The 72089-nt window shown below is 38.4% G+C and overlaps 1 pseudogene across 1 annotated transcript; it reads left to right on the forward strand.

Annotated features, from left to right (window-relative positions):
- The first annotated feature begins 33295 nt into the window (after positions 1 to 33295).
- Positions 33296 to 50157, forward strand: LOC143561799 (vacuolar cation/proton exchanger 3-like; annotated as a pseudogene). The gene is made up of 12 exons (XR_013140376.1): positions 33296 to 33606; positions 34513 to 34581; positions 34689 to 34717; positions 34843 to 35039; positions 38612 to 38839; positions 39141 to 39272; positions 40402 to 40518; positions 40640 to 40693; positions 40782 to 40833; positions 49734 to 49798; positions 49885 to 49976; positions 50093 to 50157. The product of XR_013140376.1 is annotated as a vacuolar cation/proton exchanger 3-like (transcript).
- Positions 50158 to 72089: the final 21932 nt, after the last annotated feature.

The following is a 72089-nucleotide window of genomic DNA, read 5'->3' on the forward strand; positions in this document are numbered from 1 at the left end:
ATAATGAAGTGTTCGCTCCGGTGGCCAGGTTGGAAGCGATAAGATTGTTTTTGGCGTTTGCTGCTTTTAAGAAGATGAAAGTGTTTCAGTTGGACGTGAAGAGTGCGTTCCTCAATGGGAAAGTTGATGAGGTTGTGTATGTTGAGCAACCTCCGGGTTTTCCTGACCCAGACTTTCCTGATCATGTATACAAGTTGAGCAAGGCGATGTATGGAATACATCAGGCACCTCGTGCCTGGTATTCAACGTTATCGGACTACTTGTTAGAGAATGGTTTTGAAAGGGGTTTGATTGACAGCACACTGTTTGTGAAGAGAGATAGAAGTGACTTCCTGCTAGTTCAAGTCTACGTGGATGACATCATATTTGCTGCATCAAGAGTCTCCATGTGTCAGGATTTTGAGGCAGTCATGAAGAAAAGATTTGAGATGAGTGCTATGGGTGAACTAACGTTCTTTTTAGGATTGCAGGTTGATCAAAAGAAGGATGGGATGTTCATTCATCAAACAAAATATGTTCATGATGTCCTCAAGCGCTTCAAGATGGAGGACTGTTCTCCATTTGACACTCCAATTTGCGTCAACCACAAGTTGGGAGCTGAAGTAGACGGTGACGCAGATGTGGACCCAACTCAGTATCGGGCTATAATAGGTTCTTTGATGTATTTGACTGCTTCTAGGCCTGATATAATGTTTGCTGTTTGTCTTTGTGCTCGTTTTCAGGCAAACCCAAAGGAATCTCACATGAAGGGTGTGAAGAGGATTTTGCGGTATCTCAAAGGCAAGCCGAAGCTAGGGTTGTGGTACCCGAAGGGAGGAGACGTGGAACTGGTTGCTTATACAGATTCTGATTATGGAGGGTGCAATCAGAGTCGGAAGTCGACAACGGGAGGATGTCAGTTTCTCGGTGGAAGATTAGTTTCCTGGCAGTGCAAGAAACAGACATCAGTCGCAATCTCTACGTGCGAAGCTGAATATATGGCAGCATCCAACTGCTGCTCTCAGGTTTTGTGGATTCAGCAACAATTGCGCGACTATGGTCTGAATTTCTTACTCACTCCTATTTTAATTGATAACACTGCTGCCATCTCAGTAATTAACAATCCCGTGAAACATAGTAAAACTAAACATATTGACATTCGTCATCATTTCATACGGGATTGTGCTGAGAAGAAACTGATTAAGGTCGAAAAGGTCGATACGCTAGAAAATTTCGCTGATTTATTTACAAAAGCGTTTGATAAATCCAGATTTCAAAACCTAATTGAGCTGAACGGGATGATCAATCCCGAGTAACCATGTTTTTATTGTGTTTATTAAAAAAAAAAAAAAAAGAACGTCACTATTGCTTAAAATTAGTCGGTTACCTCAGTTTGATGGACATATTCTCGGATATTGTTTGGTCCTCGTTTCTACTTGTAGAGAATGAGGGTCGCCATTAACCAGACGACTGAAAGTGACCGGGGCGGTTATGATGTGTTTTCTTTCTGTCGCTGAAAATTAGTCGGCCATACTTAGTTAGAAGGACACATACTTGTATGTGGTCGGTCCAGTTGATCCATTGGATCTTCAGGATTGCCGTTTACCTGAAGACTTTGACGTGATCGGGACGATTGAAGTCAAAATTTTTTTGGGGAAATGAAATTACTTTTCAAGTCTACTACTTCGTATGAAGTACCTTTGCTATGTTAAACGGAAAATTGATCCAACCATGGAAAATGATAGATATACTAACTTTGTGTGCTTAACTAGTGAAGTTATTAGGCTTAAAAGGCTTTAGGACAATCATTGTATGTCATGGTAACTTTTTATGGTACGTAAAAGTAGACGTGATACAAACTAATTTTACTTGATTTTACGTGGAAACTCCTTAAGAGTTTTGCATGTCTTCATATATATCTTTTCGAATGATAGGCAGAAAAGCGATTACCCAGTCATACACGAGCCCATGTGTGTTCTGATTCCCGTGAGGATAGCGTTTCAAGATACTGCAGTGATCCAGATTCGGGACTTGCAGTTGTTTATTACTCCGAAGTCTATAAGTATGTTTGTTAAAAAAAAAAAAAAAAAAAATTGAAGTTAATGTAACATATTAGTGATCATAAAATCAAGACTTCTCTATTTTAGAGTAAGAAGAAGAACGGGAACCAGAAGAAGAGTGCATACATGTTTCATCAGACACTATGGGTCGAAGTCAATTCGGGGTGACTTGGGGAAAGCCAAATACGCTTTGAGGATTGATAGGAGGCATCAATATTTCTGAGTTGTTGCACACTTAAATTTTGAGGATTAATTGAACCTAACTCGTATCACAGAACTGATGAAAACCATTTTAACTTATACCTGCTTACAACCTGTCTCTATATGTCATAATACAGCTAAACACGGATCTATGTGACAGTCACGTAGTTAGTATGATTCCTGTTCGGATCTTTTCTAAAACATAGCAGTCCCTACCGAGACTGAAATTTGATCCCTTATACTTTATATTTTTACGTTTTTGTACTTAGATAGCTTTATGATTTTTTTTAACTGGTTACTTAGAATTGATCATTCGTTTATTTCTTAAAGGACAATTTTTAACTTTTTTTAACTTAATTGACAACTGTTAAAATCTTAAGGGTTAAATTTTGAAATTTTAGGCGATGTTGTTGAACAGGCGAAGTTGTGAATAACTTCGCCTAGGCGAAGTTGTGAATAACTTCGCCTAGGCGAAGTTATCCGTAACTTCGCCTGTATAACTCCGCCTCTATAAAAGGATGTTCAAAGGTCACACTATTCATCAGAAATTCAAGCGAACTTAACCGAGAAATCCGGCGAAGATATATATTATCCGGCGAACTTGTTTCGTTTCCGTTTTCGATCCTTTTTCTCAGTTTCGTTCATATATTCTAGGTGTGCGTTATCGATTAACCGTATATCCAACGACAGTGTTGCTGTTCATAGGTCGTTTTGAACGGTTTCGTGACCTCGGTCCGGTGACCTTTCAAAACCGAGATTTACAAGCTTGTATTACGTGTTCATGGACGATCTTTTCATCTAACCATCCGTAATATCATGTGTTAGAGTCTCCTGGATCGTCAAACGTTGCCGAAACATTGGATTCCGGCTGTTAGAATCCTAACAGTCGCCGATTCAGTTCAGGCGAAGTTAGGGTTTCGGCGAAGTTATCCGCAACTTCGCCGGACGATTAATTTCGCCTGAGGCGAAGTTATCCGCAACTTCTCCTGAGGCTTAATTTCGCCTAACCCTTATCTTCGCCTGAGGCGATGTTGTGTCGAGGCGAAGTTATCACTAACTTCGCCCAGACCATTTTACTTAAAATTAATTAGACGAACTTAAAGATGAAGCGAAGTTGTTCCCAACTTCGCCTCACCTTTAACTTCGCCTATACAGGTTTGACCACAACTTCGCTCCTGGTAAACATGCGAACTTGTGTAACAGTTTAACGTTTATCTAACTTGGTTCGTTTAGTGCAGATATGGCTGCTGTTGGAGGTGCAGGAGGTGCAGGTGATGAAGGTGATGATCACAGACAGTTCTTCCCGGCTCATAACCAGTTCATAACACTTGACCCAGATGCAAAGGGCGTGGAGGACTACAGGGAGATAATGACTTTTCTCCTGCGCTCAAGGATATATCATGCTATAACCACTACCCTGCCTATCTCCCTACCGAATATTGAAGACTTTTGGGAGACGGTAGAGTACGATTGCCGGGTTGAGCCCCCGGTTATGCGAGCCACCGTAAACGGTCAAGTTGTTCAGTTTAACTCTGAACAAATACGGGTGGCGTTGCAGTTTGGTGAAGAGACGAGGGATGACCCAACGGAGTTTGTTGCGCCATTCCGTGATGGGGCGTTCCTCAGGATGGGGTATTCTGGTCTCTTAGGGGACACTCAACGGAGGAAGGGATTTCTTTTAGATCAGTGGCGCTTCCTTATGCACGTCATGATCGTATGTATGTCAGGACGGAAGGCAGGCACTGATGGAATGGGTGCGACAATGCAGTCTGCAATGACTGCATTGACATATAATAAAAGATATTCTTTCAGCCAGATGATCTTTTACGAGATCGATAGACAACGAAGGGCTGTGGCGCGTGAGCGGTTTACAATGTATCCTCGATTCCTACAGATGATTTTTAATCATGTGGCTCCGACGCTGCCTCAACGGCGCCCTATTCGATACGTGGAAAGTGTGACAAAACGTATCTTTGCACAGTGTCGCACTTCCAGCGCACGAAGCAAGCCTGAGCTGCGTCCCAGGCATACTCCGCTCTTTGGGTACCTTATCAACCCGGAGTATGTGCCTGCGGCAGGGGACGAGTTCAGAGACCCAAGACCACAACAGGCGGCAGCACCCCAGGCTGTATCAGCTGCGCCTGCTGTATCTGCTGCTGTGTCAGCTGCAGAGATTGACCTTGATGCTATGTTGGGAGGCCATGGAATGTTTGATATGGACCGAGTTGATCCTCAAGAGAATATTCAAGTCTCGGGTCCACAGGCTGACTTTGATGATGTGATGGAAGAGGCTAGAAGGATGATGGTAACGCATGAGAGAACGGTTGGGAAACAAAAGCGAATTGTTGACGACGACGACGAGGAAGATGATGAAGAAGAAGCTGTGCAGTTGGTGAGAAAGCGTTCACGAAGGGAAAGGACAGGTATGGGTGTAGTAGCTGGAGAGACTTCACGATTGGTACGTTTTGCTCCACCTGCCTTGTCTGGTATGTCCTTTGTTCCAACCTCTGTGCAGGTATCGAGTACAAGCGCTACGGTTGTTCCCGTAGTGGCTACATCGTCGGCTGGCATTCCATCGATCACGGCCGTCCAGACGTCAACTCCAGCAATTGTGTCTCTACCACCTCAAACGCATACACCATCGGTGGTAGTAGCACGATTTGTCGAGTCTACGGTCACCACTACTGCAGGGTTATCGGGTACGGTACCACCCGCGGACACGCCCAGTTCAGACTCGGAACGAATAGCTTCACTAGAGCGGATTGTAGCTGAGCAGTCAAAGACTATACAAAGCCTAGTGGAAGCAAATCAACTGCAGGCATCCCTCCTGGCTGAGCACGGGAAAATTATAGATGCCTTGAAAGTGTTCTTGGCATCTCAGGGGGAGATGAGCTGTAGAGGAGATGAGCTGAGGACCAAAAGAAGAGAAGACCGAGACGATGATCCCAATGCCTCGGAAGGTGCAGGTGGTGAGTTGCCAAGAACTACTACAGCTCTTGGGGCTTCCACAGCTGAGGGGGAGTCTGCAGCTGGTGATGATGTGGTTGCGGTTGGTGATGATGATGTTGAAGATGTTGATGATATGATTGATGCGTTGAAAGAGATAGACGATATGTTAGAGGATGATGAGTTGATGAATGAAGATGATGTTCTGCCAATCGATGAGATCGAAAAGATTGGTGCAGAAATTGTGGTTGAGAAGGTGATAGAAGAAGGAGAGATTGTTGAAGAAAATGTAGAGCATGAGATCCCTGTGGTTGAACAGTCGACTATATGTGAAGATGCTGCAGTTGACAACACTGAGTGGGTAGATCAGCCAAACTGGAAGGAAGGCTGCGCTCAGTGGTTTGTAAAGACGAAGAAGCCAGCAGTACCAACGATGTTCAGAAAGTCGTATAATATAAAGGGATATGCAGAATCAAAGAAGGGAATCATATGCTGGTTGTACGATGAAGAGTTGAAGTTATTTGTGATCAAACGTTACGACGGCATTCAGTACTTCAAGAAGATGTTAAGATCCCTGAATACCTTACCGGAGTGTGAGGTGAAAGACTTAGCAAGACTGGGGCTGATAAATAGAAGCGATGATAACATGGCAAGAGTAATTGGGAAAATTGTTTGGAAGGAGGCCATTAAAGATAAAAAGTTTGAACTTCTGAAGCCTCAGAAAGGGAAGTTAGTAGAAGACAAAGATAGAGGGATGCGGGCAAACGGCAAACCATGGATGGTTATGAAGTATAAACCAGTCCGTCATTTAAAAGAAGTGCCGATGAAGGTGATGCCCAAGAACGTCTTGAAAGACTTGAAGTGGTGGTACGTGGATTGTGAAACTGCTGAAGCGGTCATGGAGGATGAAGATGAGCAAGAGATCATGAGAGTGTATGATCCTATGCACTTGGTCAATCTGTCTCAAGTTGACTTGCAGGTACTACACGCTAAGAAGATTTTCTACATTCCTGCTTGGAAAGAGGAAGCTAAGAAGTACCAGAAGTTGGTTTCTGTATGTGTTAGACAGGGAGTGCATGCTTGAAGAGATGAAGAGAGAAGACGAAAGATTACAAGACACAAGCTTTGAAGATCAAGATATGAAGCTACTGCCAAGGGGGAGTTTGTTGGTACATAAATGTCAGTAGTTCATAGTCTAGCGTTTGTAATCGAGTCTGTAATGTAATTATGTTTAAGTTTATGTTTATGTATGTAAGCGATGTTATCATCAAGTTCGCTTAGGCGAACTTGTTGAACAAGCGAAGTTGTTGACAAGTTCGCCTAGGCGAACTTGTTCAACGAGCGAAGTTACAGACAACTTCGCCTGAGGCGAAGTTGTCGTGTATTTAAGTAACCTACGGGTTTACGAGAAAAGAGTTGGTCAGTTAGTGTTTTGGTTATTCACGTGTAATCCAGTAGTTCAGTGAACGTGTCGAGAGTCGGTAATAGACATGTTACAAGTTATATTACATAACGTGTTCGTTTGTATCGTGTGTGATTGTTATTCGTATTCTACGTTCGTAACTACCTACGCAGGGATTCCGCACCTGCGTAGATAGCGATATCCCGTGTAAGATCCGTCCGGAAACCTACACCTGCTTCTACCACTAAGCTCCAGCCAACCGCCGCATCCTCTAGTCAGTTTCCTACTCAGATTCCCACCATATCAAAGGAGACTCAACAAAACATCGTCCTGATGGTAGGGTTTATGAATTGCTACAACGCCTTTCTTGCTGGTGATCTTGTTCAACCAGTTGTAGCTGCAGAGTTGGATCGACACCATCTTGATGATGTGGAGAAAATGGATATCTCTTGGCAAATAGCCATGGCGGTGTTTCGCGTGAAGAAATTAACTAAGAGAACAGGCAGAAACAACTGGAATGTGCTAGCTATCCAGAAGGTAGGATTTAACAAAGACACTTTGAGGTGCTACAACTGTCACGAGCCAGGTCACTTTGCTCGTGAATACACTAATCCAACTAAGGAAGGAAACAGAGAAATAGCACTGGTTCTAGTTAACAATGCAAGAGGAGAAAATACAGCCAGTTCAAGTGAAGGTAAGATGGGATTGGTAGCTTAACAGTTTTCTTTGAATGATCAGATGGCAGCTCTTAACATCAACAATCGGACTGCCAACTTTGCCATGATTTATGTTGCTAAAGAAGAGAACGATTCTGAGGAACAAGTTAAGGATCTTCAGTTTGCATTCATGGTTTTCACTTCTTCCAGCTCATCCGAGGTAATTTCTGAATTATGTTCTCAATCTTGTGTTAATAAAGTAGATTTATATAAATCTCACAATAGTAACTTGATTATAGAAATGGAGGGAATAAAACATGAGAAATTCACTCTTATAAAATTTTAAAAAGCTTTAAAAGAAAAACTAGAGGCACAACAAAAGGATTTTTAAAACATTAATCCGACTTTAGCATAAAATGTTGTCACCACTTAGATGCTAAACGGAAAATTGCTGATTTGACCGCTGAATTAGAAGCTTCTAAGTTGGAGATTGCCAAATTGACTAATAAATTTGAAAATGTTGAATTCAATTTTAAGAAATTCGATGTTTCTAGTGCCTTTGTTGAGTCCATGATCGAAAACAATTAAAATGGAAAGAAACCAAGGGTGTGGGTCTTGGGTACAGTGTGGTTCCCCCTCCTTATAATGATAACTACACTAGTCTCCTCTTACCAAAGAAGAGAAAGAAATGAAAAATTTATGCGGTATGGTAAACCAACTGAAAGAGGCAAAGGTGCAATTGGCTCAGTAAAAGCTACTGAATCAAACTCAGGGGTGAATGATATTAATGTGTTTACTTCACATGCAGATGAAGTAATTGTTGAGGATTGGACTGATGAGGATGATGATTTACATGATTTGAATAATAAAAACATTAACTCTAATGTTCATTTAAATTTTCCTGTTTTGAATTCTGTTACTTTAAATGTTTGTGTGGGCTCTGGTTTTAAGAGCAAAGACAATTGTGTGGTTGATTCTTCCAAAACCTTTATATCTAGTGGTGTGTTTTTGAATGAAACCGATAACATTAAACGTTCTGGTAAACAATATGTCACCTAAGTTTGTCAAAGGAGGAAGTTCATGTGTTCACAATTGTGATAAATCAAGTGATAATTTAAATGTCAGTACAAAACCAGACAAACTAACTCACACAACAGACCAAGACTAGGAGTAGACCACAATGAATTTTATGTTAAATGGCAAACATGTTTTTAACTGTGGTATTCCTGGTCATATTGCTAGAAACTGTCCACATCGTCCATATATTCCTATTTAGGATATCATCAGAGGAATGTATATCAAAATACCTTCCATAAATACACCTCTAATAAATCAAGGTACTATAGGGTAAATCACTCTGATGGTGATTGGAAAAGAAACAAGGGTGACAGGTTAAGATCTCATCAGACCAAGCCTAATATGTTTCAGAAGCATGTTGGAAACCCGGTTTCGGTCCCGAGAACCAAGTCGGCCTCAGGACCTAAACAAATTTGGAAGTAAAAGACAAATATGGTTTCTGCTCACAAACCGAAGACTAAGTCAACCATTCATACCAATAACAAAGTTTTAAAATCAAGATATGAATTGATGCCTAAATCTCCGGTGACCAAACAATTTGTTCAATTTTAGATAATCGGGAAGACATGTCATGGCAACCCGTGACAAGTTTAGATAAATCAAGTTTACCCAGCACTACTATGGACAAGGTACCAAAAACTAACTAAGCACGCACATCGTGAAGGAACAACTATGGAGGAATATCATCATACCTTGGTATGTTGATAGTAGTTGTTCGAGGCACATGGCAGGAGATATCTCCCAACTACACGACATTCAAATCTTTAATGGTGGATATGTTTCCTTTGTGGGAGGAGATAAATGGAAGCTCACTCAGAAGGGTATTGTAAGTAATGGTGTTCTAAAATTTGAGATTGTTTATTTTGTTCTGGGATTGAAACAGAGTCTGCTCAGCATCTCGCAGATTCGTGATAAAGGCTTTTCAACTCATTTCACTAATAAAGAGTGTTTGATTTTAAAACCTGGTATCATTATACCATAAGATTGGATTCTTGTTCTTTCACAAAGAAAAGATAATGTTTACGTGATCGATACGAACAAAAATGTTCTTGGTGAAATTACTTGTCTATTCTCAAAAGTGTAAGAACATAATGCCATGCTTTGGCATCATCGTCTTGGTCATGCAAATATTAAAAACTTAAATCGTCTTGCTAAAAACGACTTGGTGTGTGGTTTGCCTGTCAAGGATTTTGTAACAATTGAGAAATGTGTGGCTTCTGATTTGGGAAAATATAATCGTAAATCTCACAAGCCAAAACTGGTTAATACCATTTCATCAGTTTTTCAATTGCTGCATGTGGACCTGTTTGGTCCAGTTCATGTTTTGAGTCTTTCTCGCAGCTCTTATTGTCTGGTTATTACTAATGACTACTCACGTTTCACTTGGGTGTTTTTCTAATCAAATAAGAGTGAGACTGCAGAATTGATATAACGCTCTGTGGTGCTCATGGAGAATCAACTCAATCTAAAGCTAAAGGGTATTCGCTGTGACAACGGCTCCAAATTGAATAACTCAACGTTGAATTATTTTTGTGCCGAGAAAGGAGTGCTTAGACAGTACAGCTCAGCTCGCACACTGCAACAAAATGGAGTTGCTGATAGAAGGAACAGAACTCTTATCGAGGCTACAAGAACTATGTTGTGTGATTCAAAGCTACCTCTGTTCTTTTGGGCTGAAGCAGTCAACACAACCTGTTATGTTCAAAATCGAGTGTTGATCAACAAATCTCATAAGAAGACTCTCTATGAGATCGTTTATGGTCACAAGCCTACATTTGCACACTTTCGAGATTTTGAATGTCCGTGTACTCTGCCAAATCTCTAAACGACTCCAAAGTTTAGAGCCAAAGCTAATGATTGTTACTTTGTTGGATGTGCTGGTCGTATTACCTACAGAGTTTATAACCCTCATATGTCTCTAGTGCTGAGTATTGACCCATCAGAATCATTGGATACTACTAAGCCATTGACAGATAGCCAACAAGAATATGTTACTAAGACTGTGTCTTCAACCGAGCCTGCAACTGATGCTTCATTAGTTGAGTGGCAGAGTGCTATTCGTCAAATTTTTGGAAGCATTCTATTCCCAGATGTCATACCAAATGAATACATTTCCAATACTCCATACTCGCACAGTACGAAGACATCTAGTTGGAAAAACCCTCTCTCTGAAAACCTGAAAGATCCAACGAATTTACCTTCTACCAACTCTGTTTCGGTCATTCAACTCCGACAAGAATTCAACGAGATCATCCAACTGACAATGCCATTGGTCCTCTTGAAACAGGCGTGTCAACCAGAATTCAGACAGGACACATCAACAGCTGTTTATTTTTATGTTTCACATCTCAGATTGAAGCTAAGTTAGTTGAAATGGCTTTACAAGATCCAAGCTAGGTGGACGTCATGCACGAGGAATTGAATCATTTTGAGAAACTCAAGGTTTGGAGAGTGGTTGAGCTGCCCGTTGGAAAGAAAGCTTTAGATACAAGATGGGTTTTCCGTAAGAAGCAAGATAATATTGGGGTTATTGTTCGAAACAAAGTGCGGCTCGTGGTTCGTGGTTTTCGTCTAGTTGAAGGCTTAGACTACACTGAAGTGTATGCTCCAGTGGCTCGTCTTGAGGCCATTCGGATTTTCTTGGCATATGCTTCCTATATGGGTTTCACGGTTTACCAAATGGATGTCAAGACAACGTTTTTTATGGAGAAGTAAAAGAGGAAATTTACGTGGACCAGCCACCAGGCTTTGTTGATTCAAAGCATCCTACTTATGCTTACAAGTTAGATAAAGCTCTCTATGGTCTTCATCAAGTGCCCCGGGCATGGTGTGCAACTTTGACAGCTTATCTACTAGAGCATGGGTACAAACGAGGAACTATCAATCAAACATTGTTTCTAAAAACTTTTGGGAAAGATTTGATTTTGGTTCAGATTTATGTAGATGACAACATCTTCGGCTCCACCAGTACTGCTCTATGTTATGAATTTGAAGAAGTAATGAAGAAGAGATTTGAGATGAGTTCATTGGGGGAGATGGCAACTTTTCTGGGACCACAGGTTCGTTAGAGTTCGACACGAATTTTGCTACATCAAGGAAAATATGTCGAAGACATGCTAGCAAAGTTCGAGTTCCAAGATACTAATAGTGCGACAACTCCTATGGCGGAAAGACCTCTTCTTTCATCTGATCCTGAAGGGGGGCCTCATAGATCAGACGTACTATCGATCAATAATCGGATTCCTGATGTATCTCACCTCCAGTTGTCCTGACATCATGTTTGTTGTCTATCAATACGCACATTTCCAGGCTAATCCTAAACTTTCTCATTTTAATTGTTTGTCACACCCTCAAAATCCACTAACGGAGTTTTACCGTCAGAGGGTGTGAACTAACAGGATCGGAATCATCAGTTATAATCAAACCATAAAATAAAGTTTCAAAACCATGAAAACGTTTACGAGTAATTAAATGCGGAAGCGTAAAAACCTTTAATCTAAAGTTGCGTCACGCAGGACGACTTAAAACCAATGATAACCGTTAAAAATAAGTTTGCATAATAAAAGCGTTTTCAAGCAATGCATGTCCTAAACCGCGCGTCCGCCTCGGCTACCTGAGAATAACATACTAAAAGTGTCAACACAAGGTTGGTGAGTTCACAAGTTATGTAAAAATAAATGTTTAGCGTTTGCGTTCAGCGTTTTGCGTTACAGCGTTTTGCGTTACAGATAGTGTTACGTCAATTACATATCTATAGGTAGCTAGCCTATAAAGCAAGTATTACTAAGTGTTCGACACCGAAGCTGACACGTTTATTAAGTGCCTTGTCACCAGGTCCTCCAGACCATGGTACGTGTTAGCCAAAATTACACCCGCTCGACCTCCAGTCGAGTTTAGCGTTGGGTGGGGTTTGCCAAACCCAGTAGTACTACTCAACAGTGACTCGCTATTCTAAATATTAACCGGTTCGATGTGTAGGACTTCAAATATTTCGTTTGCCACTTAGCCTTTACAAGTGATATATAATTTATAACAAAATCTTAAATGCGTTGTGGAGTATGTTATCTCCCCCAAGTGAAAAGCGTTTGAAAACAGTTTAAAGAGGGGAAAGTGAAAACTCACTGTTTGCGAAGAATTTCCCAAATTAAATCACCAAGATTCGCGTCACAGAAAAACTCTCTCTAGCGTTCTAAAACAACAAAGAGATTTTTTTCTAAGTGTCGGAATATTATCGAGTCTCTAGACCCGGCACATAATACCTATGCACATAACATGTTTCGTGTTTCGTTTGTGAATCGTGTGTGACTTTAACAATGTATTTGTGATACGTTACATGTGTAAGCAATCATTTACGTGTCACGTATTCATAAAGTACATCACTAGCAATTACTTCCCGTAAGGGCAATTTGGTCAACACATAACAATTAACTAGCAACTATTCCCCATAAGAGCAATTTGGTCAAATTATGACAATCAATTAGCAGTTATTCCCCGCAAGGGTATTTTGGTCAAAACATAACAATTATATAGCAAGTATCATGTTTCATGCATTTTCACACAACTCAGCAGCTAGTTTCACCGAGACAGAAATCCTACTAGAAAGATTGTACTATTTCACCGATCATAGCATCTCAATTAATTTACCAAAAATCATCACAGAAGAATATATGTTTTAGGTTTCCAGAACATATTTTATTATATTTTTATTCCACATATTTTTCTCACAATAATTAAATCATTACAGCAAACTCATAACAGTCAAATTCATGCGCAACAGAATATTATTTGCAATTCCCGTTAAACGAAAAATCCAATAAATGCAAGACCACTTGGGTTAGGTTCCTAACTCAATGAGTCAACTTCCAGAAGTGGAATCAACCCAATTGGTCTCGTAGTTCATGAGATATAACATTTACAAAACAACCTAACAGCGGGTCTAACAGCTCAGCTTTGCACAACGTTTTTGTAAAATCATAAAAGTTAACCTTTACTTGTCCAAAAATTACAAATTTATACTCTATAGAAACTAGACTCAACCTAGTTTACTGTAGTACCAATAATCTCAACCAAGTTTCACATTTACACTTCGTCACAGTCACTTAAACATCAAATACACATTCTGTCCAGAAACTGTTTGCATCCAAACTCAATATATTAACAACCTATGAACTATCATGCATTCATATAACACTCTAAACTCCATAAACACCATCCATGCACATCAATTACCCATTACATACATGATTAGGGTTTTTGTTTGAACTCCAATCATAGACACAACAATTAACATGCAACAACATTCAATCTAGTTATCAAATCGTTATCCAATCAACAACAAATCATATAAATCGGTCAAGCTAGGGTTTTCAATTAACCCATTAAACATCAAAATCAAGCAATAAGGATGTAAAGGATGATCAATTATACATTCCTAGCACCTAGTTCTTCAATCAAAAGCCTGAATTGAGGGTTGTATGTGTGTGTAAAGTCGACGGCAGCCAAGGGTTTGGGGTTAGAGGTTCCGATCGGGACTTGGGAGAATAATAATAATAGTTAGGGTTAAGTTATTAAGGATATATTTATAAACATAACAAGTTACACTCAAGTCCCTCCACTTTCAATTGTTGTTTCTCTAACTCAACTAACTTAGTTCTTGTTTCTTGTCTAGCATTACACACAATATAATCAAGTAACACATATGTTAACACATAATTATCACATAATTATTATGTTGACGTTTTTCGTTTATTCATCAACCGTTTGCGTTTCGGTGCAAATCCCGAAAGACTACACATGTAGTAAGTGTTAAGCATCATTTAAACCCTAGTTTAAATGTAATGAAGTGTGCGTTATAGATTCAATGATCTTTAAGTTTGAATTGACGGAGTTGAGTTAACGGAGTTAACCTGAAATTGACGATTGTCACATTGTTGTTAAAAGTATATTTAGATATCTGGTAAGGCAACCGAAGCTAGGTTTTTGGTATCCCAAAAACTCATATTTTGATTTATATGCTTTTGCTGATAGAAATTATGGTGGAGATGATATTGAAAGGAAATCTACGCCTGTTGGATATCAATTCTTGGGTGATCGGCTCATTTCATTATAATGCAAGAAAAAACAAACGGTGTCCACATCCACTGCTGAGGCCGAGTATGCTGCTGCGTCTGCCTGTTGTTCACTGGTTATCTTGATGCATCATCAATTGCTGGATTATGGTTTGGAATTTCTTGACACTCCAATTTTTTGTGATAATGATGCTTGTATTGCTTTTATTAAAAATCATGTTCAGCATTCCAAAACCAAGCACATTGATATCAAAATTCATTTTATTCGTGACTGTTACGACGGAAAATTGATTCATCTTGAGCAAATTCACACTGATAATAATGTGGCGGACTTATTTACAAAACCGGTCGAAACAACCAGATTTAATGTGCTTGTAGGGTTTCTTAAAATGCTTCGTTTCGACGATTGAGTCTTATGGAGGTAAATTTGTACATAGTTTTTTCTGATAAAATGGTTACAAAAATGTAGTTGGAGAAAATTAAACAAAAAATCAAAAAAGTGTGTGTGTTCTTATAAAACCTTAAAAAAATTATTATTAAAAATATTTTTGCACTCTTTCGCTTAAAAATATGTCAGTTACTTAAGTTTGAGGGGCATATACTTGTATATGTTTGGTTCTGTTATCTACTTGTAGACATATGGGATAGCCATTCACCTAAAGACTGAAAATAACTAGGCGACTGTTGTGGGTTTTGTTTAATTGTTTTGCTTAAAATTATGTTGGTTACTTAAGTTTAGAGGACATGTATTGTTATATATGTTTGGTCATGTTATGTATCTGTAGACATAAGGGATAGCCGTTTACCTGAAAAACTGAAAGTTATAAAAAAGGTCTTCTATTAATCGTTATGGGAAGTGATATGATTATTAAGTTAAGAGCTTTTTGGAAGCTTAAAATATTTTCAAATGAAAATTGATCCAACCTTTGGAAAATGATAGTAAAAATTGCTTATGTGTTCCTAACGTGTGAAGTTCTAGGCTTAAAAAGCTTTTGAACAGTCATTGATTTGTATGGTAGCTTTCCATAATGCGTAAAAGTTGAAGTGATATAAACTAAATCTGCAAAACTTATAGTGGAGAATCATTTTGAATATGTGTGCATGTCTCCAGATACTTCTCTCCGAATGATGGGCAGAAAAGCATTTACCCAGTTATACACGAGCCCGTTAGTGTCTTGATCACCTAAAATATTATGTTTCTAAGTTATATAAAAAAATTATTATTATATTATTATAAAGTATTGTGTTGTTAAAAATTCGTATTTCCAAAGCTTAAAGGGTCAAACTAGAACTACAAGGGTGGGGAATGCACATAAGTCCTAGACACCCTGAATGTAAGTTCGGATGGTTTGTAGGTCCAACGTTCAACCTTAAAGCTTAAAACTTTTGTTTGTATAGAGAAAATCTTTTGATCAAACACAAGGGGGTTTGAGTCAAATTGAGGTGATCTGGGAAAAGCCAAATACGCTTTCAGAAGCGAGAGGAGGCATCACAGGTTCATACGTGATGTCTATCTAAGCTTAATGCCTAATGAACCTTTATCGTATCACTGATACAATGAAAATCATGCTAAGTATGTTAATACCTACTATCAACATGTCCCTCTATGTCATAATAATGCAGAAAATGAATCATTGTGAGAGTATCTTAATCAATATGATTCCATGTTTGGATCCTTTCTTAAAAGGTTGCTTGTTTATTGAAACTGAAATCTGATCCCGAAACTTGCTAAATTACAAGAAGACCGGGTGGTTAAATTTTTGTATCTTTATTTTTACTTTTGTATTTATTTCTTATTATTTCTTATTCGTTTTATTTTTACCTCATGCTTACTCTTGTCGAAACAAATGCTGTAAGATATCGTTTTTAAACATAGATCAAGCCCATGATTGAGTTTATGAGAATTCTGTTATAAGAAGACCAGGTTCTCGGCCCATTTAGAGTGGCCCATAAAGGGATTTGTGATAAGAATGGTTTTAGTCCTAATGGTATGGCCCAGGTATACTCGTGTTCTAGGCCCATCAGGGTTTTCGGCCCAGACATGTATTGTTGAAGTTTAAAAGGCATTTATATGCATTATTGGTGATATTACTTGAATCTGCAATCCTCTATGCTTCCTTAACGCGAAAAACTCTCTTCGATTCAAATATCTTTGAGTAAATGTTGAAACCTATTTGAACGGAATGAGTGTTTTGGGTTAACTGATTAATTGAACTGTGATATTTGATTAGGATGCATGTTTGTGATGAATGAATATTGTGTGTTTGATTTTTTATGAGTTCTCTTGAAGTCGCATGTTTCTCCGTCAATGGTGCTTTGGTGTTTTAGGGAAGAGGACACAATATTCAAGACGGAACCCAAGGGTGTTAAGGCTGAGATCTACGGGAATCTTGGGATCTTGAGTTCTCGGGGCTGGGTTGACCGAAAACCCTTGGTCAACCAAAGAACCGTGTGACCAGCCAAGATCCCAAGAGTTCTCGGTCAAGGTTTGACCGAGAACCCTTTTGGTTAACTGAAAACTCCGGTTCTCGCTATACTGGGTCCTTATGAACAGTATTGGACATAATACTTCACACTTGGACCTAAAACTTATCAATTAGACAGAAAACTCATTATATAAACCGAAAACTGCCTTAATCACATATAATTGACATTGTTTTACAAATAAGGACTCACATTATCTATATTTGTATTTCTGGTCCCTGTTCTTTAACCAAGATGTTGATTATATATATATATATATATATATATATATATATATTCTATATAATAAGTGATTGTCGAGTTAAATGAGTATATTATTAACTTGACTCGTTTGTTGCAGTCATGGCTAATCAGGCACCTCTGAAGTTTGTTGATACTCACAACATTGCTGGATGTTTGTTTGATCCAGCTATTATCCACAAGGAGTTCAAGTCAATGATCGTGGAGCTCAATACGAGAAACTCTTGTCATCTGCAAAAAGATAGTGAATGATTTCTGGAATCATGCTTCCATTAATCAGAGAGGTGTTGGGGGAGCTGTGGTGATTGAATCAAAGATCCAGAAGAAGCCTATTATTATTATTTATAAGACTATTATTCGTGAAGTGTTGATGTTCGGTGATCAACCTGATTATCCCATAGAATATTCTACCGATGTTGTTGCTGAAATTTCCCTGAGAATGGGATATGAAGGATCCTATCCTCCAGCCATCAAGAAGTTATTTCATCCATACTGGAGGTTCTTGATTCACACATTCTTTATGTGTGTCTCAGGACGAAACGGAGGTTCTGATAAGATAAGCCACATTAAGATGTCGGCTATAGTTGCTTTGATCATGGACTAGAACTAAAATTATTCCAAGTTTGTGTTAGATGAACTGGTAAGCAACCTCAAGGGTAAGAAGAAGGAGATGTTCTTGATGTACCCAAGGTTTCTACCGATGATTTTCGACTCATAATCCTGGCCTAATCAAATCTATAGAGACACTCGATTTAAAGGCAATGGGTCCTAATACGTTTGGGTTGATGAAGCAGTTAAGAAAGGGGGCCAAAGTGGTCTACAAAGGACTTCATAAATTGGTCAAGTTTGGAAGATTTGCTAAAACCAAGGCTACCACTGTTGGTGCTAGTGCCTCAATTGTTGATAAACATGTGATGCTCAGAGGTTCACAACTGCTTATGAGATGATTTCTGATGATGATGAGCTTGATAGTTCTCTATCACAACACATTGAGACTGAACACTAGGAACAACAATCAGTATCTACTGCTGAACAAATGAAACAGTTTGAGGCATTTAAAGAAAAGCTCCAGTAGACTACATTGAAGCCTCCTCAATCAGTCACTGTGACACATGATGTTGATTTGGAAGAAGAACCAGCCACCAATCTCATCCCAAGAAAAATATGTAAGAAAGATCTAAGACTAGGTGTGTTGATTATTGATACTACACCAACAAGTCAATCTAAAGCTTCTAAGCCTACTACAGTTGAAGCTCAAGTTGATCTAATCCCGTCTACTGCTGATCAACAAACTCAAGAACAGACATTTGATGATTGATGTGCGAAAAGCTATATATAAATATTAATAATTGATTCTCGCAATTCAACACTAAGTCTTAAAATAAAACGGATAACTAACTAAGCTTCACAAAAACGGCAAGTGTTTCGGTCGGGTAGCAGCACAGTCTAATGGAAGTCCGAGTATCGAACACCAATACACGTGAGGTGGCTCAAATACTAAACACTAAGGCTAGAGCTAATTAAAAACCTAGGAGTAAAGGGGTAATTCAATACTAAAAACGAAATAACTCAACTTACAAACTAATCTAGTCAACAGCTGGAAAACCGCACGTGGTCTCGCAACGACTAAACAAATCAACTAAACCAGCATGATAAACCGAGACATAAAGTTTTGGTCCAACTCAAAGGTGGTGAACCTACTAACTTCAATGATCCAAGAAACACAAACCCTAATTGTATGCCTACCACAATCAATCAACACACAAAAGTATTAACCGAAACATGCAATTAACTGCTACACGAAACTAATTCATGCAATAATCAACCACACGGGGCACATGCAACCTAAGATATATCTAGGGCAGCGGGTGTACACGGAATAATATCACAAAATATAACTTTACAATAAAAAAACAATCAACCACTTGTTAAACACCCTAAACTAGTTAATTTAAACTGTTAAACATCAAACCTAGGTGATTCTAACCAATCTAGCCAATCATATTGAATGAACAACAAATATTAATCATAATTAAGCTCAAAGTATCTATTACAGACTGATTGGAACTTGTTTCAAAGTCTAAAACTCAAAAACAAACTCACAAACATTAAAACAAGCAAAACTGACAACCGGTTGATGAAACTCCGATCTGGAAGCTCCTGCTCCTTGGTATTTCGTCTTAACTGTTGTGAGACGGCTGGGAAGGTCCAAAAATCGTTCATAGGGTTTATTATATATATATATATATATATATATATATATATATATATATATATATATATATATATATGTCTTAAACTTGCTAGACAAGACAAAATAGGTCAAAACCGGTCCAACCAGGCCATATAGGACAAAATAGTCGTGGTGATGAATTTAAGCAGCCATGGAATACCCCAAGGGTGCCTCGCCACGTGACCACCAAGGCCTAGGTGGTCGTGCGGCCTGGCCATGTCATTTGTCTGGTTTTTTCATTTTCTGACTCGCTTATCTTCAAACGCGCATACCGACTTCATCTGAATCCCGTTTGAGCTGATTTCTTCTTCCTTAAACTCATTTTTTCACTCTCTTCAACCATGGGACCTACACTAAACAATAACATTTAATTTCATGCAAGAGCAAGTTATATCCGTTAACGTTTAAGCACAAAATAACATAAAAACAATTAGGAAAGCATGTGTGTTTAACGCCACATCAAACATCCCCACACTTAAACCTTTTTCATCCCTGAAAAAGAAGTATGCACGGGATCATAACGATAAGTAGAGGCAACTCAACTCTAGAATCTTTTTTAATATTCAAAAAAACATTATCAAAACATTAACCGCGATTGCCAGTGTATTGGTCCACTTTAAACCCATGCCCTTTCCATACGCAACGAGACAAATAACATGTGATGGTTTTTAAGTTTATATGAACTAGTGGATGACAAAATTAATAAATATATTTCTTTTCTTTTGCTCGGTTTAACCGACCAGGAACCACCCCAAGTTAACTTAAACATCATATCTAACTGAACAAAACAGAATATAACATTTAAGCAAAACTGAGACGATCAAGGATATTGTTTATCCACCTAAATTTAAGCATTAAGGTCTAATAGGTAGCCACATAGATACTCTATTAAGTGCAATTAAGAACTAACTAACTAGTGTTCCCCTCTACATGGTATACCCCCGTTATCAAGAAACACCCCAGGACTATCACCATCGGTGAGTATACACGAATTCATCTGTTGGTTTGCATATGACGTGAGCCTTGTGGAACATTTCTAAATGGTAATAGGGCGCGAGCAAGGAGACCACATATGGCTAACAGCGTGGTTTGATCAAGTCAGTAATGTAATTTGTACATTAAAGCACGAGTGATTAAGTTTTATAACTTATTATTTGGCAATAAATTGCGGGTTTGCTATTTTTAGCTTATTTTAATTTTCACAAATCCACTTAGGCGATGAAAATACCCAGATGATATACCGTACACCGACACATAGTCTTCGAATCCTAGAGAATCCCATCAATAGAGGATTTAAGGTTATAAAACGATACACCTATGAAGTGTCTACCACTAAAACTAGAAGTATGTTTTTTTATGTTTATATCATGGGCTATCTAGTATACCCTAACGTTAGACCTACCCAAGTATCGTTCATATGGCTAACAACGTGGTTTGATCAAGTCAGTAATGTCATTTGTACTTTAAAGCATGAGTGATCAAGTTTTATGAATCCTGGAGCATCACATCAATACAGGATTTAAGGTTATAAAACCAACCTATGAAGTGTCTACCACTAAAACTAGAAGTATGTTTTTTTATGTTTATATCATTAGCTAACTAGTATACCCTAACATTAAACCTACCCAAGCATCGTCTTTCAGCATTCAAATTTTCATAAAAATTTAGCAATCAAATCAAACATGAGGCTTGAGTATGGCCCAGGCTTTCATCCCAAAATTATTTTTAACGCATCCCCTTAAAGTTCAAGAAATATTAAGAATCAGTTAAAGTCTAACATGTACCGTCTATACCAACTAAAGAGCTGAGCCCATCGACGCATCCCAAATTAGATGCTCTGATTTAAAACTCATTTTTATTTTAAGAATTCAAGAGTGATAATGATCGGTAGTTAATATCATTTCCTGTTCAATGCATAAATTTGAAAACAATGGACAAAATTTAAGATATTTTTATTTTTATTTATTTAATTTTTTTATTTTTAAACCATTTCTTTAATTTTATTTTTTGTTATTTATTAGTACATTTAAAACATCAATTCCCCATCCTCACACTTCAATTTCACATTGTCCTCAATGTGAGACAGGAAAAAAACAAAAATAAAATAAATAAAGAGAAATGGAACATACTCCCCTGGTAAATAGCAGTGAACTTATGTCAAGAATCATGTTCCGTGCCCTCCAATTCGAATACGAGCCTCAAACTCAAGTGCTCTTTAACAAGAAGTCACTCACAAACCAACGCGACACTCATCTAAAACAAGTGGCATCCCCACACTTGTTTATAATCATCTCATCAACCAACCATTGAACAACCTGCAAACAAGAAAAGAAGTAACTGGAGTATCAAAGAAACAAAACCAAAATTAAAACAAAATAAAATGAAACATATTACCAGGTTGCCTCTCGGGAAGCGCTAAGTTTATATACTAGTCTTCAGCCGGACTCACTCCTTATACCTCAATCAGGAGGCTTCTCCTTTATCCGCTTCCCATCAATACTCCTCAACACTCTCCTCTTACAATTGGTCGGGAAGAAACCAACTGTAGAACCCATGTAGGCCCGAAAGTCTGAATTAAGCCCGAGCCACCAATTATTGAATTCCCCAAAAAAATATTGAGTAAAATGAAATGGGGAAGACAAACTCTTCATCATACTATGATTCATGAGCTCAGATACCCTCTTTATTCTTTTAGCTAACGTTTTACACCTCAAAACGTCCCGCATGGAGATTGAGTACGGTTCATGTTTTGGTTTTTCACAATCAAAGTGCAATGGTGGAAAGGCTGAATCACAAACCATCACCAACCACCTCATAGCTCTCATCACAAGGCACCTTCTTAATCCCCACACTTGGCTCGTTATACAATAGATCCTCAAGCAACTTTAAATCGCCAAGTGGGTCAAACTCTCCCTCATATGTCATGGTAAAATCCATCAACTCTTCACCAAACTCACCCCTAAACTCGTATTCCCACGAGGGAACACATTCCTCTATCTGAATTTCCGTTCCAACGTCTTCAAACTCGTTAAAAAGTTGTGAATGACTCATAAAGCTTAGCCGAATTCCATCTAAAGTTTGTTGATTCGAAAATGGGGCACTTGATTCAGAGTCATGGATGATGCATAAAAAATCAAATATCACTCCATCTGGATATGGTACTTTTTCAATGAATTCACCGGATGAGTTTTCATAACCAAGAAGATTCCCCATTAAATAATACATTAAACGGATTTGAGGTTTCACGTTGTGTTTTCCTATGTAAGCCATAATCCTCTGCATTCTCAACTGACTCACAGTGTAACCTCGTTGTTCTTTATGGGGGTTTTCTTCAAATCCGGTCCTATAATAACTCTCCATGAATATCACTGCAAAGATAAAATTAAACAGAAAAGGATCACCGGTACCAGATAAAAATAGAATAAAATAACTAAAAATAATATTAAACTAAAACTACACTAATTAATATAAGTAATCTAATCTAAATATAAAAAAAACAAAAATACAATACGCAAGTCCTACGTAAATAATATATTTCTTTATCTTATTTATTTAAAACTAACATAACTAATTTAACTTAACTAAAGGTGAAACTTAACGGAACTAACGATAATAAGAAAAACGAATCACCTAGGTAAGATGACCTAACAGTAGTAAGATGACACGGGTGCTAACATGTGGTTGAAACAAGGGTTCTAAAGATGGGCTAACATAGGTGAGGTCGAGGAGGAAACTGGGTTTCTACAGTCAGTTTTACTTGAAAACCTTAACGGCGTCTAGATAGCTTTTAATTCATGGTTGTAAATCTATGTACCCTAATAACTCGTCACTTGGTCCACGTCTAAGTTACAGATCTCACTAAGGCTCGACCTAATTACAAACCTAAGAGAAAAGGGGTAATTCAATACTAAAAACAAAATAACTCAACTTACAAACTAATCTAGTCAACAGCTGGAAAACCGCATGTGGTCTCGCAACAACTAACCAAATCAACTAAACCAGCAAGATAAGCCGATACCTAAGGTTTTGGTCCAACTCAAAGGTGGTGAACCTACTGACTTTAATGATCCAAGAAGTACAAACCCTAATGGTATGCCTACCACAATCAATCAACACACAAAGTATTAACCAAAACATGAAATTAACACACGTACGAAACAATTTCATGCAATAATCAACCACACGGGGCACATGCAACCTAAAATATATCTAGGGCAGCGGGTGTACACGAAATAATATCACAAAATATGAACTTTACGATAGAAAAACAATCAACCACTAGTTAAGCACCCTAAACTAGTTTATTTAAATCTTTAAACATCAAACCTAGGTGATTCTAACCAATCTAGCCAACCATAATGAATAAACAGCAGATAATAATCATAATTAAGCTCAAAGTATTCATTACAAATTGACTGGAACTTGTTTCAAAGCCTAAAACTCAAAAACGAACTCACAAACGTTAAAACTAGTAAAACCGACAACCGGCGTGGCCATGTCATTTGACTGGTTTTTTTCGTTTTAATCGCTTATCTTCAAACGCGCATACCGACTTCATTCGAATCCCATTTGATTTCTTCTTCCTTAAACTCGTTTTTTCGCTCTCTTCAACCGTGGGACCTACAATAAACAGTAACATTTAATTTCATGCAAGAACAAGTTATATCCGTTAACGTTTAAGCGCAAAATAACATAAAAACTATTAGGAAAGCATGTGTGTTTTACACCACATCAATGACATTGCACAAGAATTTAAGTTTGAAGAGCATATTCAGTCTATCAATGAACCATTGGGATCGTCTGACCTGATTGGTCAACAAAGCTCAAGCACCACTGACAAAATTGCTCATATATCGTCTATGCAAGATTAATACTTACAAGACAAGGGCAAGGGGATTGCTCTTGAGGCTGAACCAATTGATGTACAATCCTTGCAACGTCGAGACTTTGAACTTGAACACGACTCGGTGGTGAAGGATGTGCGAATCCAAGAGCTTGAAGCAAGTAATACTGAGAAAGATACAAAGATATAGGAGCTTCAGGCTAATATGGGTGGCCTTACTGCACTATACTTAGACCTCCAACAAAAGCTAATTCAGAAGTTTCAAGATGAATTTAAAAGTGGTGATGATCGTAGTGAGAAGACAACTGGTGACAATCAAGGTAGTGGTTCCAATGTGCGTCTGACTTCCAATATTGATCCTTTCGAGCCACTGGAACAATATCTTGTTGGTTCTCCAAAAACAACCGAACAAATTTAGAGGATTCAAAAGAAGATTCTAATAATGAAGAACTCAAATCAAAATGTGGAGTCTTCTGATCACCCTAATAGATTCATTATTGAATTGGTAATGGATTCTCTGATAAATATGGTGATCGATCTGGTGTTATGTCGTGGGGATACGATATTGATAAATCCATGTGGTGGGTTAAAAGGAAGTCGGGAAAAACTGAGTATTATAAGAAGATGAAGGATTTTGGGTCATGGACAAAGGTTGACCTAAATGATTTAATCAACTCTCCTTTTCACAACCCCAACAATGATAAGAAGGCTATCGAGGAGTGTTTGTGTGTGTTATGGAGGCTAGAAGATGGAAATGAGGGTTTTAGGGTTTTAGAAAGGTTTAAGAGGTTTGTATACCCTTAAGCCCATGGACCTAAGGTCCATCACCATCCCTTATTCCATATTTTATTATCCAAGCTCACACTCTATTATTTTTATTTAACTTAGCTAAATAATAACACGCTATTTATAAAAACGACATTTCTTTATTTATTATTATCAAAAGTAGGATGTTACAAGTCACATCGGTTAGGAATGAGAACTAAGCCTTCTTTATAAAGAGGTGGATACCTTCCCCACTATAACGCGTTTTGGTCGCTTAATGGTAGTAGATGAAAGCAGAATTCCACAGTTAAGCGTGCTCAGGTGGGAGTATTATAAGGATGAGTGACCACCTGGGCAACCAGAAACAAATCCATAAGGCGATGGTGGTACGTACCGGCAGAAGCGGACTATATTATGGTCCGGTGGTGTCACACCCTCAAAATCCACTAACGGAGTTTTACCGTCAGAGGGGGTGAACTAACAGGATCGGAATCATTAGTTATAATCAAACACCATAAGTAAAGTTTTCAAACCACGAAACATTTAAGTGTAAATAAGTGCGGAAGCGTAAATTCATAAACCAAGTGTTGCGTCACGCATGACGACTTAAAACCCAATTAATAACAGTTTAAAAACAAGTTTGCAAAAACGATAGAGTTCAATGTAATGCATGTTCCTATACCGCGCGCCCGCCTCGGCTACCTGAGAATAACATACTAAAAGTGTCAACACGGGGTTGGTGAGTTCACAAGTTTATATAAATAAAGCATTTGCGTTTGCGTTTACGTTTTGCGTTTGCGTTACCAGATAATGTTAAATCAATTATATATCCATAGGTAGCTAACATATAAAACAAGTATTACTAAGTGTTCGACACCGAAGCTGCCTGTTTATCAATTGCCTTGCCACCATGTCTACCACGACCATGGAAAATGTGTTAGCCAAGATTACACCCACTCGACCTCCAGTCGAGTTTAGAATTGGGTGGGGTTTGTCGACCCAGTAGTACTACTCAACAATGACTCGCTATTATACAAATACTAAACGGTTCGATGTTATGAAGGACTTTAGTTGGTTCGTTTTCCACTTAGCCTTTACAAGTGATATATAACTAATAACAAAATCTAAAGCGTTTTGGAGTATGTTATCTCCCCCAAGTAAAAAAAAGCGTTTAAAAGAGTAAAAGGGGAACGTGAAACTCACTGTTTGCGAAGAATTCAAAAACAAGTCAACCAAGAGATGCGCGTCACTGAAAATCCTCACTAGCGTTCTAAAACAAGAATGAGATTTTCTAAGTGTTGGAACTATTATTGAGTCTCTAGACTCGGCACATAATACCTATGCATGAGATACGTTTCGTGTTTCGTTTGTGAATTGTGTGTGACTCAACAAACACATTGGTGATACGTTACATGTGTGAACAACTACTTATGTGTCTAGTATTAATATTGTACATTACTAGCAATTATTCCCCACAAGGGCAATTTAGTCAAAATCATGGCAATTATCTAACAACAAGTACGTTTCATGTAATTTCGTATAGTTTAGCAGCTAGTTTTATCAAGACAGATTTCTACTTGAAAGATTACTCTATTCAACAGATAACAACAGATCAATTAATTCATCAAAAATCTTCACAAAAGCACACATGAGTTAGGTTTCCAGAACTATTTTTATTATATTTTTATTCCACATAGTTTTCTCACAAAGACCAAAACATTACAGTAAACTCACAGCAGTCAAAATCATGCGCAACAGAATGATATTTGTTATTCCCATTAAATGATAATTTCAATTAATGCAAGACCAATTGGGTTAGGTTCTTAACTCAACATGTTAACTTTCATAAGTGGAACCAACCCATTTGGTCTTGTAGTTTATGAGATATGATAATTTCAAAACAGCCTAACAGCAGACCTCACAATTCAGACTTGCACTTCAGTTTTGTAAAATAATAAAAGTTACTTTTTACACGTCCAAAAATTACAAACTTGGACTTTATAGAAACTAGACTCAACCTAATACACTGTAGTGTTTATAATTTCGACCAATTACCGCATTAACATTCAATTACAGTCATCTAAACATAAACTTAACAATCTGTCCAGTACCGGTTTACATCAAAACTCAACATAACAACAATCTATGAACCATAATCCATGCATATAACACTCTAGACACAATATTTACCAACCATGCATATCAATCTCACATTACACACATAGTAGGGTTTTTCTTGAAAGTTTAAAATTAAAGAACAATGATTAACAAACAACAATAACACAACAAGTTATCAATTTCATTAGCAAATCATCATCAAGCATATAATCAAACCCTAACTCATCTAAATCATCAATTTCGTGAATTAGGGTTTTGATTAACCCATTCAATATCAAAATTAAACATATGGAATGCATAGAGTAGTTGTTAATACCTTCCTAGCACCTTAATTCTTCAACCAAAAGCTTGAAAATCCTTGTGTGTATGTGTGTGTAGTGTGACGGCAGCCAAGAAGAGAGGGAGGGGGGGGGCGATCGGGTTTGGGAGGGAGAGAGGAGGTTAGGATTTTTGTTATTAATTAATAATAATTATATTACACAATGGCCCCTCAACTTTTAGTTATTACTTTTCTAGCATAAAATAGCTTTTTGCATCTTGAGTTAATGTTCTACTCAATATTATCAAATAACACATAAGCCTAACATATAATTATCAATTACTTATTGTTTTGATGTTTGTCGTTTGTTCACCAATGGTTTGAGTCAACTCGTTTGCGTTTCAGTGCAATCCCGAAAGACTACATGTGTAGTGATTGTCAAGCGTCATTTAAAACCCTAGTTTAAATGAAATGAGATGTGCGTTATAGTTCTAGTGATCTTAAGTTTGAATTGACGGAGTTTGGATTAACGGAGTTAACCTAAAATTGACGAGTGTCACAGGTGGTAACTGGGCTATTATAGATGGTATCAGAGCCAGGGCCGGGCCGGTGATGCCAGGTCCTGCGAGGATGTTGGACCCCTAAGGGGGTGGATTATGACATGCCACATCGGTTGGGAAGGAGAACTAAGCCTTCTTTATAAGGAGGTGGATACCTTCCCCATCATAACGGGTTTTGGGTGCTTAATGGTAGTGGATGAGAGGAAAATTCCACAGTTAAGCGTGCTCAGGTGGGAGTACTATGAGGATGGGTGACCACCTGAGCAACCAAAAGCAAATCCGTGAGGTGATAGTGGTACGTCCCGGCCAAAGCAGACAATATTATGGTGCGGTGGTAGCTGGGCTGTTACACATTAGGCTTTACTACATTTGATAGGTACACTTGCTATCTAGTGGTCTAGTATTAGGATAGTCTGGATTTATAAATTTAAAACTAGAGTCTCTAGGTTAGGTTAAGTTTTTATAGACCACATTTAGCAACATAATAATGGACTTGGAGGAACACTTAATACACGCCACCCACACATTTTTACCACCATTAATAAAGGAATTATCGCATCCATCCATCCTTTGAAAATAAAGGAGATTAAGCTATTGTAAGTAGTCATTATCATCAAATATTAGTTATCCAAATTGGTTAGATTGTTTTAATTTGATCATGTTTGTATCTATTACTTTGTTGTACAATATTATGCTTAGTATTGACTAAACTTTCATATATCATTTGGTTTATAATTAATCTTAACTGAGTTTAATAATATTGGATAAACATGCGATTGTTTTATAAAAATAAAGGTTATGTTGTAATATCACTTGATGAGGAATGTTAAAACACTCTTAAAATATACACCAAGTACTGAGCTTGGCGATAAGCCGGTGAACTTCCACTCTTGTGGGGCACTAGTCAATAAAAATATGGACATTAATAGAGACACCAAGTGCCGAGCTTGACGATAAGTCGGGGGAATTGCCACTCTTGTGAGGCATTGGTTGATAAACTATAATCTTAAAAAGACACCAAGTACTGAGCTTAATGGTAAGCTGAGAAATTGTCATTCTTGTAAGGGCTTGGTTGAAAAATACATAATTCTGAATATGAACATGAACCAAATGAAATATTAGTAGTAATTGATCATCTTTAAAATGGTAATGTTGACATTGTTGTGAACACGAATTGTTGATGTTAATCCACTAACATTGGTTGATTACTTGTCAAGTGAGCGTGCAACATAACCTATTTTAAACAACTCTTGGATGGTTAACACATGAGTTCCATAATTTTTCAAGAGTTGTGCGGATTAACACTTGGTAATTCATGGTTGATCCTTTACAATTTAATTAATATTAATTTGTATTTTAAGTATCATACAAATGTTATTTTTACTAAAATATTAAGGACAATTCACTTAGTAATTTGATGGACTGTCTCGTCTTTAAAGTAAGTTATCTCATAAATACTTAATATAAACCACTTGCTTACATAAAATAATGTTTTAGTGGAGATCATGAAGTTATACATATATTATTATGGAATAACATGACTTAGAAATAAGGTGTTATTCTCACATTTAAGTACCAAACCAAGCTTATATCACATGTTTACCAATTAACTGTTAAACAAAATCAAGAGGATTTTTAACCAAGATAATGCTCTTATACCTTTGATCATCTCTTTAAAAATATAAAAACCCAAAAATATTTCCTTTAATTTATGTTGTTAAATTTCTTTTAAAAATTTGCTTATTAAACTAAAACTACTATGATGTATACTCTCGGTTAAAATAAATACAACGATATAGTATTAAAAATCAAACAAGTGTGTCCGTGAATCGATACTTGGTTTATACATATACTATACTACATATAGGATAGGTATACCTGCCTTTTTGTGTGTGGTTTAGTTAAGTTAAAAATCAATTTTATAAATTTAAAACTAGACATTTTATGAAACAAACCTTTTGAAAAACTAACGTACAACCACGCGTCACATCATTAGCCATTAATAATCCCAATTGAGAACAATTCATTTGGTGATCCCACCATTTATAATATTTTCTCATTGGACTTCCATTAAAAAGAAAATTAACGGCATTTATTTTTATCCAAAATTGAAACTAATGTTTTAGGGCTCTTTCGTTAAGAAAGAGGATACGAGTCGATTAATGTAAAACTTATGTCGAAACGGTCCTCCACAAAACTTTATTTTTGTTAATTGAAAGTTCAAACACCAGAATTAAAATACTCTTTCGTCGTTTGGAGCAATGTTTCAATGTAAATTCTACATGAATCAACTAATGGATTTTAACATAAGTTCAAACACCTTCTGATCAAAATCCCCAAAACATCTGTTTAAAATTCAGATAAATCTTAACGTCCTTTATTTTTTTTATTAGAAGTTCAATGAGAAACAAAAAATAATAATAAAAGATAGGACCACCAGAATAAATATTCTTAATTGAAATTATTATTAGCAAATGATAGAATTATGAGATTAATAAAATCAATTCATTAAATAGAAGAGATATTTATTGTTGCAATTCATTGAATTTAATTAGTTATCATAGTTTGATTAGTTATATTAGCCGGAAAAATGAGTATTATAATCTTATTAGTTCAATTCATATTTTTTTAATTAATCCGATATTTTTTACTAAAAAAAGGATCCAGTTATAATAGAGAGGCATGTAAGCGAGCAACAAGTTGCGCTGTCACCCCCTTAAAAATGGCAAAACAGATCTTATTGAAAAACAAAGTTATGGTTCTTCGGTGTCGATAAGCTACTATGCTCGACCCGTTGAACTCTTTTGAGAACTGTAACAGCTTCAGGGGTAAGGGACCCAAATGTATCAAAAACAAAAGAAATGAAGACGTGTTGGTTCTCAGCACATGTTTTCTAGTGCTTAACATTTTTCTTGATTTTGCCTTCACTACAACCTGCCTAACAACAAACCCGGTGTCTTTAAGCATGAAAATGGGGGGATACTTCAGTAAGGTCTACACAAGCGTGCTTCCGCTACCCATCCAAACACAAGAATGGCCACTGGTTGGAGAGTAGTCCTCCCTTCAAGTGGATCCGACAAGAAATTCACATGAACTTTTTTTTTTGCCGAGATCCCTGCTCATTTTAACACATCACAAAGGAATCTCTGACCAAATCATGTCTATATTTAACCTCCTGAAGCTCCTTGCAATGTACGCAAGTTCAACAAATTTATCCAAACAAAGTTTACGACAAACCATGCAAGGCTCATCAACTTGGAACAGTGGGATCGTTAAACGATATTTAAAAATGGCCTGGTACTCCACTATTGACATGTGCTGGACTAACAATTCGATGAGAGTGACAGTCAAGAAATATTGAGCATGAGGGGCCTGAAGATATCTAACACTGCTCTCTGGCGAGTGAATAAGCTAAACTTCTCACCCAAACTTTGGGCGATTATACTATAAAGGGCACTTGTCAAATCATCTTGGCTTTAGGGGTGGTGTCCTTATTAGCGAACTCACCAATATCAAGATCGGGTTGGGAACTATGCAACCAATCCAACGCACACCTATAATCTGAATCCAATTCATCAACAACACAATCCCGCAAAATGTGGTCCTATAACTTCCAAGAGTGTGCCCTCGATACTACGAAGGTATAGGTGGAAATATTCTCAGTTGAATATAAACCTAATCCCTTAAGACATATTGGGAGATAGGCTAGTCTCCATATAAAGTATATTTATTGCTGCAATTACACCAATATCATTTATTTATAAACATTTAAAATTTAAAATTAAATTAGTGGTCCATATTGTTTTTCTCACACTTCTCGAAATAATTTCACTTCTCACATGAAGCATTGTGCGTGCATCTATAATAAAAAGGGTTAACATTGTAGGAAGACAAGAAAGAATTTAAGTCACTGAGCTTGGAAAGTCACATGCAATTTTCCTCCATCTTTTATAATCATAACCTTTTCATGGTTTAATTTTTTTTTAAAGTCACTATATGATAATGAACATTTTTTTATCCTTAATATGAGTGTATAGCATTGTTATACTTTTTTTAAAAAAATGAGGTTTTTTTAACTGAGTTTTGCACATGGTGTTCTATATCTATATGTGGTGTTTTAATTTTGTAGGATACAACTTAAAGTCTTAAAGTTTTTTAATGGTAGTTTGTTAAGAGAAAAAAAAAAGTGGGATCACCATAAAAATATTATCAGTGGAGATTATTATTAGTTACTAAAAAAATGTGAGATTAATAGAATTCAATTCATTAAAGAGAAAATATATTTACTGTTTCAATTTGTTAAATAGAAAAGATATTTATTGTTGTAATTCATTAAATGATAAAGATATTTATTTTTGTAATTTGTTAAATATTTATAGTTTGATTATTTATATTAACTGAAAAAATTATTATTATAATTTTATTATTTTAATTCATTAAATAGTTTACATCATTTTATTTATTTTTAAATATTTAATATTTTAAATTATATTAGTGGTCTATATTATTTTTCTTATACTTCTCGCAATGAAGCATCGTGTGCATGTTTGTGTGTTAATAAAAGGGTTTATCGAGTCACATGCAATTTTCCTGCATATTTTATAATTGTAATTTTTTCGTCGCTAATATTTTAAAAAAATTCACTATATAAGAACGAACAATTTTTCATCCTTAATATGAGTAATAACAATATTGTTATACTTTAAAAGAATAAGGTTTTTTTATTTGGCTTTTGTACGCGCCGTTCAAAAAAAAAATTGGCTTTTGTACGTAGTGTTTTAAATTTTGTAGGTGGTGTTTCAATTAGTTTTGTACATGGTGTTTTTAAGGTTAGGTGCATGGCGTGTAGGTTTTGTATATGGTGTTTAAAGCATCTATACATGTAAACACCTAAAACGACAAATCACCGTGTTCACAAAGCGCTAATTCTTTTGTAAAAATATTATAGAAATACTATACTCATATTAAATATAAACAAATCTCTAACTTTATAGTGTAATTTATTTTAAAAAAGACGAACAAGAAAGTAATGAATAATTACAAAAATGAAGGAATTACCATGTGAGTTGCACACATGCAAGTTCCTTTGTTTCTCTTTGAATAATTACCATGTGAATGGTTTTTAATGACTGAGTTGTGAACGTACGTTTACAGCTTGTAGTGACTCCACGAGAGTATGTTGATTCTACCAGGTCACGGTTTAAATACATTTTTCTAATAATTAATTTAAACCGGCTATAATATTTTTTTTATTTTTTATTTTTTCCTGGTATTTATACAATGATTTGCTCAATTTCAAAAAAAAACAAATGATGGGCAGCTTCCACGAAGGTTCCCTATCAGTTACTAACTTACTATAAATGTGTATATAGTTTCCTCACTTCAGTCATTCATTCACTAAATCTCCAACTTCTCCACGCACACACATATAACAAACCAAATGGCTTCCAATGAACCATGGTTGCTCGAAAACGGCTCAGTCAAGAGACTGACCAAGGAGACGAGGCAGGGCCATGGCCGTAGCCGAACAGCACACAACAAGTCCTCGTCCTCCCTTCGTAGAAAATCCGATATGTCCCTTGTGTCAAAAGTGCCTTGTTCAACTCTTAGAAACTTCTTAGCTAATCTCCAAGAGGTCATTTTGGGTACTAAATTAGCAATTCTTTTTGTCATGATCCCGTTCGATATTGCTGCCCAATGCTTCGGTTATGCAAGGGGGAGTCTCTCTCAAGGCCACCATAATAAACAGCCACCGGTTCATACTTTGTTCAGTTACATTTCTCAAAGAAAAATATATTTTTTCAAAATCATAAACAGACTTGTCTTTAAAAGACAATTTTTTAATCTAAAGATTTATACACAAGAAGGATTGTATAACAGGCATGCTATATATATACATGCAACTGAGAATTTCACACCATTTTCAAACGACAGTCTGAGGTTGCACCAAACGGTCGTTTGAAGGTCAGGGCTTCCATCATACCCATACCTTATAAACGGCCGTTTTGAGTTTTTGTTTTTTTTTGCTTGAATGGTCGTTTAAGTGTGGATTAGTAGTTGTCCTTCTATAAAATGTTTTTTTAGGGTTTTGACACAACAAAAAAAATAAATAAATAAATAAAACAAAAACAAAACTGCAGGATGGGACTTTACACCTATTAATTATAAATTGATCTTTATGTTTCAAAACAGAATTTTATAAATAAGTATTGTATCATAAAGCTTGTTGTTATTAACTTATGTTTTTCTTCTATGATATGTTGAAACGGAAGTATTATGTTTATTATTTAGTATATAAGTTCGCCATTTGTTTATTAAACTTGTGCAGACGTGTCATATTACCTAATATACTTCTGTTTTATATAATAAAGTATGCTGTTATCAATTAATATATGTTTAGCTTTCCTCTGCGGTGTTAAAATAGCAGTATTATTGATTTATTGTAGTTATTTTATATATGAGTTTATCATTTTTTTATTAAGTTCAAGTCTCACGATGATAATTAGATTGAAAGAAATTTGTTGTTAAAACAAAATACTTATTTAAACAGCCATGGGTTTTCTCATTATACATATATGATTTATTTTATCTAACAAATTTTTATCTTTCTTTATCTAAACAGCCATGGGTTTTCTCATTAAGTTTACTTGGATTAATTCCGCTTGCTGAACGTGTGAGCTTTCTAACAGAGTAAGCAACAATTTTCGGTTTCCTTTACTTTTAATTTATATATTTTATTTTCAACTAATATATCCAACTAACTAAATTCTTTTTGTATAATTTATCATTGATTACAGGCAGATTGCTTTCTACACGGGCCCCACGGGTGAGTTTAATAATTAATTATCTATATATATATGGGTTTGATGTTTCTCTAATTTTTCAAGATAACAATAAAATTGTATTTTTAATGATATATGTTTGATGTGTATTTTTTATATATTATTGCAGTGGGAGGGCTGTTGAATGCAACATGTGGAAATGCAACATAACTTATTATTGCAGTATTTGCTTTAATGGAAAAGAAAATTGATGTTGTCAAATATTCTCTCTTGGGTTCCATTCTTTCCAACCTTCTTTTGGTTCTTGGCACGTCTCTTCTTTGTGGTGGCGTTGCCAATCTTTCAACTGAGCAGAAGTTTGATAGGGTAATAACCTTTCAAAACCGGTTCTAACAATTTTCAATATACTATTGGTTTTAAAATAAATGTACGTATACATTACATATATCATGTACATATATGTACTAATCAACTGGTCGATCGGACGGTTAATGCTATTTACATGTTACAGCATTTACGTTGTTAGGAACAAAGCGGCGCGCGGAAGCGAAACAGCACACACATGCACAACGATAAACACGCATAAACGAAAATATAAACGACACAAGAATTTAACGTGGTTCGGTCCCCGCGAGGGGACCTACGTCCACGGGCTGCAACTAGGTTTTCTTATTAGCTCAGAACTAAGATTACAATTACATGATGGGATATATATAATAAACAAGATTAGGGTTAAACATAATTAGGAACCAAAACTGGGCCTCCTAATAAAACCGGCCCAAAGGCCTTCATAACCCAACAATCTCCCACTTGAAGGCCTTGCGATAAATTCCAGCCTGCCATCCAAGTAAATATAACAATCTCATTCATCCAGTAACTCTAGTAATCTTCAGTAATAGAAATCTACCAAGCCTCCAGTTCCAAGAACAAGCTAAAACTTCAACAAAAGAAGTTCTCCAAGCCTCCAGTTCTCTAGGAACAAACTAAGATTTCTACCAATCCACACCCTGGTTGCATCCGCCCTTCTCATCAGTTACCTGAAAGGCCTATTGAAGCTCCCGAGAACTCCAATCCGGTCATCCCAGACCCAGCCATGACAAAACTCGCCAATGACTCATCCTCAATCTTAACCGACCCTCACTTACTCACACAACCGGCTTCAAAGACTTCCAGAGGATAAACACTCTCCAAATCAGCAGACTATACCAGGAGAGATTTTCACATTCGGATTCCTGGTCCTCCGAACCCAACGTCCCTTTGGAAACAAACCTAGAACACACCTGCGTGCTCCCACTGTTACCAAAACCCCGAACATGTTCGACCTCCTCCGAATACGCTCAAACTAACATCACTGTGGCTCCAGGCTTCATGTCTGCAAACTGAAACCCCTTAGCTCTACCCGATTCAGCGAGCCAAGACCTTATAACTCGGAAGTTGGTTCACTTCTTCCGACGATACAAAAAAAAACTCGTATCTTCCAAAAGTCTTTAATTAAAAGATTCAACAATGCTTCATTGAAGTGAGTAACAAATAAAACATACCATAATCTTGAACCCAAGAGTCGTCACCGCCTTCACTGAGTCCCAATGCATCAACCCCAGATACATTCTCAAAAGCAGAATTCCAAACCTTTCGACATCGACCCTTAAAATGTCTCACCTCTACGCAACCTACCAAGTCGACTATGCCCAGTTCCCACTGTTTCTGTTATCCCAACCCATGCCACACCAACACTCCATGAGATGAGCCCCACTCGTACTATCCCGGCAAATAACTTTACCCAACACGAGATTATGAACCTCTCAAATGGTGTACCACTGATCACCACCAAACAAGATATAACTTCACAATTCCAAACGAACAAGAAGTAATAATCACAGTTTCGAACCAGCTAACAGGCAAACAGCTATAACAACAGTAGAACTTTCATGAAATCAAGCGGTACCAAGGGTTCTATGACCGTACACACGATCAGTTAACTCAAACCCTAACCGAAAGATCATCCAAACGAGCAATAGTTTACATGACTTGCCACTAACCTCATTTTTTTTTTTCACTTATGCCGTCACCAGCACACCCGCTGGTTCCATTTTCTCCAAGTTTATCCATCACCAGTACTATATCCAAGTTCACATGACAAACCAATCAACCAAAATCCATAACCGTCAACATTCCGATCATAACCACCTCGTCTTCAGTTATAACAATAACAAACGAGAACAAATCGAAAACAGTGAACAGACACAACAAGGGCACGGGCCTAAACTTGACGATTGTTCAACAGAACACTGCCAAATAAACCGATTTGCTCTTGCAATAACCGATAAATCAACTAACTGTAAATAAACTATATAAAGTTACCTCAGACTAATCTCTTGCAAACAAATCTGAACCCGAACCTAAATGGTCTTCACAAAACCCGGTTCCCTAATTTACGGTTGATAATAAATAGTCAAACCCTAACTCAGCCTGACAGCCACCAATCTTGACTGTCGATCACTGATGAACACGAACCAGAAATTAACCCTGCGATCTCCAAGAGTTATTCACGGTGACGGACCTACCCAACCCTAATCACCAAAAAACAGATTCGAACCAAAACCTTCTGCGAAATCGTTACCAGTGCAACGAACCGTGTGTCCAACAAGCCAAAGCTCTGATGCCACTTGTTAGGAACAAAGCGGCGCGCGGAAGCGAAACAGCACACACATGCACAACGATAAACACGCATAAACGAAAATATAAACGACACAAGAATTTAACGTGGTTCGGTCCCCGCGAGGGGACCTACGTCCACGGGCTGCAACTAGGTTTTCTTATTAGCTCAGAACCAAGATTACAATTACATGATGGGATATATATAATAAACAAGATTAGGGTTAAACATAATTAGGAACCAAAACTGGGCCTCCTAATAAAACCGGCCCAAAGGCCTTCATAACCCAACATACGTATCTTTCTTTATAACTATCTATTAAATTTAAATAAAAACACCTGTTTTTCTAGCTTTAATGAATTGTTATATAAACTTTCAGATCTCAATTTTTTATTTGTATCTTTATCATATTCATAAAAACTTATTTTATTCTTTTATCATTTTTATACATGTGTAATAGTTATATAGAGGGTCAATAGTAGTTTTCTAAAGATAGAAAGTTAGAGTGCATCATATAAAACGGATTTATAAATTAGAGAATGGCACGGAAACGTCAATTTGAGTATTACATTAATTTTTTTTTCTCTAAAGTATAAAAAGGTTGTTATGGAGCTTGAGATCGATGTAAAGTGAGGTATATATGACGCTGACGTGTCATTGTTAAGTGATAGGTAAAATGGTATCCATACCACATAGTCTAAGTGCTCTAACAAATTATTTCAATACTAGACCGGCCAGCTTATTGACCCACTAGTTGGAGGGTTAGGCCTTTCATAAAGACTTTTGATAACCTCTTGTTATCTTGATGAATTTAAAATCATTATTTAGAAATTTCTTATTATAATATAGTATAAGTTTTATTATTTTATCCAAACAATTAGAATAACGTGTAATTGAGGATCTTTTTTAAAGCTTGTGTCGTTTTGTGTGATTTGTTAAAAATGGTAGGTTTGAACCAAATATTATAAATTGGTATATAGATGTTCAATCTTTTACATATGGAATAATATGAGAATATAATAAATTTTTTGAGTTTACCCCAATGAAAATACTCTTAATATAATATAATCACAAATTTAACAACATAAACCTAGTCGAGTTGGGCGACAGTACACATGTCTCATACTTGTTTCCTAGGTTACAGATTTGAATTCTATCCTGTTCAATCGTTGAACCGGCCGGTTTTTTAGTGTCACTCTTTAAAGAAAAACTTACTTTTGTATCAACTTGTTAAATATTAATGGATATACATTAACATGCATAGCAAACATTTGTTGAACAGAAACAAGCAGATGTCAACATTGCATTACTTCTGCTGGGGCTGCTATGCCATCTGTCGCCACTCATGTACAGATCTGCTGCTGTTGAGAGTACAACCGCTGATGCACTTAGTACTGCTAAAGCAACACTCAACTTGTCCAGAGCTTGTTCCATTGTCATGCTTATCGCTTACTTTGCTTACCTTATCTTCCAACTCTGGACTCACCGTCACATCTTTGAAGGAGAAGAGGTATTTACGTAACGGTTATTATTAATTTTTTATTATATAATAGAGTATCAAACATAATTAAATATGTTATATATAAAAATCATATATAAATACAAATTTAAGTATTTATAATTTTGTACACATAAATTTAATAATTATAAACAATAGACAAGTCGAGTTGAACTCAAGCTTTAGAAATATATCTCAAAATGATCCGGCCAGCACTATATATAATATAAGTTACATGAGACGACTGGTTAGGAATTACGCATTACATAAACATGTTTGAAAAGCATATTATGTTGCTACCAATCACTTGCAGGAGGATGAGGATGACATGGTTGTAAGTGAAGAAGAAACCCCAGTGATAGGGTTTTGGAGTGGGTTGATTTGGCTAATTGGAATAACTGGAGTCATCTCATTGCTTTCTGAATACTTGGTTGACACTATTGAGGTATCACCGTCACCATAGTCAAGGAGTGACAATCTTGACTCAAACCCTTTCAAATGAGTCCATTTGAGTTATTTTAAAAGTTAAATGAGTTGGTTTAGGTAAAAGATTTTAAATAAATGAGTCAAAATGAGTCATTTGAATTTTCATCCTTTTATTTTCGGGTAAAAATGGGTCGACAAGTTCAAAGAAATGGGTCGATGTGGGTTAGTGTCCTAAGGAAATGTGACAGGTTTCGGATCGGAACAAGTTTTCGTACAAGACAGGTTTCGGCACGAAACGGGTTTCAGATCGGAACGGGCTCGGTTCAGGTTTCAAGTCAACACGAGTTTTCACCCGTGACGTGTTGGGTTTTGGTTTCTTTTGTTTCTTTCTGGTCGATTTCGAACTCGTTTTTTCATTTTTTCAGCTTTGTTTTTGTTCGATTTGAATTCTTTTAGTTTCGTTTTAATTGATTTTTTTGATTTCGATTGATGTGGTCCGGTTTTGGCTTTTTGTTTATTTGTTTCATTTTCGTCGATTCTTTCGGTTTCGGTTCGATTCTAGATGTTTTTTTTATTATTTTTTTTATTTATATTTTTTTATGGAACGGGGACAACGTATGAAACACTTTAGTGTTTTTACTTTTTTTGTTTATGATTTATACTTTGAGTTATAATTTTTTTATTATTATTTTTGAATATTTTTTTGAGGGTTTTTGATCTTAGTAGAAAACCCTTCAAAAAAATTCAAAAAAATAATTAAAAAAATCGTAACTTAAAATATAAGTAAAAAACGAAAAATCTAAAAACACCAAAATGTTTCCGCCGTTATTCTCGTTAAAAAAAAGGAAAAAAAAACTCAAAACCCGGTTTGACCCTAACCTATTTTGACCCAAACCAAAACAACCCTTTTTTTAATTGACTCGTTTTGACCCAAACTCATTTTGACTCATACTCGTTTTGACCCATGACTCGTTCGACCCAACCCAACCCAACCCAACCCATTTGCCATCTCTCAATCACCATTAATTAATATTAATAATCGACAATATTTTATGAACCAAACAACTGGTGATTTTATTCATTTTGGTTTAAAACATTAATTATTCACAAGTTTTATATAAATAATAATTTGGATTAATAATATACAGGAAGCCTCAACTTCATGGGGGATATCAATGAGCTTCATCACCATCATCATACTACCAATTGTTGGAAATGCAGCCGAGCATGCTGGAGCCGTCATCTTTGCTTTCAAGAACAAATTGGTAATTAATCGAATTTTTGTTGGTATCTAGTCTTTGCTAGTTGCCTTGTTGAATATAATACCGTCTTTCAAAAAAATAAAAATAAAAATAAAAATAATCTAATTGTTTTCCATATTTGCAGGACATAACTTTGGGTGTGGCACTTGGTTCTGCAACTCAAATTTCGGTTTTTGTGGTAAGTTTTTTTTTTTTTTTTTTTTTTGTAATTTATTGTTAAATATTTTTTGATTTTTTAAATATAAATTAGTTTACTTTTTATTTAGGTTCCAATGAGTGTTATTGTTGCTTGGATTATTGGCATCAAAATGGATCTTGATTTCTGAAGAGGTAGGTCCCAGCAGAGCCCAGTTAGACCCGCAAGACTCACCTTAAACAGGGACGTCTGCGCAAAGACCAACTGGATCCGCAGGACCAACCATGCTCAGAGACGTAACGTCCTTACGCGCAGTACGCAAGCTGGTCCCGCAGGAAATGCCTCCCAATGGTGAAGGACTCCGCCTGTCCCCGCAGCCTCGGATACAAGCCATTAGGGAAGGCCACCCGCGCAGCATGGCTACACGCACAAGGCACTTAACTCTCCCCAGTGTCACCTGAAGGAATGAGCAAAGGCGGGAGGGGGAAAACTCCCGCCTAAATGAGCCAGTCCGTATGATGGAGGATCTTTTGTGTAATACCTGACGAGGTACAGACAAAAGATCTGACCAAGAATGCGACAGCTCACTGACAGCAGCATGGCAGACAGCACGCCACAGCACTGTGACCAATAGCCGCCGCCTACCCACCAACTCCTGCCATACCACGTGCCTAGCCTGTAGTTGGCAGAAGAGGAAGAGTGCACGACACGCCTGCTCTGTGTCAGCCGCTACCTATCCACCACTCACAGGCAGGGCACGTGCATAGGTTACAGTTGGTAGCGTGTTGGGCCGGCTAAACCCCTTGGAAACCTACCTTCGGCTATAAATACCCCAATGGTATGATCATCTTACAACATCTTATCTTATCATATTATACCTGATATCTGCTCTAGCAATCTCTTAATATACTTTTATATTTAAAGAGCAATCTAGTCTGATTCTCACGCCGGAGGGTGGTCACAAGGAGGAACCCCCCCCCCTTCTCAGTGACGAGCTCACGGTGTCTGTTTTGCAGGTTATCAGAAGAACCATCTTCCAAGGGTCTAACCCCTCGTGGGAAACAGCTATCCAACCCCCAGGTTACCAGTAATCTGCCCGGGGTCCGGTTAGTGTTTCTTCATTGGCGCCATCCGTGCATAAAGCTAGAACTACTATTTTCTCCAGTTTTTTCAAAACTTTATACAAAAGATGGTTAGAGAAATTCCGGTAACCACAACCCCAGCTATTGGGGGGAATACCGGCAACACAGTTTTTACAAACACTACTCCGGCTACCGAAGCCAGAGCAAGTGAAGTAAATTTTACGAACACTACCCCACTTACTAAAGCAGGGGCAAGTGCAGTAAATGACCGCCTACTGGGATCCACCGATACCCAGTTTGAAAAACGAAGACTCCCCCGCCAGACTCTCGACGAAGTCAAGGCATGGGCGGAAGCACGACAAAAGGAATTCCAGGCTGAGTTAAACGAACGCTTGCGTTCCGTGCAACAGGCCGACGAATTCGAATACTGGGAGGATGACTCGGAGGAATCCGACTCCGACGCGAACCCTCGTCATAAGGCAAAAGGGAAGCGTAAAGAAACGGAAACCCAACCGAAAAGGCATTTTGGACAAGCCTTTAAACCAAAAAGCATAGATGGAAGTCCACGAGACTTCTCTAAAACGTTCAGACCAAACGTTACAAATGCAGGAACGTCCAAATTCGCAAAGGACATTGCTGAAGCAATTGCCCCGAAGAGTGCTAAACAAATGCCTAACATAGGCACATATGACGGCCTATCTGATCCAGACGATCATTTGAACAGGTTCATAGCGGGGGCAACCGTTAGCAATTGGACGGAACCCACGTGGTGTTACATGTTCCAAATGACGCTGGTGGGGGCTGCTAGGGCTTGGTTTGATCGTTTACCGGTTAACCACATTTACGACTGGGCAGACTTCCAGCAGAAGTTTAGCCAGCACTTCAGCCAGCAGCGAAAGTATACCGAGGAGCAATGGACAATCCTCAAATGCACACGGGAAGAAGATGAATCTCTGCCAAACTTCATCACTCGCTTCAACTCAAAGAAGTTAAGTTTGGGCAATATCAGCGAGGATCTTGTTCGCGCAGCCTTCATCCAGGGCGCGCAGGACCCAGAGCTTATCCGCACCCTAACGGGTAAAGATGGAATGCCATCCACATGGGATGGCATCATGACAGCAGCCAAACGCTATGCGGAAACGGAGAAGCAACTGGGTAGAGACCTTCCGCAGAGCACAAACCTTTACACCCAGAGGACGAGAGAGGACAACGTCCTCACCGCCCGGTTGAACAAAAAACGGAAGCAAGGCATTTGGCAGTCAAGGGTAAACTTTGACACCTCATCCGGCTTACAGCACCGATTGGGTGAAAGGGATAATGTAAAGCCGCACCGGAACTCCAGATGGACGCCACTTACCAAAAGCGTCACTGACATATTTGCTACTGAAGAGCTCCCATGGCCAAAGCCTCCAGTAATCCGACATCGTCACGATGCTGATCGGAGCAAGTACTGTGACTATCACAGAACAAAAGGCCACAACACTGAAGAATGCATAGACGTAAAAGACATGGTCGAAACATTCGTCAGAGATGGGACGCTCGCGCACCTCGTGGCGAAATAAAAGCTAAGCAGGCAGGCAGGTGCGTGTGGAACCACGGCTGGGGTAAACACGAATAAAAAATCAGCTTCAATATAGAGACTACATGCTGCGTAAAGAACGAGATCCCGAAACAGGTGCGTGTCGGCTCGATGGCACTCCTGTCCCAACATGGAAGGGAGTTCAATTACACAGTTTGCATGTAATCAATTCCAATTTGTAAAGAGAAGGCCAAGAGCCACTTCTAATGGAAATGATTCTCTTTTAGAATATCGAAGCTGATGATTTTACATTTATACTTTTCTGGACACTAATATGCCGGTTTTCACCGCATAATCACGTGAAGTCAGTGAATGGGAAGGCGGTCCTACCCGCACGAACCCAATAACGCGACAAACCTTCACGCAGGTCAGTTGAAGGGGAAAAAGTTCAGCACCCAAAAATGAAAGTGCTGGTCTATCCGCATGAATCATTAAGGAAACTGAATAACCTATCGACAACCGCGCGTCGAACGGTTCAAAACAAAATTCTTAAAAAGGTAAGAAAACCTACACGCAGGTCAGGTATGGGTAAAGTTTTGCCATCCTACTAAGTGCAAGTGACGGATCTACCCGCACAATCACGAAGGAGGAAGCAAAACTTCACACCTATTATCAACCACGTTCAAAGGTTAACTTATCCTCATAAGAAAAACCTACACGCAGGTCAGGTATGGGTAAAGTTTTGCCATCCTACTAAGTGCAAGTGACGGGTCTACCCGCACAATCACGAAAAGAGGAAGCAAAACTTCACACCTATTATCAACCACGTTCAAAGGTTAACTTATCCTCATAAGAAAAACCTACACGCAGGTCAGGTATGGGTAAAGTTTTGCCATCCTACTAAGTGCAAGTGACGGGTCTACCCGCACAATCACGAAAAGAGGAAGCAAAACTTCACACCTATTATCAGCCACGTTCAAAGGTTAACTTATCCTCATAAGAAAAACCTACACGCAGGTCAGGTATGGGTAAAGTTTTGCCATCCTACTAAGTGCGAGTGACGGTTATACCCGCACAATCACGAAAGAGGAAGCAAAACTTTAACCCATCAACCACGTCCACAGGTTAACTTACTCTAAACACTTGGAAAATTGCTATTTTAAACTAAGTATGCAAGTCATAAGTTTATAAAGCAAAGAATCCAATGAAAGGAATAACAATCGTATATTTCAATGATATATTACAACAGTGGCCGGGTAACTACCCGCCTAAAAGAAATCTATACAAAGCTAAGTCTATCCTAAGCAGTGGGAAGGGATCTTCAGGATCAGGCTTCAGGGCCACCTCCGCTTGGACCAGCACCGTCAGAGCGCGGCTGCCCAAGGAAAGCCTTAAGGATGTTTAGCCCATCATCAGCAGCAGCAGCTTCATTCACCTTCTCCACTACTGGATGCGGGAAGGCAGCGTACTGGTTCACAGCTTGGTCATAAGCAGCTTCAGTATTAACATTGAATAAAGGGAAGTTGGAGGGCGGAAAGCCTCTCTCAGCGAACCCTAGACCAAGCAGGAAGCCAGTCTTCTGCCCATCCTCATGAGAAGCGTTGAGGGCTGCGCTCATCGCATCGTCATAAGAGGTCTCTGAGAGGACCTGACGCACAACCTACAAAAGAATACAAGTTAGAACATTTTCTAATTACGAGCGGAAAGCGTAAAGAAAGAGATAAAGATACCTGAGGCAACGCTTCTCGAAGCAACCATTGGAGGGTAGCTTGACTTTCTTTGTAAGCACGTTCGGCTCCGCTTTTATCAAGGTTGGCAAGTTGAACTTCCTTGGCGGCAGCTTCTTCAACGCTTTTGAGTTTCCTTTCAGTGCGGTCAAGCACCCCCCTCTGGTCAAGGATCTCCTGCAACTTCTTGGCATCTTCCATTGCCAAGGCGTCATGAGCATGCTGAAGAGCCTTTAATTTGCATTTAAGCTGCTCATTCTCTTCGCGAAGTGGCTCAGCAACAGCTTCAGCCTTGGCAGCCCTCTCAGTTGAGTTTCGCGCAGTCTCCTTGGCCAGCCGAAGCTGTTCATTCACAGCTTGGGCAGCCTTGGAGCGGGCCTCGAGTCGCGCCTGGACTTCAACCTCGAGGGCCTTGAATGCCTTCTCCTTCTCGGCTGCGGCAGCGGCCAACTGCCGGTTCTCCTCCCGAAGAGCCCGCGCTTCAGATGCATCTTTGGCGCGAGCTGCTTTTAACTTGTCGTTTTCACGACAAAGCAGCTCGACGCGGGGCTGCGTCCGGGCCTGGAGAACCCGAAGCTCATTGGTTAGCCTACCCTCTTGGTAGCTAGCCATGGCTTCCCCCAACGCACCATGAGGAGCAGCGTGGCGAGCCCAGTCCACGCACTCCACAGGGGTGCGAAGGGTTGTTCCTCGGCGTATGTTCCATCTTGGAACATACACTTCATTGGAATCCGACACTGCAAAAGAAACAAAGGCAGTTAGGAAAAGATGATAAAAATATATAAGGGAAAAAAGAACCCTACGTACCTGTAGGGTCAATAACAGGCCGATAGCCGCCAAACCCATCACCTGAACCTAAAGGAAATCCATCCAACAGGTCAGGCAGACGGGAAGGTGGCATAGATCGGCGGAAAGCCCGGCGCGTACCTGATGGTCCGGCCGTCGGTGCCGGTGGCGCAGGTATAGTGGCAGCCGCTGTGGTAGCCATTGTTGGCGCCGCCTCCTCTGCAACAGTAACCGCCGGCTCCGTGAAAGATGCTGTAAAAATTGCACTCACGGCCGGCGGAGACAACTTCTCAGCTGGAACAGCCTCAGGAAGGCTGGAACCAGCGGAAGCAGGCGGAGGCGCCTGGGTCGACGCCTCGGGAAGGCTGACCGAGCCTACCGTCATTGGCGGGGGAATACTTGCTCCAACTCCACCCTGGAATGCGTCAACATCCACGCCTGCACAAGCAAAAGTGTTAGAAAAATTTATTTGAAACAAATCTAGACAAGAATTATGGGGGTACTTACGGGGTTTCTTGAGCTTGAATGCACGGACGAGCGGGGGCGAACCCGATGGAGCCAGCCTCTTGACACCGGTAACCGTCGTCGTCACTGCCTCCCCGGAGGTAACAGCTACAGCCTCCGAAGCGGTGGTCTCCTCACCACCGGGCTTCCCCGCCACCTCTGCACTATCTGACTCGGAGTCAGATAGGACTACCGGGCCGGCAGTGGACACCTTCTCCTTGCCCTTCCCGGCGGCAGCCTTTTTCTTCCGCACCAACGGAGGACCTTCTGCGGATTCCTCAGAAGAAGAAATGTCAACAACTCCAGCAGCAGGCACAGCATTGAGGGGTTCAGGGTAGAAGATAGGCTTACCTGGCCGTCGGTGGCTCAGGATCTCTTGGCCCGGCGGGTAAACCTCCACGAACCGACCCGCGGTCTGCTCTAAGATGGGCAACTCGTTCTCGTCCAGAGCACGAGTACCCATCCGTGCGGGACCATCTTCCTCCCGCGGGTTCAGGAGCGACTGAAGATCGTTCCCCTCTGAAATCAACAAGAAAGTTAGAAAAAATCGAAGTCAGCAAAATGAAACAAGACGTACCATAAGGGACAGAGTTCGAACCATATTCAAGAACGATCGGAACCTTATCCGCATTCGCCGCCTTCCACACCCGGCTCATCCCCAGCATCACCATCGCCGACTCCGGAAAACGGAAAACCGGGGACTGGACCCGGGATATCTTCGAGAACCATTCCGCCTCCTCGTAGTTGAGGGCGGGAAGGTTCGGAAGCGCCTGGCCATTCTTGAACTTCATGGAGATGGGGATGGCTCGAGCGGATATGAAGAAGAACTCTCTTCTCCACGAGCGAAGACTCCGCTCGGTGGTGCAAATCTTTAAACCCTTAATCCGGGTTGTAAGACTGTACCACCCCTGGATGCACCTCCAAGTGTAGAAGGTCATCAGGCGGTCCACATGGGGCTCGATGCCCAGAATCCGGCACACCCATTCAAAGTGCCGGACCTTGGCAATGGCCATAGGGTGCACCTCTATCAGGTGCACACCGTGCCTCTCCAGAACACGGTACACAAACTTTGTCAACGGAAACCTAAGGTTTCCGTAGACAAAAAATGCAGCATAAACCCCGATCTTGCCACTAGGGGCATCGTACACAGTATGGTGGGGTTCAGGAAACTCAGGCTCGAGAGACTCGAGCATGAACTTCCTGACGATATACTGGTACAGATCGACAGGAAGAGAGCACTGGCATTCGCCAGCAGTCTTCTGGTCATCAGCATCATGAGAAGACATGGTGGAAGAAAGATGAAAAGAGATTTCAGGGTAATGCTTTACTGGACAGAAAAATTCGCCGGAAATTACTTGAGAAGAAGAGATGAAAGTGAAAAGTGTGAATTGCAAATAACCCTATCCCCCTTTATATAGTAATCGCAATTAATGCGGTGAATTTAATGCGGAGGAGAGAGAAATCGAAGGTGCAATGAAACTATGACACGTGGCAAAAAGCAAGCTGGCAACAGCTGTTGAAAGGACGTGTGCCAGTAATTTCGCGGCCACGCGCCCGAAATCCCGTGCCCACGCGCCTGAAAAAACGACTGGAATGACCACATAATGTCATGTCGCCATAACTTCTGGCACGTCCTGACAGTCAGAAGAAACCGTCGCACGACGTTTGAGGTATTGGATTGCTCTTATCTTTTCACCAACTCTTCGAATTTCAAAATTCAAAATTCGAAAATATTAAAAAGTAAGCGGGAAAATACCCCCCTACCTTGGCGAACAAGTAACCATAAGACGGATGCGGGTACAGTGTTAAGGTAAAACCCTTCACATACCTAACACCCGCAGGGAATTGAAGCCAAGAAAACCTTGGTGAACAAGTAACCGTAAGACGGATGCGGGTACAGTGTTAAGGCAAAACCCTTCACATACCTAGCACCCGCAGGGAATTGAAGCCAAGTACCTCGGCAACCAAGTAACTATAAGACGGGTGCGGGTACAGTGTAAAGGCAAAACCCTTCACATACCTAGCACCCGCAGGGAATTGACGCCAGGAATACCTTGGAAGTAAAGTAACCGTAAGACGAGCACAGGTACAGTGTTAAGGCAAAACCCTTCACATACCTAGCGCTCCGCTGGGAATTGAAACCAAGAAGGATCTTCTGGGCAATGCTTGCGGAAACGGAAATAACATCCCCGCATAGCGGGAACGTCGAGAACTACGTTGTTTGAAGCTCCAAGATGGAATTGGTGGTCTTAACATAATTGATCACTATGTTCAAAACTACCAAAACCTCATGGAAAATACATACAACTGGGACTCAATGCTCCTGACTTGCGAGGAGGTTACAGACCTACCCGCATCATACCCAAAGACCAAGCAGGAAACTCGGGCATTTCTGCAAGTGACAAGGACTTCCGCGGAAAGAATCCCCATGGAAAACCTTACAAAACCCTTTTCAAAACCCTTTGCTTAAGTCCAAAAGTTCACCTCATTTTATTAAACACTCATGAGAAGAACATTGGACTGGGGGGACTTGAAGAGGTAGGTCCCAGCAGAGCCCAGTTGGACCCGCAAGACTCACCTTAAACAGGGACGTCTGCGCAGAGACCAACTGGATCCGCAGGACCAACCATGCTCAGAGACGTAACGTCCTTACGCGCAGTACGCAAGCTGGTCCCGCAGGAAATGCCTCCCAATGGTGAAGGACTCCGCCTGTCCCCGCAGCCTCGGATACAAGCCATTAGGGAAGGCCACCCGCGCAGCATGGCTACACGCACAAGGCACTTAACTCTCCCCAGTGTCACCTGAAGGAATGAGCAAAGGCGGGAGGGGGAAAACTCCCGCCTAAATGAGCCAGTCCGTATGATGGAGGATCTTTTGTGTAATACCTGACGAGGTACAGACAAAAGATCTGACCAAGAATGCGACAGCTCACTGACAGCAGCATGGCAGACAGCACGCCACAGCACTGTGACCAATAGCCGCCGCCTACCCACCAACTCCTGCCATACCACGTGCCTAGCCTGTAGTTGGCAGAAGAGGAAGAGTGCACGACACGCCTGCTCTGTGTCAGCCGCTACCTATCCACCACTCACAGGCAGGGCACGTGCATAGGTTACAGTTGGTAGCGTGTTGGGCCGGCTAAACCCCTTGGAAACCTACCTTCGGCTATAAATACCCCAATGGTATGATCATCTTACAACATCTTATCTTATCATATTATACCTGATATCTGCTCTAGCAATCTCTTAATATACTTTTATATTTAAAGAGCAATCTAGTCTGATTCTCACGCCGGAGGGTGGTCACAAGGAGGAACCCCCCCCCTTCTCAGTGACGAGCTCACGGTGTCTGTTTTGCAGGTTATCAGAAGAACCATCTTCCAAGGGTCTAACCCCTCGTGGGAAACAGCTATCCAACCCCCAGGTTACCAGTAATCTGCCCGGGGTCCGGTTAGTGTTTCTTCAATTTCAATCTCCTTGAAACTGGTTGTCTTGCCCTCTCAATCATCGCCACAGCCTTCACCTTACAGGTATGTTTTATTGTATTTTATTTGTTATAAAAAACATGTAAATTAACTTCATAAATATATTAACTTTTATAAATCTATATATGCAGGATGGAACTTCACATTACCTCAAAGGAGTGGTTCTTCTGCTTTGCTACTTTATCATTGGAGCTAGTTTTTTTTGTTCAAATTTCTCCAACTGGTAATATTCCTAATTATATTTTCATTTTAAATATTTCTTCCTTTTATATATAATTTTATAATCAGTTTTCAACTATCGAAAGTTTTTAATCATTTCTTAATTAAATTCTTTTCTAGAACCTGGCAGCAATACAGTGAACATGAGATTCAATCCATCTAACCAAGGGATTTTTAGAATTTGAAAGGTATAGTATTTATATTAATATACTTTAATGTATTATAATAAATAAGGAAAAATAAACAAGATTATTTCTGATATTTTAATAAACATATTTTGCATGCAGGGTGAGAGTATTGATAAACAAACTGCATGCATGATCATACCTTGGTGGTGAATTCTTTCATTGGCGTGGACATAATGATTTATGGATTATTGCTTGTATTCGTGATGATGAGTCTGCGTGTTCCTTTAGTGATTGTCCTTTCTTTGTAATCATAATATTGTGAGAGATTACATAGGCAGTATCATACTGTTTAATAAAATATAAATAAGAATTGAAGTTTAATTTTGTGTCTTTAATTTGCTATATATGCCTGAATTAATATGAGTTTTCTTATATTTTTCGTGTCTTTCTTATGAACACATAAAAGTAATTGTTTTTTCTTCTTGTTGTAAAATGAAACGAAAGCTCTGGTTGTAAATACTGTTAACTTTATATATTTTTCAGCGTTAATACATTTTTACAAACCAAAGGTCACCCCCAGCTGGCCAAACCTAGTCGTATGGAGCCCTTAATCGCCTCCAAGTTATCTCCAGTTCTGAAAAAAACTCACCCGCACCACTAGTGGTAAAACCCGGACGCCCTCTTGATCGAATTGAAGATCATCTTAGTTTTACCTCATTGAGCCACCCATGTCTTAAGACTAGATCCAATAAATTAATAAGATATCATAAGACTAGATCCAGCTTCAATGAATCATGATGATCATTCACCATGCATTCTCAAGTGGTATCAGAGCATTTGACGTCTGATTGATTGTGTTGTCGAATTCAATTAGTTCAATAAAAATGTGTTTTGAAATTATCTTGGTTAACGAACTGTACGAACTTATACATACTGATAACTAATCAATTAAGGACGATTAACTTGATAATTGAAGTTATAACGAACCGAGGATTGTCCGGATTGATCTAAATTTGTTTTGAGCTGAATGAATTGGATTTAATCATTTAGTTTGATATGGTTTGAGGTTTAGCGGGAAGGAAGTTATTTGAACGCAAGATTTTGACTTTAATTAGTCAAAGTTGATTCGAGGTTCAACTGATTTGTTGCATGTTTGAGTGTAATTTGTGTTGGAATGTGTTCGGATTGATTGAGTAGTGATTATGAGTGTAATATTGGTTGTGTTTCTGGATTGGTTTGATAAGGTTTTGGTTGGTATTGAATCTGGTTTGAAGGTTGAAGGTTTGAATACATTCGCTAATTTCTTGATCATGGACTAGCTCATTCGCTATAATTTTTTAGTTCATTAGCTAGCCTGTTACAAGTTTGTTATAATTGTTCTAACAACGCATTCATGATATTGTCCATTCATTCGTGTTGCTGTTCACATTCGTTAACATTCATTCGTTAAAACACATTCGTTCACCTCGTTTGCTATCAGTCATTCGTTATAATATTCATTCATCACTTAGCCTCATTCGTTAACTTGACTCGTTCGTTATAGTATCACATCCTCATTCGCTACAGACTCATTCGTTTCCCATTCTCTATCATTGATTCATATTTGTTCATATTTCACCCTTAACTTTCAAAACTTACAAAATGACAAATTATTATGCTCTAGCTTCTCAAATCGCAATCAAGAAAACGATGTTGAACTATGATACGAAGATTGGTTCTCATGCCAAGACCCCAAGCTTAAAAGCCTTGATGATTTTGCAGATGGGATTTGAGAATCAGATCTCATTTAGGAGTGGTTGATCCGGACCGACTACAAAATTTAGAGAATACATATGTGAGAACGCTTATTCATTCACCGGGTCATGGACAAATTGAAAAACATGTTTCTAACTTGACGATTGACGAGAAGAAAGCTTATGATAAACATTTTCCACTTTGACAATGGCTTTACCATAACTTATTTTCCATCAATTTAGCCATATCATAACTGTTGCACCATTGTATGCTTCTCTAAAGGTAAGGAGTATAGGTAATACTCAGTAAAGAAGAAAAGGCAATGTCGAAGTTTCAATACAAGAACTTCATTCTCATGCTTCATGAGACAGTTGGAGAGTTATTAATAAGATCCAGTCACTTGTTAACTGAGTTGAACATATTTGGGTTACATTTGGATGAAGTAGATAAGATTGATACTTTAAGGAATCCTCTTCCACTTTTATACTCAACCTATATTCTGGTGCTGACAGAAAATGGTTATTTCAATAATCCAAATCTCAAATGCATGGATTTTATAGAAAAGTTGGAGAAGCGAGAGTATGATTTGAAATGTCAAGGTTTATCCAAATCTAATCAAGCTCATATTTTATATGGCTAGCCAGAAAGCAGGTCAGGCAGGCGAGCGATAGTACAAGCAAGCTAACACGCGGGTGTGGAGCACAACCTGTCAGCATAAGTACTTCTACTTCTATCACAACATTCTATATCCAAGCAAGTTATGGGATTCCTTCTCTTAAGGCTTATACTAAACTTAAATGTTTTCAAGCTCATCTGGTGCAAGTTCTAGTTCAGTTCCTCCTCCACAACCGAATGTTAATATGGAGGTAGCAGAACAACATTTTTCTTTCATGGAGGATTTCATGACCTCATATGAATAAATGGTGGGAAGTAAAGTCGCTATGTGTGACTTAACTGATGAAGATTATGATTAAATAAACCTTGATAATCTTGAGTTGATGGATCTTAAATGGAACATGGCTATGATAGTAAGGAATATCGAAGTTCATGGAAAGTAATGGTAATGATTTTCTGACCATGAGAAAAGGATTGGGTTTGATAAATTGAAGGTCAAGTTCTATAACTATCAAGAGTTTGATCATTTTTCCAAAGAGTGTGACAAGCCTAGAAAAGAGTATTCTCCTGGTAACAAGACTCAAGATAGAAACTCAAATAAGAAGTATAATACCAAATCAAAAGCCATGATCTTTCAGAGGGTATAGATTGGTCAAAAAGACTATTGGGTGAAGCTTCAAGTGAATCACAACAAGAAAACATGGTTGTTATTGTACAAAATGAAAAGAATGCAGGTGATGAACGATGTCTGAATCTGAGTAAGATTTGTCTTGTGAGTATCAGAAGGCAGTGTTTGCTTGCATGGCAAAAATTGAAAAGGTTAGTTTTAACTCTTCATCTAGTGTTTCTTATAATTTTGAAAGCTTAAGTTCATCTAAAACTGATGATTCTCATAACTCTGTGATTTCTCAATGTGTTGAATCCAATTCTAAACTTGAAAAGATAGAATATTCTACCAAGCAAAGGGTAGTAGCACATCAGGTTAAAGAAATTTTGAGAAATAGAACCAAGATTACTGAGCTTGAAAATGAGATATAGGAATTGAAAAATAAATTCACCAACTTTAGAAATTAATCATTTTTACTCAATGAGATTATTGAGGTAAATAGTAATCATCAAATGTGTGGTAAAAAGTGGTTTAGGATTTGTTGAAATTCCTCCTCCGTTTGGTCATGATTATACCAAATGACCAGACACGGAAAATTTGAAAGAAGTGGATGCTAAATGTGCACTAACAGTAGATCCTCTTGTGACTGTTAGTGAGGTTATAAAAAATTAAAGAGGAGAAACTTAAACCAGCTGAACCAAAGAAAATTGTGGAGAAAGAGACTAAATGTTTTATCCCAAAATCTCATGGTCAAAGCAATCTGGTTTTCTCTCATACTAATGATGGAGTGGTTATTGAAGATGTGTATAAACCAACTATGATTCACAAAGAAAAGAACATTCCACTTGAAAATAATATTCTTTGTGAACCACATGAGTTTTAGAAATCTAATTATGGTTATACTACATCTTTTGTTAGTTCAAATCCATCTGAGAAGAAGTTGATCTCAGATGAGGATTTAAGAAAGTTTGTAAATCCTATAAGTAGTGAGAAAGTAAGAAGATGTAGGGTTTACAAACTCACAGGGGTAAATCAATTAATTGCCGATGAAGTATTCCCTTTGAGTTTGGTTAAACCTGAATCGATTGAAAGAGTAGTGTTTGATTGTGGGAAACCTTATGTACGTATATGATACTGAGAGGTCTTTTGGGGAAAAAATATGTGTATTCAGTCACCTGGGTTGGATTCAGTCTAAAACTTAATAGAGTGTTCTAACTTGGATTTTTATAAACATAAACATGAAAACAAGTTGGACAATTCTCATGTGAAGGTTTTGACTTTTCAACCTGATGATTCACGTGATAAATATCATTCACCATAAATGTTTGTGGATATGAGAACTTGTTTTTTCTGTGGTGAACAATGTCATATTGCTATAGTTTGTGAATCTAAGGTCAGATTGACTGAGAAACCTTTAATCAAGGACCATCTTCCTATGACTAAAAGTATTTTGAAAAGGCAACCTACACACACCAAGGTTGATGATAATCAAATTGTGATGGATGAGTTTAACCCTAGGAAGGTATTTAGGGTTGATTTGAGAAAAAGAAGGTTGGTGTCAAAAAAGTTAAGCTTGTTAAACTTGTTTGCAAAGTGATTAAACCGAATGTGATTTATGTTGAGCACAAATTGACTAAAAGGTCGAAGGAAACTTTGTCCTATAGACAATTTCATTAATTACATCAACATGTATTGAAAAAGAAGTCTAGAGATGTCAAGGTTACTTTTGATGATTTACCAACATAAAAACCAAGACTTGTCTTATTCCAAAAGGAACATGAGGCAACTTTTAAACGATCAACACAAAAGACATGAGGAACATTAGGTAACTGTTGAACTTGTCAAAAGATCCAACTATTATTGTTGATGTTAGTCAAGCAATCTAATCCTTCACTTGTATGTGCAGAGTTCATCCAAGACTATTTCAGGAGATAAATGGATTATGGATAGTGGGTTTTCTCGACATATAACGGGAAATCATAATCTCCTTACAAACATAAAATGCATTCAAGGGGGGTTATGTTGCATTTTCTAGTAATTAAGGTGGGTTGTTTACTAAAGAGGGTGAAGTTTTAAATGGTAGAATGATATTCGAAAAAGTGAATTATTGTTACAAGTTTGATCATAATCTGTTTAGCGTTTCACAGATTTGTGACAAAAAGTATACGATCTTGTTCACTAACAAAGAGCATGTTTTTGTCATTCCAGAATAAATGGTTGTCATGCGATCACCTTGATCAAATGATATTTATGTTCTTGACATGGAATCTAACAAAACAATTTCATCAACGTCAACTCGCTTTGAGTCAAAAGCAACCGAGAAACACACTATCCTTTGGCACATGAGAAGGGGTCACATCCACATTCGAAAGATGAAACACTTGATGGAAAATGATTTGGTGGATGGTGTATCTTTGAAGAATTTTCATATGACTGATCACTGTGTCTCGTGCAAGAAAGGAAAGTAGAAAAAGAAGTCGCATCCATTGAAATAGATCAATTATATCAATACTCCACTTGAATGTCTTCATATGGATTTATTTGGTCCAATGAATAGAGCGTGTATTTCTGGGGCTTGTACTGTTTAGTTGTCACTAATGACTATTCATGATTTTCATGGGTACCGTTTATGCGCATGAAGGATCAAACAATCATTATTGTGTAAAATCTGATCAGCAGGATCGAATCACTTTACAATTTGAAAGTGAGACGTATACGAAGTGATAGTCGCACTGAGTTTAAGAACATTTTAATGGAGTTTTTTATATTCAACATGGTATTCACCATAAATTCAGTGCTCCCTATGTGCCATAGCAGAACGTGGTTGCTGAACGGAAGAATCGAACCATAATTGAAATGACTAGAACCATGTTAGTATATTCTAAGCTTCTTGTTCAATTCTAGAACGAGGTTGTGAACACTGGTTGTTACACTTTGAATCGGGTTCTCATGATAAAAAAAATCTTAAGAAGACAAGTTATGAATTGTGGAACTACAGTACGCTGAATTTCTAATTCATAGAGCCATTCGGGTGTCCTTGTACTATGCTAAAGAAATACGCGAGAAAGTTTGAGGAGAAATCCATTCAGGGTACACCACACCTCATACTTGTAAAAGGCCTGATTGGATGTTCGGTTATGATGGTTTCTTAGATTCAGAAGAATTATTATCAACTCCAGATTCTTCAAATCGTTATAAAAAACACATGTACATGATCAACCAGAAGTTTTTGATAATGTTTTTGTTACACTCGGACTTCCTTGGTGCTATACTATTAGTGATCGGTACACTTGCCGGTTTTGTGTGGCTTCTTTAGGAATTTCGTTTAATAAATTTAAAGCTTAGTTGTGAGAGCATCGTTAGACACACATCAAGTTTTTGGCGCCGTTGCCGGGGACACGGTTTGAGGCGTATTGAGAACGACCCGAGTTAGGATTTGCCTATTGTATTTTCGTATATTTAGATTAGATTAGTTATTTTAATTAGTTTAGTTTTAGTTTAATTTTATTTTAAGTATTTTATTTTATTTTTATCTGGTGCCCGTGATCCTTTTTCTTTTGAGTGTTCTTTAAAGGAAATATGTTCGGACGAAATGTTGGAACGCCATGGTGCAAAGTGTGTGACGGAGATCACTGGGTACATGATGCTTATGAGCGAAGGAGGATAGAAACCGAGGCACAAAAGGCTGACTTCGAATCACTTTGGGTGGAACCTCCATACCGTTTCGCATATGATCTGATGGGGAACTTCTTAGGGTATAGAGATTCATTGGGAAATATATCAGAGCCCACCCCGGAATTGGAGGCAATAATGAACGATGTACTGCATGCTATTGTGAATGACTCGGCATATGTTCCGCCTTCGAGTCAAACGCTTATCGAACCTCTAAATGAGATTGAGGATTCAAGAGTAGGGGAAGAGATAGAGGAGGAGCATTTGTACTCATGTGATGAAGAAGGTGAGAATCCACCCGGCCATGAAACAGATCCATTTGATGCATCACACCTGTCTTGTGAGAATGATATGATTGAGGATTTAGAAGGAGAACACCAAAAGTCTGAACTGATTAAAGAGGCGAATGTGGTTGTCTTGGATATTGGGGGTTGTCATGAAGAGCTTGTGGAGGGTACCTCTATGGAAGTAGATGATGTGCAATTTGACCCGGGTGGTGACATTGAAGGAATAGAAAGATTAATTCTCAGAGAGATACCACAGAAGAGGGAACGTGTATACTTGGATCAAACAAACTTGAAGGTGAGGATTAGACATACGAAACAACATAAAAAGTTGACACACAACAAAGATGACATCCTCTTTCATTACACGACTCGTATAAAGTTTGGTCCGGGTAAGTATAAGTCTTGGTGGTCCGACCCGTTTCAGTTTTTCAATATCTCTTTAAATTTTTCTGGTGAGTTTTTCCCAACTAATAGTAAACGAATAAAACGAAACGGGTCGAGTGGGAAACGGATAAAGGAGAAGCCACCTGATTGAAATTGAGATTTGGGGTCAGGCTAAGGACCCGTTAAACTAAGCGCTCTCTGGAGGCAGCCCGAGATTTAGAGTTTTGTTTCTTTTATTTTTGTTAATTAAAAATTTAAAAAATCATAAAAATCAAAATAAAAAAAAATTTTAAAAATACAAAAACACAAAAATATGTTTATTTCTTATGTTTTTGTTTTCTGTTTTGTACGCCGCTACATGCGAGCGAGTTTGAGTTATTGCAGGTATTTTTATGCGCATGGTAGCTCTGATGGCATTTTTGAACTGGTTCACCCGAAGTTGCGGCCGCGAATGAAATGTTATACGGTCGTTCGATTCATACACAGCTGATGAAGAATCTGCATCTAAACCAGGGGAGTAACCCATTCTCTGTTTTACCTTTTGCTTTAAGTTTTAATTTTATTTTTCAGTTTTTATTTTATTTTATTTCTTTTCCTTGTTCTCATCGAGGACGATTTCGTTCTAAGTGTGGGGATGGGAATTTATTTTACTTAGTTGTAGAAAAAAAAATTTAAAAATAAAAAGAAGTTTTCACTTGTTTTTCGTTTTCGTACGTTGTTTGTGTTTAAAAAAAATAAATATTAAATGTCCCTTGTTTTTAGTGTCTTTTGCCTTAAAGTGGGAGATGATGATATTTATCGGAAATCTGTTTTTCAAACTACTAATAATATGAGATAATAAAAGAAAACGCACTTAACTTGGGATGTGTCGGTAGGCTCAGCCTTGAAAATGAAAGGGCAAATTTGATAAAACGGTTAAAACGGAAATCTTTTGTGGGTAAAGCGTTTTGTCCGTGGAAAATAAGCAATGAAAGGTCGGGCCGTACTCAAGCCTCAAATTTTGGTATGAAAAAGTGGAAGTATCGTGAGTTTTAAAAATTTGAATACGTTATCATATAATGCTTGGGTAGGTTTAACGTTAGAGTATGCCGTGTAGCCTGTGATATAAATCTTAAACTGCTAGTTTAGTGTTTTACACCTCATTGGCGTATGGTTTTTAACCTTAAATCCTGTATTTATGGGATTCTTCGGGTCCGGAGACCATGGGTCTGTATGCAATCTATTCATCTGGGTATTCACAATTCCTAAGTGGGGTTGTGGATATTTAAAATAAAGCCAAAGAGCAAACCTTTATAAGTCTATAAACATGATCACAAAAGTACAAAAGTACAAATACACTACAGACTTGATCATCCACGCTGTTAGCCATGTGGGGTCTCCTTGCTCGCGTCTCATTACCATTAAGAAACTGACCACAAGGGACACGCTACATGTAAGCCCTACAGATAAAATTTTGCATACTCACCTATGGTGATGGTTTCTGGGTATTGCTTGATAACGGGGGTATGTCATGTTGTGGGGAGCACTAGCTATAAATTAATTGAACCTTAATCATAACTAATGGCTGCCTGGTAGACTTTGATGCTTAAGCTTAGGTGGATAAACAATACCCTTGATCCTCTTAACTATTCATAAAAAAATTTGAGCAACAAAAGTTTTAATTCTGCTAATTTTGAGGTTTAAGTCAAGTTGGGGTGGTCTGGTCCGGTAAAAGCTGAAAATAAGCGGGTCTTAAATGTGTAAACCACTGAGTAATATCATTGTCAGATCTTATTTGTCCGGGTAAAGATTAAGGCATGGGTTTAAGTGGACAACAATATCGGTGATCGTGGTTTTTGCGTTTTTCTGAGCTTTAAAAATTAACTTATATGTTTGTAAGACTGTATTTTCCGATTCTGATCCAACTGCATTAGACTTTTTCAGGGACGAAAAAGACTTAAGTGTGGGGATGTTTGATGTGTTGTATAACACACTTGCTTTCTGTATCATTTTTATTATGTTTTAATTGCTTTTTAGTTTAATTATTAAGTTTTATGGTTTGTTTATGCTTGATTTTACAAAATTGAATATTTACTTGTAGGTTATGAAAGTTGGTGGAAAAAGAATGAAGTTTGAAGACTCTAGGGGCTTATTTGAGCAACTTTGAAGACTACAACTCAAGGCCCGACCCAAGCCCACAAGTTAGAAGCCTTACATGCATAATATATTAATTAAACAAAAGAAAAAAGAACCCTAACAGCCCCTAAATCCCAAAATCAGCATCAACCAACCATAAAACTTCCGTTTGGCAGCATCTAGGGTTTCAAAGAAAGTCGTTTTTGCATCTTGTGTGACCAAGTGAAGAAGAAGGAGGCTTAGAACAACTTGGTACAGCAGCTAGGGACCATATTCATTAAGAAACTTAGCCATATATCTTAAGTATTCATCCATAAACTTTATGTTCTTGTTCAAGATCCCTAACTAGTTGAATTGATCTTTTTCTTTGGATTGTTTTGCAAGTAATTGATTGTTTCACTTTGATTTAGTTATTCTTGGATCTTGAATGAGTTTGATTATGTTTATGTTGATGTTTATGATGATTTACTTGAATGTTAATGGCTGTCTAAACTTAATGAGTAGCTAATCTTGTTTGTTCTACCTAGGTTTGATGAATATTGTTAGGTTTTGACTAGTAATATGGATTGTTAATGATCATGGCTTAAATTGTTAATGTAAAGTTTGATTTAACAGTAAATTAGATTGTGTTTAGTGGCTGTGTTTTGTTTGATTATACCTAATAACCTCGTGCTTTAATTAATTGAATCGGTTTTGATTAGTTGTTGCATGTTCAAGGCTCTTTACTTTGTGTTTAGGGTTTATTTGCGGGAAGTACAACCGTAGGGATAAGTGGGTAAATTAATTAGATAAAATCAGTTGTGAAACACCTTCTTAGAGACCGAGAGGTGATAAGAAGTAAACTCGTCTCATTACTTTTACTTGTTAGAATTAAGATCGCGCGAGAGCGGGTTTTGTTCTTGTCGGGTTTGGGTGTTTGAGTGATTAGTTGGTCTAGTTTAAGTTAAGTATAATTGTTCCTCTATCCTTGGTTGCGTAGTATTCGTTTCCATTAGGCTAGTGTGTCGGTGAGACCGAGAGGTGAGTCGGCATTAGAACACGTTAATAATTTGTTTTCCCGGTTTGTTCTTTAAATCAACTAAAATAAGTTAGACTTTGTTAGTGAGACCGAGAGGTGATCTGACCTTCTTGAGCGAACCTTAGTTGTGTCATCCTTTAGGACCGGTGTCGTGAGAGTTTTCAATCCATTGTCTTGTCATCTCCTTCAATATGATTCTTACCTAGGTAGACGTTTTCTCCGATTGGAGTTAAGTTTCCAAGTTTTGATAAGAGTTTAGTTAAGTTAAATTAAGTCTTTTAAGTTAATTAAATTAAGTTAGGTTAAGTATTTAATAATATAAAAATCAATTATTCTTAGGTGAGTCTTATTTAGGGAAGTATTAGATACGTGTTCACGTGTCCTTGTGTTTGACACTCGGACTTCCTTAGTGCTATACTATTAGTGATCGGTACACTTGCCGGTTTTGTGTGGCTTCTTTAGTAATTTATTTTAATAAATTTAAAGCTTAGTTGTGAGAGCATCGTTAGACACACATCAACTTCCATAGTTGAACTTCCGGATGAAGACTTGGTGCGTACTTACTTGGAAGATCAATTATTTTCCACACCAAAGGCTTATAATTATAGTGACGCAGTTAAAGGTGATCATCCTGATACTTCTGATCTCATTTCTATAGTATTGGATGTTGGTCATTTTGTTGATTCTTCTTCTGCTCCATTCACAGATAACCATGAGATTGGGGAATCATCTCATGATGCTGAAGAAAATTTTACCAACTTAAGTAATCACGTTGTTGTGACTGAGAATCTACACTTCAGATTCACACGTATCATCCTCATGACAACATCATTGGTGATCTCGATACTAGTGTTCATACATGTCATTAGATTGCTAATGCAGGTGATTCTTGTTAGTGCACGGTTTTGGCGTCTGGAGTCTTCGCATTTATCTTCTTTGTATTTATTATTATTATAATGAAAAAGATATTTATGTTTAATAGGTAGTTCGTTAATGTAAGGCTAGTTCATTAAGTATGTTTAACGAACTAGCCAGTTTGTTTAATGTAATTCCCATTCGTTAAGGATGTTTATTGAATGGGCTTGTAGTTCGTTATGTATGTTCCCATTCGTCATGGAATGTTGATGAATGGGACATAATGAATCAAGTGATTCGTTATGTTTCCTTATAGAGTCTGTAATGTTAACGAACTGGATCCTAATTTGTTACGGGTTGTGTAACGAATTAGATCCATCGTTTATATATAGGGGTGTTCATTCCCCTGTTAATTTAAGTTTTGATTTAACAGTAACAAACCTCTGTCCGATTGTTCTCTCGATCAAAGGTTGACTTAAAGTAGTACTAATACACATATAATATAACCTAATACATATAATATATACTAATTAAGAGTAATTCTTAAGAACTAGATCCTATTAAGGTATAATAGATCTACGATTTGTGTTCAATATCGTCTAGATCTGATTGTGGTTAAACAAGTGGTATCAGAGCCTTCGGTGCTTTTGATTACCCTTGATTTAGTTTATCAAATTGAATTTTATTCAATTTTGTTTTGATTTTATTATGTTTATTTTGAATTTACTTGAATTAAGGAGAATCGATGAATTATGGATTGATTATTGTTTGATATGTGTTTGGTACGGTATTCGGATTAAATGTGTGATTAGAATTGTTAATGCACAGAAATTTGACACTGTGGATATGTTATCCTGGCATATGTCTGGATCAGTTATCCTTAGCATGTATTCCAGATCGTATCAGGATCAATGATCCTCAGTACTTATTACTAATTAACGGTTGTTCTCATGTGTAGTCTTATATTTAGCAGGTATAACGGTTAGAAGACTCAGTCTATCCACTAACTTGCAATCAAGAAGATATTGACATGTCTGGATCTATTATCCTTCAGAAGAGTTCTAGAGTTATGTCAGGATCATGGATCCTCGGTATTTGGTGCTATTAACGGTTGTTTCTTATATGAAGGCTGATATTATCAAGTGAACGGCTCCAAGACCTGGTCTACCCCCTATTTCGCATCCTGAGCGATGGAGCACGTGGTCAAAGTGGCCGTTACGATTATATTGAAGGCAATGGCGGATTTTTAGGGATTATTAGTTAATAGTCTTTATTATTCATAACTCCATTGAGTTATTGTCTTTTATTTATAAATAGAGGTATGATCAGCTAGGAAAACACACCCAACACAACAGCAACACACACACACTTGGAATTATTGTAAACACTGATCATAATCTCCAACCTTGTATCCTCATTTTTGATATTAATAAAGTGGTGATAGACGATTTTTCATCACCCGGGGTTTTTGTGCCGGCGATCCGAACCAGATCAAGGGCTTTTCCCCGTAACAAATCCGTGTGTTTGTGTTTGCAATCGATACATACTTGTTTTCATCATCATAACACTAATCCTCACTAAACGAATTTGGATACATTATCCTTAGTAGATTTTTATCCAAAACAATTTGTCGCCCACCGTGGGGCAATTGGTGCTATAATCCAGATTATTTCCTATAAATTTTCAACTTTTCATACCCATATCACCATCAATGGTCTCTCAATCAACCTTTGCTTTATCAACCATGCCATCCTCGGTTTCTCTCTCATCAAGAACTTTGCCGCCGATGCCTCCTCTAATTACGGGAGCACCAAGGACCACCGCGGCAGGAACAAGACACAAATTCCATCCTTCCAGAGCTCAAAAACTGCTGCCACTTCGGTGGTCAAATATAACTATGATGTTTCTGCTATGTTTTCACAAGTTTAGGCATACATGGAACAGCAGAACAAAACCAACCAGAGGATCCTACGTGAAATCGAAGATCTCAAGAAAAGAAAGAGGCCAGCGGAGGATCAGACTGCCTTGATACCTAGGGTGCTGGAATTTTCTACTCCAGGATCCGTGGCTCATCATACTCAAGGATCCTCGATCTTTCAACAAGGATCATCCATCCTTCAACCAGGGTCCGTGGGTCAGCATACTCAAGGATCCACGATATTCCATCTAGGATCATCTATCCTTCTACCAGGGTCCGTGGGTCAGCGTACTCAAGGATCCTCGATCTTTCAGCCAGGATCATCTATCCTCTAACAAGAGTCCATGGTTCAACCAGCTCAAGGATCCTCATCCTTTCAGCAAAGATCATCGATCCTTCAACCAGGATCCTCTGGATTGTATCTTCAAGGATCCTTCAACTCCTAACCACTAGGATCTTTCATCCACAATCAAGGATCCTTCTTCAAGGATCAAGGATTCTCAGGGGTTCAACATCAAATGTCTTCGGAGGTCCATGAAGGAGATATAATCCCCATGCAAACCATAGCTTCTGGAGGACCAACTCCTATTGCAGACTCCTCTAATCCCAACTACTCATCCGAGATGCCTACCTTCACCCAGCAAAGAGGTAACTCGTATGATCCTATATCCTTAACGCTAACCGTGGTCCCGTGCAGGATGCAGGTATCAACCAAGCTATGGCCAAAGAACTACAGAAGCTCAAGGATATGATATCAAGTGTTCCCGGGGTGATACGACCAATCCCCGAGATACCTGAGGGAAGTCATAAGTTATCCAGATTTGCTCCACCTATCTGTGATGCTTATATCCCAAAGCGGTTCCAGAGCCCCAACATGAAGACTTATGATGGAACCACCGATCCTGAAGAGCACGTTGCACAATATAGGGAGCGTATGGAAATCAAACCTATCCCGGAGAGACTCAAGGAAGCTTGCTTGTGTAAAGGCTTCAGATCCACACTCACAGGACCCGCCTTAAAGTGGCTTCTAAGTCTTCCTCCCTTTCAGTTACTTCTTTTTCACATTTAGTTAACTTGTTCAACAACCAATTTTCCAGTAGTAGGAAATTTGAGAAGTTAACTAGTGATTTATACCGAGTTATCCAACCTAGTGATGAAACCCTTAGGGATTTTGTTACGAGGTTCAGTAGGGAAGCTCTAGAAATCCCTAATCTTGACATGGCTACTGCTGTTGAAGCATTCAAGATGAGACTTCATAGGGGCTCCCCCTTTTATGATGATCTTGTGATGACTCCTTGTAGGTCTCTAGATGAAGTAAGAAACAGGGCACTCCGGTTCATACGATTGGAAGACGACAAGAGGATCCAGAATCATCTGGGGGCTGAAACAAAACAGGAATCCACTGACAAGAATAAAGGATCCTCATACAGGAATAACAACTCAAAGCCGTACACCAAGTTCAACAATCAAAACGTACGAGCGGTCGAAGAAGGAGATAATGATGAAGACTATCCCTGCATATTCGAGTATTGTTTCTCCCTAGATACCCATGGCTTAATTTGTACCATGAAGGATCTAGGGGAAAAAGCAAGGTGGCCCCGAAAGAACGAGAAGACTACCACCTTCAAAGACAAGTCGAAGTGGTGTGCTTTCCACGAATATTTTGGTCACATGACAGATGAGTGCATTGGCTTAAGGAGGGAAATTGGATACCTCCTGAGAAAGGGTCACTTCAAAGAACTCTTAGGAAGAAAGAGATCCAAAATCCAGGATCCTGAAGATCTTCCATAAAAAGCAACGCCACCACCACCAGACGCACAAGTAATCAACTTCATCTCCGGTGGCTCAGATATACGCGGTACTTCTTTCTCCTCAGCAAAAAGACACGCCAAAGAAACAAAGTTGGAGAACGGAGAACGACTAGTCATATCCACCACTTTAACGACAGACAAAAGAATCTTCTTCGATGAGGAAGACAAACTAAACATCCAAGATCCTCACCATGATGGTTTAATTATTACTTTATTTATCTCTAACCATTATGTACGCAGGATCCTAGTAGACGGTGGCAGCTCGGTCAACATTATCCAACATGATGTCCTTAAGAAGATGAACATCCCGGATTCAGAAATCATTCCTAGAACTTCGTGCTAGTCGTTTCAGTGGCGAAACCAAGAAGACACTGGAGGACATCAACCTCCCAATTTATATCGAAGGGTTAAATTCATACCAAAAATTTTGTGTTATAGATAACCTTTCCTGTTGCAATTTATTTTAGGTAGGCCGTGGCTCCATGGAATGAAGGCTGTAGCCTCAACTTATCACCAGTGCATCAAGCTACCTACTCCTTGGGGAGTTGTAAAGATAGTAGGTGACCAAGCGGAGGCCAAGAACTATTATTCATCGTCAATGAAGCCAACAGCCAAGCCAACCATAGCATAGCAATTACAGCAACATCCTAGGGACGTGCTGGAAGCTCGGGAGAAAGACCTTAAAGAAGTATCATTGGACCCAGAAGATCCAAAAATAAAGGTGTTCCTAGGATCCTGTATCCCTGACGAGATCGAAGAGGATATAATGTCCTTCCTAAAGCGACGAAAATCCACGTTTGCCTTCAGATATTCAGACATGACAGGTATTTCTAAGGAGGTAATTACTCATAAATTGGGCCTTGATAATTCTATTAAACCCGTCCATCAGAAGCGAAGGAAATCGCTCCTGAGTGGAACGAGATCATACAAGAAGAAGTTGAAAAACTTCTTAAGGCCGGTATGATTAGAGAGGTTAAGTATCCTCGATGGTTAGCTAATGTGGTGTAGTTTCAAAAAAGTATGGAAAGTGGAGGGTATGCCTTTATTTTATACAGATTTAAACAAAGCATGTCCCAAGGATCCTTTCCCGTTACCACATATAGACTCCATGGTGGATGCAACGGCAGGACATGAAATGCTTACCTTTATGGATGCTTCCTCTGGATTTCAACAAATTCAGATGGAACCATCTGATCAAGAGGATACCGCATTCATGACTCCTACCGGCATATATTGTTATATTGTTATGCCATTTGTACTAAGAAATGCAGGGGCAACATATCAAAGACTGGTCAATATGATGTTCAAGGATCAGTTAGGCAAAACCATGGAAGTCTATATAGATGACATGGTGGTGAAATCAAAGAAGGCCGAGGATCACCTCAGGGATCTCGAAAAAGCTTTCAATATCCTTGACCAGTACAATATGAAACTGAATCCGTCAAAATGCCACTTTGGTGTTAAGGCTGGAAAGTTTCTGGGATATATGGTGACTAAAAGAGGAATTGAAGCAAGCCCAGAGCATATTGAAGCCATCATCAACTAAAGTCGCCTGCAAATGCCAAGGATGTTCAAAGGCTCACGGGAAGAATAGCCGCTCTCAACAGATTCATCTCAAGATCCTCCGAGAAATGCAAAGACTTCTACGACATTCTTAGAAAGAATAAGAAGTTTGAATGGACAGAAAAGCATGAGGCTGTGCTCAAAGCCTTGAAGGATTACTCATCCTCAGCTCCAGCTCTAATGAAGCCTGTGGATGGAGAATCCTTATATCTGTATCTAGCAGTTTCAGGTAATGCAATAAGTGCCGTCCTCGTCAAGGATCATGAAGGTGAACAACACCCGGTATATTATGTAATTAAGAGTCTTTTAGATGCGGAAGCCAGGTATTCTCATTTAGAAAAATTAATTCTTGCACTTATTATGGCTTCTACTAAATTAAGACATTACTTTGAGACTCATACTATTATCTTGAGAACTAATTATCCTGTTAAGAATGTGCTTAGAAAACCGGAATTGTCAGGAAGGATGGCCAAGTGGGCTGTGAAGCTGAGTGCATATGACATTCAGTATGAGCCTAGAACAGCTACCAAATCGCAGGCACTAGCGGACTTTGTGGCTGATTTCAGCAGTGACATGCAAAAGGAGGCTGATTTAGAAGTCCAACAACTAGAAGAATCCAAGGATCCTTGGATCCTCTTCACAGATAGAGCATCCAACGTAAGAGGAACGGGATTGGGCATACTACTTAAATCGCCATAGGGGGGACATAATACCCCAGTCCATTGCATGGGCATTTCAAGCCACCAACAATGAGGCAGAGAACGAAGCACTCGTCGCAGGTTTACTTTTAGCAAAAAGCATGAGGATCAGGTATCTTCAAGTTTATATGGATTCTTTACTTATAACTAACCACTTTAACGGTTCTTATGCCGTGAAAGGTGAGAAAATGATCAAATATTTAGAAGTTGTGAAGGAATTAGCAAAATCCTTCGAGTTGTTTAGTATTATTAAGGTACCAAGAGAGGAAAATGCCGGGGCGGATGCCTTAGCAAATTTAGCCTCGTCCTTGAAAATTCCAGAAGATACAAAGATCCCAATTATTCACATACTCTCGCCAGCAATAGGAGAGCAAGAAGTTGGGGAGATAACAAGTGACAAACAGATTGTACTTTTAGATCCATTATCCTCAGCCAGCCAAGGATCCTGGATCCTCCCAATCAAAAAATACATCCAATATGGAGAAATTCCAGCCATAGAGAATCCCAAATCTTTCAAACTCAAGGTATCACAATATATTTTATTAGATGATATGCTATACAGAAAATCTCTTGCAGGTCCATACTTGAGGTGCATAGAGGATCCTGAAGTCCAAGAGGTACACAAGGACTTTCATGAAGGTGATTGCGGTAACCACACAAGGGGAAGAGCATTATTCTCCAGGATACTTAGGACTGGGTACTTCTGGCCGACGATGAAGAAGGATGCAATGGAGTACTCAAAAAAGTGTGATGCTTGTCAAAGGCATGCAAACATCCTTCACCAGCCAGTAGAACCAATGTATCCTATATCCTCTTCATGGCCTTTCATGGAGTGGGGAATGGACATTATTGGTAAGCTTCCAAAGGCTCCAGGTGGAAAGGTTTTTATGCTTGCCATGACAGACTACTTCTCCAAATGGATTGAAGCAGAAGAATTCGTGCAAGTCCGAGAAAGGGAAGTTATATCATTTATTAAACGAAATATTATAACTAGATTTGGTATCCCTTCTGAAATTGTTTGTGACAATGGTTCATAGTTTATCGGGAAAAAAACCACTAACTTTTGTGATAGTTGGGGCATCACGATGATTACCTCTACTCCAGTGCATCCTCAAGCTAATGGTCAAGCAGAGTCAAGCAACAAGATAATCATCAACAACTTGAAAAAGAAGCTAGGATCCAAGAAAGGAAAATGCGCCGAAGAGCTACCATATGTACTTTGGGCCGACAGGACGACACCAAAAAATGCAACAGGACAAACACCCTTCTCATTTGTGTTTGGGTCAGAAGCAGTTATTCCTACAGAAATGGTGGTTCCAACAGCTAGGAAAAGCATCTGTGATCCTAAGGCCAATAGAGAAATCCTTCTCGAAGACTTGGATACTTTGGAAGAACTCAGAGACTTAGCCAAAATATGAATGGCAGCTTATCAACAAATGGTAGCTGGGGCATACAACAAGAATATCAAGATCAGAAAATTTCAAGAAGGAGATTTAGTTTTAAGGAAAGCCTTCCAAAACACAACCAATCCGGCTGATGGGAAGTTAGCAGCCAAATGGGAAGGTCCTTATCTGATCGAGTTGGAGGCAAGAAAGGGGGCATATCATTTGCTCACTATGGAAGGCAACAGGTTACCAAGAGCGTGGAATGCTATCCACCTCAAGAAATACTTTTTCTGATCAGGATCAAGTATCCTCTGAGGATCAAGTATCCTTAAAGGGTCAAGGATCCCAACATTGGTAATATCTATCTGATTACTTATTCTTTTCAATTTCTTATTATTTTAAGGATAATGTATTCTTAATGATTTGTCTCTTCCAAGTTTTAATTAACAATGCAGGTTTCAATAAGAGGTTCAATGTCTAAGAGGTTGGCCACCTCTCCCTCACGCTTAAGGTACATCGCTATTTTCCTTGGCCTAGCCACGTTTGGGTATGACTCCCGATGGTCATATCCTCTAAGGTTTAAAGGTTTTCACCTTTCTTATAAATAGAGTTTCTACACTCTTGCCTGGAGCTCACGCTATCCAACGTATAGTCCGGGGCAGCGGGACCAGTACACGCTTAGTGGCTGACAATTTCGTTGCTTTCGGCTATATGGAGGATCCTACGATTTATGGTAGACATACCATACCACTGGTTTATAACGTTTTCACGTTATCTCAAGACAAAGGTTTCTAACATTTTCATGTTAGCCAAGGTTTATAACGTTTTCACGTTATCTCACGTTTGGGCTAAATCCCGGTTTGGGCGAGTCCCTAGTTGACATCCGTATCTTTGGGCCAGACCCCAGTTTGGGCTTGTCCCCAGTATTTGGGCTTGTCCCCAGTTCACGAGCTTGTCCCCAGATTACACGGGCTTGTCCCCAGTTGCACGGGCTTGTCCCCAGTTTATTTTATGGGCTTGTCCCCGGTTTATTGGGTTTAATCCCAGATAATATCATAAGTTATTTGCATCAGGTATCATAAATTAGACTCTGAGGATCACCGAAGGATCAATACTTATGGATTCAAAATCCTTTAATTCAGTTTTATAAGGATTGCAAAAGGATAAATACTTATGGTAACTTAGTCTAACCAGACCTTACGGTATGATTTCTGTTTATCGGTTTACACTTATTTGATTTCAGTTTATATCTTTATAGATATAAGGATTCATTATTCTCAATATATTTTTATTTAAGATCCTGGTATATTTTTGCAAGGATATTTTATCCTTAAAACTTTTTACTAAAGAATATTTCTCAAAACTTTCAACAAGTATAAATCTATATTAAACAAAATTTCAAAATAACAGACAATCAACAGATAGTTAAAAGATACTATTTATTAAACTTACTTGCAATTACCAAAAATCTTAACCCGGATTTCACCATTCAAAAAATGGACAATCCACCCGGGTTAAACAGGTGTTACTAGTTGTTCATGATTTGCAGGGAGAAGGATATACAGCCGGAAGGGAAGTTCCCATGGAAAATCCATTGATATATGACAATTATATCCGACTTGTCAAATCTCATATGTTTTTACAGGAAGTTTGAATTCGAAGGCAAAATGACCACTGTGATCTTATCACAACCGCCATTTTGGGGGCAATTGTTAATGCATAGAAATTTGACACTGTGGATATGTTATCCTGGCATATGTCTGGATCAGTTATCCTTAGCATGTATTCCAGATCGTATCAGAATCAATGATCCTCAGTACTTATTACTAATTAACGGTTGTTCTCATGTGTAGTATTATATTTAGCAGGTATAACGGTTAGAAGACTCGGTCTATCCACTAACTTGCAATCAAGAAGATATTGACGTGTCTGGATCTATTATCCTTCTGAAGAGTTCCAGAGTTATGTCAGGATCATGGATCCTCGGTATTTGGTGCTATTAACGGTTGTTTCTTATATGAAGGCTGATATTATCAAGTGTAACGGCTCCAAGACCTGGTCTACCCCCTATTTCGTATCCTGAGCGATGGAGCACGTGGTCAAAGTGGCTGTTACGATTATATTGAAGGCAATGGCGGATTTTTAGGGATTATTAGTTAATAGTCTTTATTATTCATAACTCCATTGAGTTATTGTCTTTTATTTATAAATAGAGGTATGATCAGCTAGGAAAACACACCCGACACAACAGCAACATACACACACACACTTGGAATTATTCTAAACACTGATCATAATCTCCAACCTTGTATCCTCATTTTTGATATTAATAAAGTGGTGATAGACGATTTTTCATCACCCGGGGTTTTGTGCCTGCGATCCGAACCAGATCAAGGGCTTTTCCCCGTAACATATCCGTGTGTTTGTGTTTACAATCGATACATACTTGTTTTCATCATCATAGCACTAATCCTCACTAAACGAATTTGGATACATTATCCTTAGCAGATTTTTATCCAAAACAAGAATTGTGATTTAGATTGGATTTGATTGGTTTTGGTTTGGATAATTTTGTGTACGAAACAGGGGATAAGGATTGCGGAAATTGATGTGTGTTTGTTTTGTTATTGTACACGGGATTGTGAGTATTGGAATCGCGATTTGGTTACGAGTAGTTTAAGCTAAGATTTGGTTAACTTGGTTAAGTATCGAATTGGTATTACAAATCTGAGTTGATGTTTGGTGTTCTTGAGTCTGGAAATTTTTCCAGATTTCTGGAAAATACTTTGAAGATATAAAGATCTTCATAGCTTGTTTGAAGATTCATCAATGGAGTTAATTCGTTATAGTTGATTCACTAAACAAGTTAATTCGTTATACTTGATTCTTTACATACGTATCCTCTGTCGAAAAGATTCGTTACCAATTCTCAACAGATTCGTTACCTTTTCTAAACAGATTCGTGCCACGTGTCAAAAAGGTTATTATAACCGTCTAACAACATGTTTCGTTATCAACTGTAGTTGATTCATCAACTTGATTAGTCAACTTGTTTCGTCAACATGTTTCGTCAATTTGATTCATTGACTTGTTTGACTTGATTCGTTAGTGACGTGTCCTTGATTCTTTACTAATTTGTTTTAAGCTAATTCGTTATGGTACTGTTCCTGGTTCGTTATTCAGATAACAATCAATTCGTGTCTTTGATTCGTTATATCTAGTTCGTCACAGTTACTGTCACAGTTCGTCACATTTACAGTTCACAGTTCGTCACATTTACTGTTCACAGTTCATTACATTTTCAAAATTTTCACTTTTAGTCCTTGA

The sequence above is a fragment of the Bidens hawaiensis genome, unplaced genomic scaffold (genome assembly GCF_021521415.1).
Source record: "Bidens hawaiensis isolate Kalapana, Puna unplaced genomic scaffold, B.hawaiensis_p1.1 tig00020791_1, whole genome shotgun sequence".
NCBI classification, from domain to species: Eukaryota; Viridiplantae; Streptophyta; class Magnoliopsida; order Asterales; family Asteraceae; genus Bidens; species Bidens hawaiensis.